A 72,089-nucleotide genomic window follows, 5' to 3' on the forward strand; every position below is an offset into this window, starting at 1 on the left:
GCAAGCAATAATAAAGACAGACAGTGAATGTAATCAAAATAACATTCTTTAAACTCCAGATCATTGGTGGAAATCCCACCTTCTAATGAAACACTTGCAGAAGTATAAGGTAATGGATTCATTTATTTATTCAGAATCTTAGGAATCAGGCAGGCCTCCCTTTGAATTTGAATTCTGCTATTTTGTGAAGTCATTTAACTACTCTGGACCTCAATTTCCTCATTTATGAAATAGGAACAATAAAATTTTCTGAAGGTCTCAAGGAAAATATTATATAGTATTTAATTTCTCTACCCCTCTCTTGTCATCTCTCTTTCCCCCTTGCAACTAATCTAATTGGTTAGAAAACAGGTCACCTATTGGCTCATTTTTAAGAGCAACAAGTCATTTTGCACAAGAAAAAAATAAAAGCGTACCTGAGTATGTCTGTCTATGCCATGTTCCCTCTAAACATCTGGATGGGAAACAGTCATGGACATTTCACCAGGGAGAATATAAAGACTCTTACATTCCAGTTTTTTTTTTTAAATTTGGGTGCTGAATTGAGGATCAGAGCAGAAAAATAGCTCATGTTGGAGGTACCACATAATCTATTTTTCGTGTTCTGTATGTATCTGTCCACCTCTTAAGAGTCTTAATAAGATGTGAGGTGTTTAAGATAAGTTATAAATCAGTTCATTAGCTCCATCATAGTCTAATAATAAATCTCAGTAAACTCCTAAAATATATTTCACAACGTTTTTCTAAAAAAAAAATGTATTTGAAGGACTTCACAAAGTGTCTGACACATAGGAAACTAAGAAATAATATATGTTTTTCTTTTATTTTTAGAATTAGAAAATGAAGATTCAAAATATTATTTATCAGTTAATGATAGAATAAAACTCAAATCTGAAACAGCCATTTCTTCTTGTGCTTTCATTTCCCTTCAGTCTTTTGTGCCTTCTGGTCTTGGGTAGACTCCCACTCAATGTCCCTCTTTCAAGCATTTCCAGATCTGGTTCTGCTCCCAGCCTCTGACTGTGACCCTTCCTGGTTTACCAGATTGCTTTCTTCCTTGTGCCCTTCAGTGTGAGGTTGCTCAAGGCTTTCTCCTCTCCTTGCACTTGCAACCACACTCAATACCACCACTGAATTTTAACCCCTTAGAATGAGTTCCCAGAAATGTATCTTCATTCTGAGTTCTGTCTTCCATGCTGAATTTTAATCATACCTTTATATGTATTTCCCAACAGATGTTTTACTGGTACCTTTAGTCAAAATGATAGAGTAATTGCTTACTCATCTTCTACCCCCACTCTTTTCCCCCATTACACGCATCCTCTGACATTTCCAATTTTAGTAAAGGACTCATTTTGCTTTTTCCTCTAGACCCAATCCTTCAGTCTCTTCCCTCCCTCCCTCCAGGCTCCAATGCATGTATGATTTATTTCATTCTAAAGTTGGGTTGAGCATTATGGTAACCACTAATCACATGCAGCTAGTGAGCACTTGAAATGTGGGTAGTCTAGATGGAGACCTGTATGTGCACGGTGCAATCAAGTTTTGAACACTAAAATAAACAAGCATATATAATAGCTCATGAATGCCTTTTACATTAATGCATTAGTCAGCTTTTTTTTTTTTTTGTCACTGTGACAAAATGCCTGAGACAAAAAACTTAAGGAAAGATTTATTTTGGCTCATGGTTTTAGTTGTTTTACTTCTTGATTGGCTGGATCCATTGTTTCTGGGCCTGTGATAAGACTTACATCATGGGGCAAGAGGATTATAGAACAAAGCTGCTCACCTCATGGTGTATGAGAGCAAGAGCGAGAGCGAATGAGAGAGAGAGAGAGAGAGAGAGAGAGAGAGAGAGAGAGAGAGAGAGAAAAGAAGAAGAAGAGAGAGGAGAGAGAGAGAGAGCGGGAGAGAGAAAATGGTCCAGGGATAAATATATCCTTCAAAGGTAGGACTCAGTGACCCCTCTTGCAGCTAGGCTCCACTTCCTAAAGGTCTTACCACCTTCCAGTGGCACCACCAGCAGGGACAAGCCTTCAACACATGAACCTTTAGGGGACATTCCAGATCCAAACAAAACAATTGATTACATATAGAAATGATGATGTTTTGGATATATTGAGTTAAATAAAATATATTGTTATTTTCTCCTATTTCTTTTTTGTCTTGTTTTCATGTGACCACAAGAAAATTTATATTACATGTATGTATCATTTTATATTCTTATTGAACAGCCTTGTTCTACTATATCATTCTCATCTTCTCAACATTTCTAAATTCTCTTCCATTACAGTCTTACAGTCATCAGCTAGTTGAAGCGTCTTACAATGCATCCTATGAGATTTCCCTGCCTATACATTCTTCCTACTCCAATATCCCTCATCCATGTTGCACTCTGCCTCCAAAACAATCCTACTAATGAGAACTTCAAGTCAAACACTCACTACTCAAAAAAAAAAAAAAAAAAGATTACTTGTCTCTGTCCCTCCAATAATATCCAAATTGTTACAGTCCCAAGCTCTTTGCTACTTCACATGTTGTCTCTGTTAATTCAGTAGGCAAGAAAATGCAAAGCAAGACGAAGCTCTGTTTAGCTGGAAGAATCTTACATTTTCTGTTTGTGTGTTTGTGTGTTTGTATGTGTGTACACTGAGGGTGTCACATTGCATCTCCCAATGATTGATTTGATCAAGTCTGGTTCAGAGAAAGATGTCCTTTACAAAAATTTTATAATTGAAATTAAATACCTTCTTTCATGAATTTCCAAAGCTACCAAACTGTTGACAAAAACAAGCAATGTAAAAACCAAACAGGGTAGAAGGTGAGGTTCCTGATGCTACTGAAGGGGCTGAACTCCTTCATTAAGATGCCAAGATTGGTAACATTGTGTCTTAAAGATACCTACATTTTACTTACCATAGAGAGCGGTGTCTCTCTGAGAAGAGCAAGACGTCATCAGACTTTTCTGAAACAATTCATTGGAGCAAATGGAAATACAAGGAAACAAAACTTCATGCCTATATCTGGCCATTTCATACCATATTCTGAATGTCAAATGATAGGTGGAGCAGACATAAAGGTTCTATTCTTCCAAACTACAACTGAATAATGTTTTAGTATTAGGTGTTTCAAAATAGCCTCCTCAGTTTGATATTCAAGATAAAACACTACTATTACTTTTTCAACATAAACCCTACATACCAGCTACTCTTTTCTAAATTTTTCAGTATTTTTACTTGTTCTTTTTAGATATATGTGACAGTAGAGTATACTTTGATATGTTATACATACATGGAGTATAACTTATCCTAATTAGGATTTCATTCTTGTGGTTGTACATGATGGGGAGATTCCCTGGTCGTGTATTCAGATATGAACATGGGAAAGTTATGTCTGATTCATTCCACTGCCTTTCCTGTTCCCGTCCTCTCTCCCTTCCCTTCATTCTCCTTTGTCTAATCCAGTGAATTCCTGTTCTTCCCTCCCTGCTTCCTTATCGTGTGTCAGCATCCACATATCAGAGAGAATAATGGGCTTTTGGTTTTTTAGGATTGGCTACTGCTCATTCTGTAATCATTCAGAATAGTTCCATGTTTTCTCCCAGGCCGTCTCCTTGTTTGATGTGCCATTTAATTATAGAATCCTAGAGCTGGAAGGGATGTTGGAGATTGTCTATCCTATTTTGTAAATGAAGATCTTGAGGTCTTGGAGCTCATGAAGTGAATCTCTGTTAGAGACAGAACCCAGATCTGCCATTTTTCTGGTTCTATGCTTTTTCCATCAAATATTTTTTTCCTTCTGTTTTTTGAATTTGCATATTGAAATTCCTACTTGTTCATTAAGATTTGAGATAAGTGGAACCTTCTCCATGATGTTCAGCCAGCAGCAACCCATCACTTAGTCTGTTTGCTTGCAATGCTCAATCTGTAACCTGCCAGGTGTTTGTGATTCTTCTTAGATTTAAATGAGTTGAAAATAAAGAAGCTCCCTGATATAGCATATGTCCACTAAAATTACTTCCACATAGAAAAATCTCTATGAATGTGTGTCAAATAAATGATTAAATAGAAGAAAAAGATATAATGATTTGGAGCCTGGATCATTAAATCAATATGAGAAAAATAGACTCATGAAAACATTTAAAAATATCAGCCACGATCCTGTGCCTTCTACTCTCCTTGAATAAAAAGCTCACACATGCATTTCAGGGTGGTTTTTTTTTAACTTAAAAAAATAATTTCACCAATCTTCTTTAATTTTTTTCTTTAATGAGAAGAAATTGTTAAATTATAGTAGAGACCAAGCTATCAGGTATTTTTAAATTAAGTTTAGAAATCCATGTACCTCTTTAAACATGAGGAGTACCAGTTAGCTGAGTGCAGACAGAGAGCCAGTCAAGTTAAATTGAAAAAGAGTTGGCTAGTTTTTGTTAGTGGATGTTTAAATTTAAAATGATCCATCACCCTAATTCTTCTATTCTGGTATTTTATTAAGTAAATGTTTATTATACTAAATTCCATTTTAAACTGGAGGGCAGAGAAGGGAGTGGATTTTTAAAAGCAGGAATTTCATGTATCTCATATATGGGATTAATTTTAAAAGGAAAAAACCATCAATATATTTCTATTTTTAAATAAGTTGTTTATATAGTACTCAGAGGAAAAGTAAAACTTAGCCAAATAAAAAGTAGTCCTAAGGAAAATCCCTAAACACACACACACACACACACACACACACACACACACACACACACATTTCCTAGCTGAGGGTCTGCTAATGATTTTTAAAATGAGAAGGGGTGAGTAGAAAGAGAGCAAAGGGCAGTAATAGTACTTCCATGCTTTTGATATTGTAAGTCAGACCAAGAATGTTTACCACAGCCAGTGTTTAGTGGTCATCCAGATAAGTAGGTAGCTATACGTTTGACATAATTCAATCTACTTCTATGCTGTGCAACAAAAATTTATTTAATATTTATAATATGTAAGTCTAGTGTGTTGACCAGAAAATATAAGGTGATTAAAGATGATCACAAATATTTCCTATCCTCGGCTTAACCATAAGTTTCAATCATTGTGGAGACTGTTCATACATCAGTTGATCTGAATATTATGCCTCCCCATTTACAGACTGGTTCTTGGGAGAGGAAGGGCTCTGAATTACCAGGATAAACCATTCATCATTTAACTCCTTTGATTTGTTTCCCTAGAAATTATTGCTCCTAACTTGGCCTAAATCCAAGCATTTACCTGACATCCATCTTAAAGACATTTCAAGAAATGAAACTTTGTGTAGTTCTGGGATATGAAGACCTATTCAAACCATGTATACATTTCAATAACATTTACTCATGTATTATGTCTTACTGAATTCTATGAAATGTCACTAAATTGTCTTCACTGAAACATGAATGGAGAACAATTTTGTTTCTGGAAGGTAAATTGAAATACAAATCAAACTTAAAAGCATCTTGGACCCAGTTTCATCAACACGTTAGCTTCTTCAAAAGCTTAGTAGTCAATAGTGGGAAGCTGAATCTTTTCTACCACCAGTCAGAATGAGTACTCTTTGAAGTACTCTGCTTTTTATCTGTGTAAACCTAACAAGGCCTACTATGGTTCCTGGTACCCATTTAGGCACCCAGTAATGTGTGTTAATGAATTAATTAATTAGCAAAAATGTGCTCTTGCACCACTTAGAAAATTTCTCTTCTTTAAACTTAAATTTACCCAGAAAGTTAAACAAAAGTATGGAATGACTCAGTAATGTAGAATTACCCAAGAAAACAAGCAGGCATTTCTCTGGGCCAAACAGGAAATTGTACTTTGAGAACATGTCATGGTATGGACCTTGAATGTCCCCAAAAGACCATGATAAAGTCATGGCTTCCAACCAGTGGTGCTATTGGGTGGTGGTCAAAACTTTAAGAGGTGGGGTGTCTAGTTAGAGGAAGTTAGGTCATTGGGAGCATGACTTGGAAGGGGATGTCAGGTCTGGCTCATCCCTGCCTCTCTTTGCTTTCTGGCCACCATAATGTAAACAGGCCTCCTCTGCTATGTGCTCCTGCCATGCTGTACTGTGCTGCCACAGACCCAAAGTAAAAACGGCCTACTGACCTCTGAAACCAGGAGCCAAAGTAAGTCTTTTCTCCTTGTAAGTTGATTATTTCAGGTATTTGTCAAAGCAACAAAACCTGGCTAACACAGGCGGGTATCTGGAGGAGGAGAGCAGTTGATGCTAGGGCTACTCCACTAGACCTTCCACTGATATCCTAGAGGGTGGGCCAGTTGTGGACACTTCCCCAGAGGTGTTTCCTGTATCAACACTTCACCAAAAGCTGTAACCAATAACCTGATATACTGGAAATCTGTCCAGAATACTGAACAGAGCTATCCAATTCCAAAGAGTCAACAGGATTTATTGCCAAAGATTCCTTTGCAAAAGTGAGAGGACATATCATTCTCATATTTTGCCCTCCTTGGTGAGGGATTTAAATAAACACACAGTTTCACTCCTGGACTCACTGGCTGGGGATTCTTTGAAACTTCAGTTACAGATCACTCAGAACAGCATGACCTCCAGGAAAGCTCAGGCTTGGAACTCTTTGAGGAGGGTAATCACAAGATTAATGTTTTTCCCTATTTAAAGCTGATTTAAAACTAAAAATAACTGCAACAGCCTGGACTTATCTTAGAGGGGGAGCAAGACTGGCAAAGGGGCAGGAATTGTACTGCTGGAGAATATCCACAATACATTCTGCAGGGTTTCAGTTCTGAATATGTTACTCAGGGAATATGCAGTACCATTTGTGACATGTGCAATGTGGCTTGCTTTATCAAGAAACTCTGTGATTAACTTTTCTGGGAACACAAACAAATACATTATGTTCAAATATTCATATTTTTTATTTAACATTTTTGCAGGATTTTGAGCACTTAAAAGATCATCAATTTATGTGCTGAGAAGTCCCATTTGTTATTTTCATTTTGTGGAGAATATACAGGAATTTAATTGACTTTACCAAGGTCATCAGTAAAGCAATGATGAGAAACCTGAGAGCAAATCCTTTCTGCTCCCAAATATTTGAAAGTTGGCTCATATAATGAAAAAAAAAAAGTATGATGAAAGAGTACTTCTGGGAATGAAACAGAGAAACACTGTCTCTCAATGCCTAGAGGTCTGTGCTAATTCCAAAGATAAAGCTTTTATGTTAAATACAGAGCTCAAAGTCATCTGCCTTTAACTGGACATTTTCCTTATTGTATTGTGAACTTGGAAAAATAAAAAGAATAAGCACAAAAGTACAGTTTTATAAAATTTACCCTTATCTATGAGTCTAATGTTCAATGACAGTTTTGTGGTTTGTGAATGTATTTAAATCACTTAGAGTTAAGTTAGGTATTCACTGAAGGTAGAAGGTAATTGTAATATTTATTGAGCCAATATTTATTGAAAGCTTGTTAGGCGCTAGTCTCACCTTCTCATTTAGTTCTTATAAAACACTGTATAGGGAAGATGCTATTCATGTTGTGCCCATTTTGGAGGTGAGGAAATGACTAAAAATTTAAATCATTTTCCCAAGGTCAAAGAAACAGTGAGGATTGGAGGCCAAATGCAAACAGGCTGAGTATTCATCCAAAGCAAATAAAAGAGTATCAAACCAACCTCACATCCCTTTCAAAGGCCACTTTTTAGCATATAAAACCTCCTTTCCAGGTAGTGTCTTAAAAAATGACAAAAGTAACAGACAAAAACTTAAACAAAATGTTAATTCAATTTGGTATAAAAAACAACCCTACTTTATTTCTACTTTATTCCTATAATGTTCTCTATTGGTTTGATTCCTGGTACTAGTCTAAAGGCAGGGAAGCATTTATGGCAAATTGATTTCAAATTCTCACTTTGCCTCATGTGGGTCATGTGAACTTGGGCACCTTATCTAATTTCTTCAAGATTCTTTCATATTGGTATTCAGTAAATGGTTCCTAAATTTCTAGCTATAAACGTTTTGTTAGAAAGTAAAAGGAGATTTGGAGGTTAGTTCAAACTTCTCAATTTACAAATGATAAGAGTGAGACTCAGAGAAATAAGCGATTTTTTAAAAAAAATCTGCCTTTTACAAGCTCCAGGTGGAACCGGTAATAAACCATAAGGAACCCAGGTCGTCCAGGAGTCCCAGGCATGTGCTCTGTCACTGCCAAGCTATCTCATACTGATTAAAATATGACTGATAATCTCTGCCACTGGCGTTCTTCCTCGGGCAGCTACTGTGTGATTATTTCTGTGTATAAGCAGATTACAGTATGGGGCAAAGAGATGGGGGTTAAGCCAAGCTAATGTGGGCAGAGTCCCTCGTTGCCATCTGTGTTGTCTCCCACTTGCCAACTTGAATCCATAATGTTTTAGATGAGCTCTGGAAGCTACACAAATATCACTTTGGTTCTTTCTTTGTCTTCTGATGCTTTACTGCATGACTTAAAAGAGTCCTCAGGCTTCATAGATCTCCCTTCTGTGAGCATCTCCATGGAGCATCTCCATGGAGTTTCCCTGGGGAGAATCTGCCTGTAATTACTGCAGCCAACTGACTCCTTAAATGCATTGAGATCTCTGTGCCAAAGCCAAAACCTTTCTCTCTCTCTCTCTCTCTCTCTCTCTCTCTCTCTCTCTCTCTCTCTCTCTGATATGTTCAAAATTTAATCATTAACATGAATAAATATATAGATGGCTTGCTGAGTCAACTTAGAGATGACATAAAGATGGGAGCACAATGAATATGATAATAGGGAAATCAAGTTATAAAGAGCCTGGAATAAAGGAGTGAGTGGAATATAATGAAATTATAGAAGGGGAATTTTAAATTCTTGGAGTTGGTGCAAAAGAAAAACTGCACAGGAATAAGATGGGAATATTTGACATAACTCTGGCATGAGTAAAAATGCTTGAGGGCTTAGACTGACCATGAAGTTTTATGTGAGTCAACTGTAATGTGAATGCCAGAAAGATCACTTCATCTTGGGCAGACTTACAACGTGTGGTTTTTAGAACAAAAGAAGTGACAATTTTCCATTCATGTTAGTCAGAATACATATAGACTTTTATTTTCCTTTCTAGATACCAAGGTCACAGTCATTCTGATGAGTAACCAGAATTTTTGATAAGAATAAGAGATAGCTCAAAACATATGACAATGTAAAGGATGGTTGAAGGAACTGGAAGCATTAGTCTGGAGGGAGGCATGGTAACTGTCAAGAATTGCAAGCTCACATGTCAGTCTGCTGCAGTTTCATGGATGCTGACATAAGACACATGGATGCTGGGTCAGAGACAAAAGATGGTTTGTTACTCATAGAAACCACAGATTCAGCAGTTTCTTAAGCCCTAATTCTCACAGGACAACTCAAAAAGGGCAAGATGACACTTGTACACCCTGTGGGTTGCTTAACAGGAGAGGAACTTTAGGCTTAGGAGATCCTAGTCTGTTATAATATGCTGTAAGCAAATCTGCTGAACCATTTTCCTAGGAGAAGGTAGATATTACTGCTAAACATACCTCTTTCAAAAGAACAAAATGTTGTCACTGCTTTTGCTAAAAAGACATACAGAAATGGGAGGGATCCATAGATAATCCAATAATAACTACATCTTGAGAGTTGTCAGGTTCAAGAGCATAGAAATCTTTGTCAGTCCAGATGACAACATGAGAACCAACTGGTAAGAACTGCAGAAAGACAAATTTCTGACCCAGACAAGGAATTATTGTGTGTGTGTGTGTGTGTGTGTGTGTGTAAAATGTGTGTATATATATTATAGATCACATATATAATATATATTATATAGACACATAAGCTCAAAATGGGATGGAAACCAGGCAGCCTTATGTTATTGACCATTAAGGAAAATACTCATATACAAGAAGAGTATGAATTTAATAGTAGATTAGCCTTCTACCAGCACAACAATGATCAGAAAATAGAGGCAAAGGAAGAAACAAAGTATAGTAGTCCCCTCTTTATCTACAGAATATATGGTGAGACCCCAGAGAGACCTACAAACATAGATAGTACTGAATCCTACATACACTGTTCTTTTCCCTATACATATATGATATGAAATTGTGGTGAGATTTTTTTCCTATACATAAAAGTGATGAAATTTAGTTTATAAATTAGGCAGAGGAAGAAGTTAACAATAGTAACTATTCATAAAATAGAATAATTATAACAATTTACTGTAATAAAATTATGTGAGTGTGGTTTTTCTGGAATTTTCCACATAATATTTTCAGACTGCAGTTGATCGCAGGTAACTGAAATTGCAGAAAGCAAAACCACAACCAAGAGGGGACTGCTGTATTTAGGAACAAAGGTAGGGATAGAAAAGGATAAAGTGCACTTTCAGACTTGAGATACTTCATCATACTATGTGTCTTCTTTAGCTCTGTCTGTGTCCCAAGAGGATCCAGGCACCTCTTTGATGAACTACGGACAGGATGGTATCCAGCCTTTATAAACAAATTATAATCTCCCTTCTTATGCTGAAAGCTAAGAAAGACAGTTCAAAATTCTGTTTGGAAATACAGAAACTTTGAAGCCTTATCCTAAATCAATTATCCTGTATTTTGAGAATCTTTGCTAAAGAATCCTCTGCAATCTAACTGGAAATACTTCTGGCTTCCTCCACACTTAAACTGAAGCTTCTGAATATTCCAAAACAAAGTACATCATCCACGAGGGCTTTTTAGAAATAGTATATGTCCTTGCATGGGCCACCACCACCACCAAAAGAGACTAAGATTAATGTAACTCTTATTAAATTAGCAAATGAATATTTTCACTCATAGCTTCATTAACTGGTCATTCTGTTGGAATTCACCTACACTGCACATAGGGAAGATGATTCAGCTACAACCAGTGAGCAGAGCAGTGACTGTGGTCATGCCATATGACCTGTTTCTCAGTTTCTTTATGTGTAAAGTGAGACAGCTAACATACATGACAGTAGTTTCTTTCCATCTTTTTGAACTCCAAAGAACCCAAGAAAAGTGAATTTCTTCAAACTTGCATAAGCTTTTGGAGCTTAGAGCTGATAATAGGGCTTAAAAGAGAATAAGGGTGGGAATCTCTTGAAAGATGGCTTATTGGGCATCCCTTTACTCTAAAGCAAAGTGTAGAAGCAATAATCAGGTTACTGGGAAAGGCTATGGTGTGGAGGGATCTGAGAGAATCATGTGGCACTTTAGGACAAGACATAAGTATTCGCTTAGAGCAGGAAACTGGACCCAAAATTTCTACTCTATACTAAATCCAGAAGGGCATCCTATTCTATAAGAAGAAGCCTTGGAAAGGGCCCCAAGCTGACTGAAGTGTTGGGCCTTGCTCATTTATCTAGAGCAAGCTCCAGACAGAGAGGACTCCATCTTCCGAGAAGATATCTGTTTGCAAACAATTCATTTATCCTTTTCAGAAACAAAGCTTAGAGAGCTCTTCTTTTCCATCCCCAAACAAGCATAAATAATCTTTGACATGGGCCAGTTTGATCCTGGATTGTGCATGCACAGATAATGATTTGGGCAGTTTTTCTAGAGATCTTGACTCAACCCTACAATTTTGTGATAAATCAACAAACAAGACACACATCTTGAGTAATTTGTTTTTAAATGACACACATCTCAAATATACTAAATCTCAGATTTCATTCAATGCTTTTGGTTTGGGAATATTTATTATAAATAATTAAGTTTAAATATATTCTAACATGTTAACTATAAAAATTGACATCTGTAAACTATAGGATTTTATATAATGCCTTATGGTGGACAAGTAAACTTTTTAATCACACCAAATTTATCAATATTCTTAAATATAAAATCCTCATGTTAGAATATCACAGTGCACAATGAAACCAATAAAAAAGAAATTTGAATACACATTTTTTTCTGTATACATAAACATCTGAGGTACCTAACTTCTGTCTCCTGAAATTGTTGTTTATTTTGCCTCAGTCTTAACCCTTAAAAATAGCAAAAGAATTCTCCATCTTAGAATGTTTATTAATGTAACAGCAGGAGTCAAGTTAATCTCCTTCTCACTCCAAGTTAAACTTGCTTTATTCAGTGTTTAAGATATGTTAAGTGATCTCTTGGAGGGAAAGATGTTGATCTAAAACTTGGGGGTCTCCTGAAGGGCATAAGCCATGGGGGTTGTGATTCAGAGTTCAGACAAATAAGGAGGTTGCCATATTTTTCTGAATCAAAAGGCAGGTCTATTCTAGAGAGTGACCTTGGGAAAGTTTTTTTCATCCTGAGTTGCAGATATACACGATAAATGCCAGCTGCCCTCATTATAAATATCTTGTAAGGTAGGCAAAATGCTGCACTGTAACTCCTGTAGCCAAAAAGCCAGGAAAAAGAGGGCTTACGTGACCTTTTGAGAATACGATGTTCACCCCAAGGAGCTGAGAGTAATTATAACAGAGAGTTGGCACTTCCCACAGGGGGGATCAATTTACTCTGAACAGCCTAAAGCTTTTTATCACTTGTTATGGTATTCTTGGTCTTCACAGGGGAGGAGGGGGGAGACCTAGAAATGGGAGGCTGGACATGGAGCAGTAATCTGAGAAGGAAAAACAAAAATAGAGTGGGCAATAAAGGGAAGAAAGAAAGAAGACTGGGCTTTGGGAGGCCCCCCTAGCACTTACTGGCAAGGCCTGGGCTCAAAGGCCTCATAGAGGGCAGATGGCTATTTCAGTCCGAGCCCATTATAGAAGTGGAACCTGGTGTTGTCCGGAAGAAGGGTGCAGAAACTGGAGCGACACACCAGTCTGCTTGTCATTTTCCTGCTCATGAATCTGCAGTGATGACTCTTACACTTTGGCCTAAGACCCTCTGATGTCCAGCCCTAACTTGGTCCTTCTTATATGAGTGCCAGCTACCTCTCCAACTACATACTCCAGGAAGGCTGCCCTCCCAGCCCAGAGCCACACCCACACTGCCTCTTCCTCATTCTCCTTTCTCCCTTCCTTTGCATGTATCTAAAATACCTCCATCTTCTTAGGTTAAGAGCTAATTTATTTCATAAATTATACCAAGCACTTAGACATGCACTATCACACTGAGCCATGTCTTCTCAAATCTTTGCTTCACTATAGTGACCATGCCCACCTCCTGGAGTATTTGTTCACTAGCCCAACTCTGCAGAATTAAACCCTGGGCATGGAAGGCTGGGGTAAAGTCCATTTTCACCAAGCTCCTCAGAAGTAACTGAAGAGTTAGGGTGACCCAAAGTGTTAGGATTTTGACCACTGTTGTTTATATATTTCCATTTTGTTTGATATGATGTGACTGTAAACATGTACAAAGTTTATAATAAAAATTAGTATGCATATGAAGCTCCCCAGATGATTCTGATGAATAAGGTAGTCAGAGGTCCTTATTCATCATTTGAACAATGATTTAATCATATGTCTTCTTTCATTTATTCTCTCTCCAACAAGGTAGGAAGGTATCCGGAGCAAGAACTGACCCTGAACTTTTCCTCTCTCTTCAGTGCTAGCAACACCAGGCTTACAGCAAAGTCTCCCTAAATTATTAGATAGATTCTCGAGAAAATTAGAAAAAATTATAAGGATACACATGGGATATTTAAAGGAAAAAGAAAACTTAAACCATGTATTAGTAAGACAGAAAAACAGGTGGCTTAAAGGATCACAAGGTGAGCACAAATCACTGGCCTTTTGCTTCAGATATTTGGAGGCATCAATAATCTCGGGTTCCCTCTTTTTAATCTGAATTGTTCTTCAGGTGGTGTGTTCAGTTACAAATCATACAGCTAAGGAAGTAATTTGAATAGTTGGAAAAAGTTAAGAATCCAAATTCTCATACATTGCTAATGGAAATGTAAAATGGTACTCTGTTTTGCAAAATAGTCTCCACAGATCCACAAAATGTTAAACAGTTACCATAAGATGTCCCCCCAGTCTACTTTTAGAATTGAAAACACATTTCCACACAAAACCTACACACAAATGTTCTCAGTAGCATGATTCATAACAGCCAATGGACGACCATGACAACCAATGGATAAACAAAATGTGGTCTGTACAAAAAAAAAAAAGCAAAAATATTTGGCCATACAAAGCAATGTTACAACATGGATATATTTTGAAAGCATGCTATGAAGCCAGATACAAAAGACAAGGTTGTCTGATTCCACTCATATCTAGAATGGGTAAATCCATGAGACAGAAAGTAGGTTAACAATTGTCAGGGGTTAGGGGAGAGAGGTGGAAAGTGACTATTAGTAAGTATAGGGTTCTGGAACTCGATAGAGTGGTCACACAAATCTGTGAATATACTAAAAAAAATAACTAAATTAATACTTTTAAAGGCAAGAATTTATGGTATGTAAATTATAATTCAAATAAAACTTTTATTAAAAACAAAAAAAGAAAAGAATCAAGGAGTAATATGAGTGCAGGGGGAACATGAGCAGCAGGACACTAAAAAAAAAAAAAAAAGAAAACAGGAAAGGAGTTTTGGGAGGTGACTTTTTAAAAATATTTTATCTAGAGACAGGGCCAAGGGCTTAGGGCCTTGCTAAGTTGCTGAGGCTGGCTTTGAACTCGAGATCCTCCTGCCTCAGCCATTCAAGCCACTAGGATTATAGGTGTGTACCATGGCACCTGGCAAGGGTGGCTTTTTGGGGCAATAGTTAGCTTATTAAAGTTTTTTTTTAAATAAAAAAATGTGATAATTAGCTGAGGAGAAAATTAGAAGGTGGATTATGAATGCAGCCTAATGGGTTTAGTTCAGGTACAAAATTTTCTACCAATAAAAATTAGAATGAGAGGTGTTCACATCTCCCTTTTTGTTGCAATATTTAGAAGAGGTTTTATCCACACGGAATGAATTATGGGAGCCATTCATGAAATGGGGGAGGGATGAATTACAGGATGTTTCATGCTCTTCATTCTTTCTCCCTTCTCAGAAAAATGTGAAGTCCTCAGCATTCAGCACGGCTCACCACCCATGTGTTAGTCTTGGTGAAGTGCAAGGAGACGATGCTGCTTCTTAAAAAATTTTATTTGGTGGCTATATGCAATCATAAATGCACATTCCTCTTACAGCTGCAAAAATGTTTTTCTCTAAATAATTAGCTTTTAATTAAGGGGAAAAAAACTTGAAGCAGCACTTGCAACCTATTATTTCAATCATCAGTGTAAAGAAAGGAAATTCGTCTTATGTATAGCTTCACATGTTATTAATATGAATAGAGAACGTACTTTGGTAAATATTGTTTGAAACTCTATAGCTTCTGAATTCAGTTTTATTTGAAAAATAAAGTGCTATCATTCTCACTCATATTTTGCAAGGACAGAACCATCTCTTGGCTTGAGCATCCCGTGGCTTCCCAGGGCTGTACTCTAGAAGGAAACAAATACCCAACTGGGGTCCTCTCAGCAGTGTCTTCCTCCCTCTGCACAGGACCCAGATGCCCATGAAATAAGACAAACTGAGAGGCATGATTACAGCAAGGCAGTCTCTTCCTGGCCCTGTCACCAGGTTCTTAATAGAACTTCTCTAGTTTCCCTCTTTCTCTGTTCAGCTCAGTGGGGCTTCATCATAGCAGTCTATGTCAGTATTGGTGCCCTGGGTTTCACAATTACATTCAACAATATACATTCATTGAATAAAACACAGATATTTAAACATTCCTATTTTTGGTTATCAATACAAACTTTCATTTCCAATATCTTCAAATAAGATTAATTCAACGGCATGCTTATGAAATAATGAGTGGTCGTCCTAGGACAAGATATCATTAAAATTTGTTCAGAACATTGACTAAAGGGGATCTTTGCCCAGATATGAAGCACTTCACCTCTTCTTCTTCTTCTCAGGAGAAGACCTTGCTCTGCCCCTGCTAAGCAAGGGCATGGTCAAACTGCCCTTTCTCCAGGCCTTCAAGTCCATCAGCCCAGGTAGAGGTTGGCATGCTCCTATATGGGTCCAGAAGAATCCGGAAGCACCTGACGATGAGGATGCCCAAGAAAATAAACAATAAAATCACAAAAACAAATGTTGTTTTCTGCTCCAGAGACATGCTAGATTCTGATGACACGTTCCCAAGGGGCACTAGGGGCGAGGGGATGGGCTGCCCTCCATCCATTGTCCACAGAAGGCCAAGCACAGGATCTCCTGGTTCCCTTCTCTTCCATCATCAGTCTGCTGAGATCATGGTGGCTGCACCCTGGCGAGGCTGAGGTGTCTTCAGGAAGAAGGAAAAGGAAGGAGAGGGAATAACTATCAAATAGCAACCTCATTTTATATATCCACAGTCATGTTTTTCAGAGAGTAGAAATCTGTAAACCAGCTTTCTTTTTCACCAGATATGCTTAATTATGTATAATTATGGGGAAGAATATTTTTCTCTTACATGAAATTACCAGATTGTCCTCAGAATGGCCACCTAGGGTCAGGACGGATGGGCATGGAAGACAAATATAATATCAAAGATGAGAAATGGGCAAATTAATATTGACCTCCGGGTCTTCTGTCAACTTGACACCCAAGCCCGCCACCCTGCCAAGACTCCCCTAGCTCCCCCCAGTTATATGACTCTCAAATCATTCTTATAACAGTTCTACTAAGTGAGCACCACCTATGTGCTAGGACTGTGGCTAAACTCAACATATATTAGCCATTCTACTACAGCCTCCCTGAAAGCAGAGACTTCTGTTTTCGGGTATCATTTCCAAGTATCAGGAAACAGAGGCACAAAGAAGTGCTTCATATGGAAACTCTCTCAGGAAGCTTTGTGTTCTAAGTTCTGGGCTCAGGCTTCCATTCCACGGCTACATGAGTTTGGGACTTTGGAGAGGTCACTAAGCTGTAAACATTTAGAAATGCCTCATATCTCATGGTGCTATGATATAAATGAATGACCACAGAAACCCTTTGAAAGGTGTACAAAGAAGAAGAAGAAAGATAACAAAGTCTCCCCTGCACTAAGGCAGCCCTAAGGAATCCACAATGCTTCTCCTTTGCTTTCTGCTGCCTGAGCCAAGGGAGGAGGCATCTCAGACTCCCAAACCATCAAGTTACTGCTGCTTTTACTTTCTTCTTCAAAAACGAAGACCAAGTTCAATACTTGACCCTGGGAAGCACCTAGAGAACTGAGCTGGAGAAAAGGATTTAATCGACTGAATGTTATTAAAAGGACAGTTTTCTTGGCAGTGGCTTCCTGCATTTAAGTCCATCTGGTAGAAAGAGAGAGAAGGAAAAACTGGAGAGAAAAATTGAGGCACTTGGATATTACTAGGTTTTGTATTTTTTGTTTTGTTTTTGTTTGTTTGTTTTGTGTTACTGGGGATTGGACCTGGGACACTACCACTGAGCCACATCCCCAGCTTTTTTTTTTTTTTTTTTTTTACTTTTTCTGTTGAAATGGGGTCTTGCTATATTGCGTAGAGCCTTCCTAAGTTGCCAAAGCTGACCTCAAACTTGCAATCTTCCTGCCTCAGCCTCCCTAGTCTCTGGAATTACAAGTATGTGCCTGACTTCCTATTTGTTTTTAAAGGCAAATAAAACAATAAATGAAAGTCATTAAAAGGTACTGAACTAAATAAACTTAAATTCTGTAAGAAAAAAAGCATTCATCTTAGACATTATCATATAGAAAGTCACATGGACATAATTATTATGAATTTGTGAGAAAAATTACATAACAGAGTTAACTATAGAAACTAACATGGGTCCAAAAAAATTATGCTCAAAGAAAGTAAGCAACCAAATAAAGAAAGAAATTATTACCTAAAGAATGAAAACATTTCTACCATCAACTTAGAATCACTGCTCTCTGTATACACCAATAGTAATCACAATTACAGTATGCATGTAAGTTGACTCTTCAAAGTCTATAGAATCACACTATAAAAAGCAGTTTACCAAGAGGATATCAACCCCCATCTGGGAGAAAGGAGGTTCCAACTAGTGATACTCTTAAGCTTCTTAAGGATGTGGAGGATGGGGCTGGGGTTGTGACTCAGTGGTACAGCGCTTGCCTAACATGTCTGAGGCACTAGGTTCAATCCTCAGCATTATATAAAAATAAATAAAGGTTTAAAAAAATAAATCTTTTTTAAAAAAAAGAATGTGGAGGATGTTATAAATGGGGTTTGGTTCTGATTTTCTTGTTTTTAAGCACTCTCCGATCTTTGGGTATTGATTCCCACTGGGCTAGAAAAGAAAGGAGCAGGAAAGGTGGCCAGACCCTCCAATGCAGCTTCCTCAGCATATCAGACCAGGGCCAGCTGCAGCCACCAAAAATACTCATGCTGGACTTAATCATTCCAATTATAAGATTCTCCAAAGACTGGCACAAGGGAAAGCCATCTGATAAGGAAGGAGCTCAAGCCTCAGCCATCCCTTACATGTCCCTTCTTGCCTGTTTGTGTCCCATGAAGGTTCACCTCATTTTGACCCTGCTCTCCTTGTTGGTTTACAAGAATCCCATTCTATGTCCATTTTTTTCTTCATTTCAGAGGAAGTCAGAGTCCTTTCCTTTGTCTCTTCTGAACAGAGCTTAGATGGGTATGCATTTCCAGACAGATTTTAAGGGAGAAAAATAAACTACATAATCCAAAAAGGAAATGCAGGAAAAGCAAAGACCATTAACTATATAAATTTATAATATCAGGATTTGGGGATCTGTGGAATCCAGTGAAAATAGGGAAGAGCTGGACAGAGTTCTAGGGCCCGTGAGAATGACCCCAGCCATGAGCTAGCTGATTCGCGTTGTAATACCTTGTTCAGTCCCTCCTTCCCACACCCTGGTCTCTGTGATTAGAGCCACCCTGACATCCAGGAGCAGTCTTTCCCAGCCTCCTCCTGCATACAGGACAAAATGTCAAACCCTTTTCTCCTAGATCAACTCTCATACTTTCTGGGCTTAGCCCATAGCTCAGGACCTAGAGTCTACACACCACTTGTTTGGGGGCTACAGTGATTGGCAAGCAATCCAGAGGCCCCAGCAAATCGCCTAGTTGTTCTGATTTGGATCATCTGCCACATCACCCTCTTCCGGTTTCCTCTAGAACAATCTGGAAATCACTTTCTTCACAGGAATGCCAACTATCAGGATGATTTAAAAATCAGTTTTAATATGCAGTCTTACCACCTTTTGCTTATTAAAAGGCAAGAGATGGTGGGAGGATATGGTTCCATGATAAAACACTTACCTAGTGTGTGCAACACCCTGATTCAATCCCAGCACCACATTTTAATTAATTAATCAATTAATTTCAAGAGGTGAAAGTATAGCTAAGCCTTCCTTGCAATCTGACCACATTTTCAGAAGCCTGCTAATAAATAGATTCTTTCATCCCTAGCCCCTTCCAGATAAACCAAATTGAGCATTTTGAAAACTCTATAGCACACTGTGAATTGTAAACCTCTCCTCCTTCAGGTATACCCCGGTGCTCAAGTTCTCACTAAAATAACTTCTTTTGGTTAAATAATCAAAGGCTTCTATTAAATTGCAGTGTTTTACCAAGGAAAGTGACACATTAACATAATAGCAGGGATTTGTCAGTGAGGACTGTGAAATGTGGTAAGTAGGAGATTGGAGAAAGGAAATATAGTAGATAAAAGGAAGATCTTGTTGGGAATGAGGGGCTGCTAGAAAGGAGAAGGATGGGGGAGACATGGGTGCCATGAGCAGGTGGCCCAACAGGAGAGACCTGGGGGAGGATGAAAGATGACAGGTAGAAAGAGAGAAATGACCAGCAGCTGGTTAAAGACGGGTAAAAGGATAAAGAGATCCAGAAACAAATGCCACTTCTTCACAATTGTGCTTAGGACTATTTGAAATCCCTGGAAGAGCCGGCTTGATTTTAAACCTATAATCAGCTAGTGAATAATTTACAAATTTAGAAAGCTCAACAACATGTCCAAGTTAAAGGAAGCATCAGATTAAGATTGAGGAAAAGAAATAAATTTAATCACTTGGATATCACAATATGAAAACATTCAAAGACACAAAAATTTAAAAATGTGTCTCAAAGTAAAATGTTTCTCTTTGATAAAAATGATTCTTAGAGAATGTTCATGATTGTTTTTAGCTAAATAATGAAATCTTTCTTTCATATGAACAGTGAAAATAAATCATTTCAAAAGATTTTGACATGACCATCATAAGACCTGCTAATAACAAATGGCAGTTATTTTCAAGTATGAAGAAGGACCACAGTTACTCACGGCAGTATTTTAATCTTGACTGGCTTTGCCCATCACGCAGTGCATCTGTGTCTTCCCTTGGCTGGGTCCATTTGTGTGTGCTCAGGAAATAAAGTCTAATTTTAATACTGGACCAAGAAAAACTAAATTAAAAGATGTCATTTTAAAAAAAAAATCATAAAATACATCTTTTTTTTTTCACAAGTCAAGCTCTGTGGACCCCACAATGCAGACAAAGTGTGAAACACCCTGAATTACTTAGGAATCCCCGTGTAAGCAGTTCATCTTTGCCGTAGCCATTCTCTCTCTTAGCCACTTGCTTTAATTTCAGTAATTTCAGTGTGTTCCTCTTCCTTTGCCTGTACTTTCTACATACTGCATCCTGGTCCATCGTCCAAAGCCCAGATCTGACCACCCCTCCTCCAGAAGACCCATGTGCCCCAGTGTCCATAGCCCAGTAACCCCCAGGCACCTGATGCCCTGATGTAGCCAGGACCACAGAGTAGACACACTCTTATGGAGTTTCCTAAGATGTTAATCTATTTTCATACGTTTAAAAAGGAACAAATGTCAAATCACATATGGTGTCCAGTAAAATGACCAAAGTATTGATGCGAATATATGTAATTGACTCTGGGGCACCTAAGGGGAAGGGCTTCATCTTGCCCATTCCCTGGCTCCATCTCACCTGCTGGTCTTCCAACACCTACTGGCTTCCACCTCATAGTGCTCACTGCCTCCTCCTCTTCCCACTTCTGGGGGGTCCTCCCCCTCCTTCTGAGTTGTCACCAAATATCCGCTCCTTCCTGGGATCTTATGTATCCCCCTCACAGAGGATGGGGTGCTCCCTGCTCCGCCTCCAGAGATTTCCTGCACTCGGGCAGCATTGATCAGTGACAAGTCTAGATGAGTTGTCACTTCCTCTTACTAAACAACACCTTCCTCTTACTAAATAACAAGCTCCTTGAAGAACTGCTTGCCATTCTGGGGTCACTGCTTCTTTGAAGATAGGCTGAATCAAATCTCTGCCCCTTACAGTCCAGAGAACTGAACTCAAAATTCAAGGTGCCAGCTAACTGATACAATGAGTGGGGGGGAGCAAAAGTCATTCAGTCGAACTGGGATGTCAGACCCAGTATGAGAAATAGATCTTGTTTCAAAGAATCATAGCTAGATTGGATCACAGTGGCACTTTAATAGTCACAGCTCTCATGATTTGAAAAGCTATAAGTTATTTGGCTCTTTAAATTTTCCTTGGCTACAATACAGATGGGTGGGATCCTAAAAATAAAGATCAGCCAGAGATAGGCAGTTACCCTTCTATTGAAGAGGTCAGTCCATTTGTACCCTGTCTGTTTTGTGATTGGGAGGGGCAGCCATTTAAAATCCACTAAATCCTAAAGTTGTGTGTGGAAGCTATTCATGTCAACACATACCCTGCTCTGGCTCGGATACCTTGGACATTTTATTTCATTAACATCTCATTACATAATTTCACAGAAGGGAAAAGTGCTTTTTATGAAGAAAGTACATCCTAAAGCAATGACTTGCCTCTTTTCTTATTTTTAAAGAGACAGAAACAGAATCAGTTAGTGCATTTGGCACCTTGTTCTCTCCTTACTTTTGTGGTCATTGACTCAAGGGCTCACCCTCATGGAATGTGTTACAGTGACCACAGCTGCAGTACATGTGCAACCCTGTTGAGCACATAGTGGGTATTTAATAACCAAGTGCTAATATATGAGTGTTTTCTCTATCATTTTTATGCAAAATGAGATTTATTTCTAATCTCTATTATGCAACCAAGCACAGAAAGGAATGGAGATTTATAAACTGCCCCAAATCATAAAAACCAGTAATAAAAAGAGTGACACCCCCATTTCCTACAAAGGATGCAAGAGGGACCAAGTATTTCTCTTACATGTTGGAATGAGTTAAAAGTTGTCATCCTTCTGCTGTTAATGGCAAGAAGAGTGCAGTTAAGCAATGTTGCCTGTGTTTTAAGTACTCCTAAATCACATAATTGCTATACCTAATTTTTAAAACTTCTAGGCCAAAAACTTAATTCCGTGACTTGACATGTTTTTAAAAGTAGGCATAAAAAACAGCCCATCCATTGAGCAAGAACACTCCTGGGCTTGTCCAGTTTACATTGACAGGACACTTTGTCCTACAAAGACATTCTGTGCACCTTATTTACATTTACCTGGCAGACTAATGAGATTAATCTGTAGACTAACAGGAAGGGCATTGGCTAGCTAGTCAGAACTAAATTTGCAGTGACCAGAAGAGAGAAACTTCCACAAAGTGCTACATTTTTCTAGAACAGTTTTGAAACTGACTGTTTTCATATAGTAATGCATTTCTGTATGGAATTTTATTTTTAGAATCCCACCCATTACAGGGATTGTAAATAGAACCACTGGATACTTTTTGAGCTAAAGGAAGCCTCAGCTGCATTCCTGTTTGTAGAACTACTGACTCTCTAGGTACACCTCACTCTCAACCCACTCATCCACCCAGGTGTGTGAACCTCAGGCGACCCCATACATCACCCCCAACAATCGTGAGCCCTCCACAGAAGCCCACTTCACCATCTAAGTAATCAAATCACTACATAAGCAAAAATTATTCCCATATGATCCTTGGGAAATCCTGTATATTAGCTCAGTGATCAAGAACTTGCATTTCAGGTTACACAGATAAAGATACAAAATGTTTCATAAAAATTAAAAAAAAATACATGGCCCTGGTGACCAGTCAAGAACTTCAGGTAAAGATTTTCTGGCCCTTTTTCGGAGCTTCATACATTGTAAATATTCCTGCACCCTCTCCTCCCCCTCCCTTATTTTTGAATCATATAAATCTAAGGCAATGTCTACATTCTTTTTATCCAAATAAAACTCCAATACAATTACCCTGATGCTTCCAAATTCACAGAATGGCTAAGGGTGAATGTTATTTAACATGCTCAATAGTAGACCTAAGGCCACTAGAAAGCCCACAAATAATAATTTTAAAACATGATGTGTGTTCAGTTACAAATGTCAACAGGCAGTTTGGGAGCTGTTGCCAGCACCTAATGCTGCACTAGGAGGGCTGTTCTCTGCTCATCCCTGCAAAGTCAGCCTGCAGAGGTCTGGGAGTAGACCCTCTCCTTCCTAAATCACTGCTGCTTATCACCTCTGGGTCAATAGGGGATCTTCCTCTTCAACCTGAGTCCCAACCTCAGCTGTGCTTCTTCTCTATCTCCCTCGTTTTCCTAACACCTGCTTGGAGAGTTTTAAAGGAACTGCAGGGCAACACTGCAGTCCAGCTGAGAACATTAGAGAAATACCATAAGGATGGCCAGGCAGTAATGCATGCTTTCTAAAGATACTCTTAGCAAACTGGGACTTTTAACTTCAAATAATGAACCCTTCATTTCTACCTGTTTTCTGTTTCTGTCCTTGTGTGTTTCGTAGTGAAAAAGATTGCTTGCAGATACCTCAAAAGGCTAGAGCTACCCACTGCTCATAACCCAGGGACAGTCAGGCTCTCATTAAGAGTTGTTGAGTTGTGATTCTTTTTCAAACAAATCAAAACACCCTTATTGCCTTTTGGAAGGTTGGATGTTTTAAGTAAACAAGGGAGAGAGAAGATCTGTAATGGGCAAACAGCTTTCAAGAATAATTTACTGCAGCTTAGAAAAGAAAAAAAAAAAAAGCCTGTTTTTCTACTTCTTTATCCAGTATCAGTACCATAATAAAGTTAAGCATGCTTTAAAAACAAAGTCATTATTACATTTTACCCCTTTGTGTTAACTTCCCCTAGCAACTGTTTAATTAGACTTTAACAGCTAGATTTAAATTCAAAACTTGGACCCAAAAGGCAGCTATGCGATTATTGCTCATGCATAAATTGTAAAGTTAGAGAAAAGCATCTAATTAGCTCATCAAAGACGCAGTTATGGTCAAGTACCTGGATCTGGCTGAATAAACACTTGATCCATTTCCTGGTGGAACAGTTACAGGTAGTTAGAAGCCTCTTTAGTTTCCATTCTTCCCGAACAAGCCGTGTTAAAGCAGAAGACAGTGGTAGCTGCGAGCAGCTGATGGCACACCCCAGATCCGAAGCTGTTGTTTCAGGCTTAGAAACTTCCCATTAAAACCCCGAGTTAAAGGAGCATCGTCTTTCTGTGTGAGGCATCATTAGCGGCCAATACAGCTGCTTCTTTGAGGCAAGCCATGATTTCAGTTCTGCCTCAGCAACTCTTCAGAGGATTCTGCTTCAGTGAGTAGAGGCAGTATCCTAGCAGTGTGTCTGAAATCATCTTCAAGAAAGCATTAACATTCAAAAGGAGTACGGGGGAAAACATCACTGGGCATTCCCATACCTTTTCAAAATCAAAGCCATAAATCTACCAGTGCTCTGTCTTCTCTATTGATTGTTGACACTATTCCTCTTTGGGGATGTCAATTAGCACCTTGCAGCAACCAGCCTCCATATTGATTGTGGTTTATGACCTTCAGGCCAACTCAATTAATGGAAAGACTTCTAAGGAAGGGCATCAACTGAGGATTTGGGAGATGGAGGCTCCTTTTCCTAATGAAAACTAAAGTGACCTTTCAAAAAAGCAGCATTTTATGGGAAGCAAATAGGAAAGAACAATTTAAAAAAGAACCAAATCATATTTTCACCACCTGTTTGCAAATTTGTTAGGCTGCAGTTTGCCAGGTCTGATGTGTCTTTGGTTAGCTAGGTTAATTATGGCCTTGGCAGGTCCCCCACCCCACACAGGCCACCAAGGTCCACTTGGTGAATAATAAAGATAGATTTCTGTTGACAGAGACTTGTTCTCATTCACAGACTCAAGCTGCATGGCATGATACTGAAATTACTTTCCTTGGATATAATGTCTAAATAAATTTGGAAAGTATTTTAGGATAAAATGCTTAAAAAAAATAATGCCTCTCTGGAAGGAGTTCCGTATAATTCTTAAGATGGAACATCTTTGTTTTTTGGCAACTCACCACTTTCTTTGTTGAAGTGGAAGCACAGTTAGCAACAACACACCCACCCACCAAATGATGGGGTGCGGTGATATTTAAAGCTACCTCCGTGCCTGTTAGCTATGCTGCCACCTCGGTCTCTATGAGAAAGTGGCCATTACCAAGCAGCACCAGGAGAGGAACAGAGCTGGTCTTCTAAGAGGAAACCCTATCTAAGAACAACAGGCAACAATTCCGAATAGGCTTCAGACCCAAGGAGGCTCTTTTTAAAATCAAATGCTAAGTGTTAGGATCTAACATTAGCATCAACTGCTTGACGTCAGAGTCTACCCTCAAGAAAACATGAAGGCTCTCTCCCTATATGTTTTTCTGATTTTTTTAACTGAATTTCCTTTCTGATTAGTTTTACTTACTCTAGTTTCACATGCGCCTGCATGCACACGTACATGCATGAGCACGCGCACTCGCACACACAAACACACAAAACACACACACCATAACATGATGTGACAAATGAAATCCAACAGAGCACCATGGTTCAATACTGACTGGTTTCCCTTGTGCTTAGAGCCGAGAGATGGTGCTGGTGGCGGGAGCAGCCTGTCTTGGCAATTGCTGTGGAGTGCGGTAAAGGAAAGATTCGGACCCCACCCTCACTTATATACTTATCATTCCATGTGGTCAGGAAGTAATGTATTCAGAAATGTGCCTGCGTGACTGTGGCTCACTCTGCCAGAGAGGCCTCCCCAGATATTGTTTTAGCTTGTGGACTCATAGAGGTGGAAGGGAACCCGAGAGGGCCTGGGGCTGTCCTCTAGCTATGACACTGGCTGAGACCATCTCTAATGTTAGTGAGAGGGATGAGTGCTCAGCCTATTTTTAAAACTCTCCAGAGACACAGATTCCATAACCCCCTGTGACAACCTCTGTTTAAACTCACTCCTCCAATGCTTACTTAGACTAAGTGGGTTGGCGCTTTTCTTTTTGTTCTTGCTGCAAAAATTAGTCTTAAACCACCATAAAATTTTGCTGGAATGCTCTTTCCCAGCAAAGAAGCTGAACCAAATAAACCAAAGAACAGTTGATGAAGATCTGGTATTGTGTCCTTGGAGTCAAGTTTGGATATTTCTTTTAGAAGATAATTACAATCTAAATTATTGGGCTCAGCCCATCTTTCCCCTTATGCAGCTACATTATATGAATCATCATGAATTCTGAAACAATGAATAAGGATTTATGAAATTCCATCTGAACATTTCATAGGAAGCCCTGCATCTTTGGTCTTTAATAATCTTTATAGCTCTTCTGTAAGTTCTTCCCCCATTTTTTATTTATTTATTTATTTATTTATTTTTTTTTTTTGCTTTTTGGTATAGCTTCATTCTGGAGCTCAGACTGCTATAGACTCACATGAAAGTGCAATGAAATAGGCTGATTTCATGACATATAAATATGCTACACTTCTGCTTATACATCCTGACTTTAGGTTACTACTTCATGTTAATTTAGTCTTTTTCTTTAACCATACAACATCATGAGTCAATGTTAGTTAGAAATCTACTTTAGGAAATTCCTACATTCTGATTTAAGTCACACATTTGAAGTACTTTCCTTGCAGCACCAGGGATCAAACCCAGAGTCTCGCATATGCTAGGCAAGTGCTCTACCACTGAGCTATATCCCCAACCCACCTTTAATGTTTCTTATTTTATAATTCTTTCCTGGATGTCCTTTGAAGCCCTTTTCTACAAAGACTTAGACAATGAATATGGACAAAAGGCTACCTAAGCTATCAGGCTTTATGCCAAAAAAAAAGTGTTGTCATTGATATGATGATGATGATGATGATGATGATGATGATGTCTCTTTCTGACTGCCTGGTTCTTAAAATAAAATTAAATAAATCCTTGGCATAATCTTCAAAATAGTTTGATTACTAGACTGTAAAAACCTTTTCTTCCTTCTTCTGTATCGGTTCTTGCTTTTGCTTATTCAAAAAAAAATGTTCATTAAATTCACATTCAATGTCATATCTCTCATGTTAGGTATTGCAAAGAATAGACACAATGGGTGGTCACTCCCTGCTTAAGTTTGTTCAGGTTTTTCACTGGACAACACTGGGAAGCTCTCTGGTCAGGGCCCTGAGGAGCACAACTCCTGGAGATGGTGGCTGAGCTTGACAGACTAGCCTCCTCCAGCATATTCCATTTTCCTAAACTTCCCCTTCACACTTGCCCAGCAACTACAGCACCCGGGATTTCTCAAAATTCCTAGTGGCTTCCACTTGCTCAAGCAAAAGAAAACCATTAGTGCTTATTTTTTCTTGCTCTTTGGCAGCACTGGACAATGCTGACCACTCCCTTGAAGAACACAAGAATTGATGTGAGTGGCAGGAACTGGTACTTCAACCCATCAGGTTCCTCTTGTTGTTGCTCTCTGTCTTCATAGACTTCCTTTTGCCTTCCAAGGCTCAAGCCAAGGATTGTTCATCGACTACTAGCAAATATGAAATGAGTGTGGGAAAACAGGCAGGCTAGGGCACATGTTCGTGACCTCACCACTACAAAAGAAATAGAAGCCAGTTTAGGTGTGTTGTTTTTACTTTTCTATCTCCTTGGTTAAAAAAGAAAGAAAGAAAGAAAATCAACACACCATGTAATACAAACCTTTTTTAAAATATCAAGAATATTCAATTTCTAATATCCCATTGATTTATCCAGGTTGAAGGGTAAGTTTATTCATCCATATCTATCTTCACAGGTCAATAAACATTTGAAGTACAAAGAAACACTGGAGAAAATTTAATAATATTTAAACCAAGCTTACAAATTGGGATCTATATTTAAGCATTATTAAAAGCAAACAGGTTAAAGTACAATTGGCAGCCTCCTGATTTGATCTTTTCTTGAACACAATTCTGCACATCTTACATCTGTGTTAACTGAATACTCAATTAGAAGCTGATGAATCTAGAATAGAAAAGAGGAGGAACAATGTTGCAACTCAGTGGAAATGCACTTGAGAAAAAGAAAACACTGATGGAATTTAATATTTGTGAAGATTATAGATTGCCCTACCAAATTAAGTTTGTTCATTTTTTCCTATGTAATCAAAATAAAAAAGCATACAGAAAGAAAATACATCATTCTCATAAAAAAGCTGATCTCCAGCCCTAAGAAGGAACAATTGCACAAAATATATCGCAGTGGTTCTATTGAAAGACAATATTTGCAGAATTTTAGTTATTAATTTTAATTATAGTATGAAAGCATAAGACCATCACTATGAATTATTCACTGCTCAAAGGAAATATTTTGGAGTTAGCAGCCTGGTGGGTAATTTTATTCTTTTAAAGTGACTTTTATAATAATAACAATTTTCTTAATGGCTTTGAAATACTTAATGCCTTTAAAATGTCATATAAAGTGCCAATTAGAGTTTTATACAAACCATCCCTCTAAATTTTTATGCCATCATTTTGGAACTGTTCTTTCCTTCTGTTCAACAGCTGCATTTTTAGGAAAGAAACTAGACTGTGTGGACAGTGTGAGCTCGGAGCAGCCCAGGACATTAAGATGATTGAGAAAATGAAATAGAACATACTTGGGAATAACTGACCTGTTAGCTTGACTTTAATACCTGACAAAATTCTGGAATGGAACATCTTTCCACTGAAAAATCAATTTGAAAACACCCAGAGGAGAAAAATATCAAATGAAACAGTTTAAAATGCTTGTTTAAAAAAATCATGAAAAACCAATCTCAGTTTCTGATATGAGGAAACCAAGGAAGTGGTAATATACAGAAGTTCTGATATATGGTCATTGAATGCAAACCTCAGCTGCCTCCCTGATACATCATCTAGGTTATGTACTTAGTTGCTAATTGAAAAGTATTTAACTTTACAGATATTTCTATAAACAAATGGGAACAATCAGGAATTTCAGTTATATAACATCTTATTAAAATAGGCAGATAGTGAGGCGACATCTTTCTCTTTCAATTCTGTGTCCCAAACTGGTGGAGGCCTACTATTTATAATTTTGCAAGTAAATAGTCTGTTATATATTTATATATAGTAACTATAAATATTATACATCATCTATATTTCTGTTTTATGTAATATGAAACTACCTTGTGAGTTTTTCAAGCATGCATATTTGGGGAAGCCTAGGCTCAGATAATTTAATTCAGTAGGGCCAACAATTTGTATCTTGGATAAGATTAATTATAATTAAATATGTAGGACATATGAAGACTACACTGAAAAATTATATATTTGAATTTTTTCCCTAGATTATTTGGCCCTAGGAACCATTTTAACTGTGGAAAAGAGCCTTAAGCTTAGCATTTTGTATAAAAACTTCTTTGAGGGCTGGGGATGTAGCTCAGTGGTAGAGTGCTTGCCTAGCATGTGTGAGGCACTGGGTTCAAGGATTGAACCACATAAGAATAAATAAGTTAAAGCTACTGTGTCCTTCTATAACTTAAAAAACAAACAAAAAAACTTCTTGGAAAAATCCATCATTAGGAAAAATCCTTATGTCCTGCCCTGGGATCCTCTACCTGGAATGCCAGTTCAAAGTACATAACATCTTCTCCCTTCTCTCTCCCCTTTTACCTTCCATTAAAACAATGACCAGAATAAAAGCTCAAAGTGAGGAAGACAACAGAATGGAGCAAGAGGAAGAGAGAAGCTAGGTCTCTTTATAGGAGAGGAGAAATGAATGGAGGAAGACTAAATGAGAAGGTGGAGCCTAGATACAGGTCTCTCCACTACAGTTGGAATGGAGTAACTGCCATGCAGGGAAGACCAAGGCCAGGAATGTGAAGTGAGGCCAGATTAGAGAGAGGTGGAGGGCTTCCTCCATCCCCCAAACCATGATGCAACTGCCAGTGGGCAGGAATCCTGATGCAGCTCTTGGGGAAATAGAGTGGAAAGATGGAGCTAAATGGTCAGTTACAATAGCAGGAACATCTCAGAGAATGCCAGCATTGGTCAAATAAGTAAGGATAGCATCAATATGTATTAAGAAGAAAATAAAACCAAAGAACTAAAAGGAGCAACTATTCAAATTCCTTCTCCTTGAGTTATTAAAGAAAACAATATATAAAAGCCTCGCCTTAAACCCAGGCATCTTAGGCACTAGTGTCAAAGGAATGGATGATTCTTTAAGGACAAGGGTCTTCCTGGAATATCTAGAGTGTCCCCACTAGGTTTTAGTCCTTTTTGCCAATAAGTAAAGCCAGTTCTTCTCCATCTTCCTCAAACATCTCATATGCACTTAAAATGTGATTTACTGTAATCACATGCAGTGCAGTAAAAATCTAAGCTATGGCCCTGGTTTTTATATCAATCAGACATCCGTTGTTTTATTTGTATTTCTTATTTTTCCATTTATATATCTAACTGCAACTTAATTATTTATTTGTTCATTTATTTATGTGTGCATATATTTATAAGCCTTTGAATTTCAGAAATGTTCAAATAAAGCTATGTAGTAGATTATATATCATTAGTACTAGAATAATATCACATTAATTATATATTTGATGAGATTTTTTCCATTGCTGATTTTTAAAAAAAAAAAAAAAAAGCTGGATGCTCTTGTTTTTAAATTCGGAAAAATAAAATCCTTTCAGGATGACTGTTTGGCTGAAATACTCAAGATCACATTTAATCTAAAAATCTTTGTATTTCAAGGTGATGCCCACCCATCCTCCCTCCTATCCTTCTTTCCTTCCTTCCTCCCTCCCTCCCTCACTTCTTCCTTCCTTCCTTCCTTCCTTCCTTCCTTCCTTCCTTCCTTCCTTCCTTCTCTTTTTTGGTGGTGCTAGGGGATTAGCGCTCACACAAGCTAGGCAAGCACTCTACCACCTTGCTTCACCCCCATCCCCCAAACCCGCATAATATCAACTGCATTTTTGCAGCAATTATACACAGACAAATGTAATAGCATATACTTCAAAATTTTCAGAGTATTTTTCTAACACAAAGGTAAAAACACTGGACAATAAATTAATAAGGACTGAATACAAGTCAGGAAACATTTCAAAGTGCCGTGAAAAAAGGCAACACTTCATTTGAAATGCTGAAGAATAGTGCTTTTAAAATAACCTGGGAGAGAGCAGATATTATCAAAGTCTCACCTCTGTTTTCTTTCCTTCTCATGAGAACGCCCTTCAGCACTACTTTCAGGAAGGGTCCTTGCTTTTGTTCTCAACATTTTTCTTAATTTAAAAGTAGATGTTGGGTCAATTGAGAAAAATGAACATTTAGTGTTGCTCATAGCCCTGCGATTGGTGTTGTATATCATGAATGTGGTTAGGGGCTTGGGTCAAATGCTGAGATGATATTTAGTGAACTATGGATTACTAATGTGTAAGACAAGAAAAGCTGTGTTTGCAAATGGAAAAGGAATGAAGAAAAATCTCCCCATCGCTGCCTGTACATGCTCATGCTCCTAGGCCAAATCAGGAGGCAGTCTGGCCCATTTATCATTAAACAGTCACCTCTTCCCTGGCCCTGCCTTTGAGAATTAGCCTCTGTGTCCTGAGATGAGCTCTCCTGGTTTTGGGGCTCTGTTTTGGTTTTCCCCTAGAGACGGAATCCACGACTTGTTTATCTATCAGATTACGATTTCTTGCATCTGTTCTAAAAAACCTTCCCCATACGCAGTCCATCACTCCAAAACCACAATCCTCCCAAAGCCATCTGTTTATTCAAAATAATGAATTATATTTCTCGCTTCAAATCTTACCCATTCAAAAACTACCTGGCTAGGGACACTAAATATGACAAAGAGGAATGAAATATATTTTTGCAACTCCATTAAACAACTGCTCTTTTCCCCACAAAAACAATAACAACAGCACAAAAACAATAACAAGAGCATTAATAACAATAATAATAATCCCATATCACAATAACAAAACTCAACTTTGTACCTTTCTTCTTCTCAGACTTTGAATTTTTACAATGGTAAGAATTGGAACCTTTTACATGTTTATACCCAGTAAAAGTAATGTGTGTGTGTGTGTGTGTGTGTGTGCGTGCGTGCGTGCGTGCGTGCGTGCGTGTGTGTGTGTGTGAGAGAGAGAGAGAGAGAGAGAGAGAGAGAGTGCTGACTTCTGGAAGGTTAGAAGGTGCATGAAAATAAAAATGCCTGGGTCTCCTATTAATTTATTTTTCACTTGACTGGTTATGATTCTTGGAGAAGTAACAAATTTACCCAGAGACTTCACTCTCTGTTACAAATTGTCCTAAATAACCATTGTAATTGGATTTTCCCCCAGTTGTTTTCTCTTGTAATATCATTGCCATACTTGCCTGTCATAGTAAAATAAGTCTAACAAGGCATAACCATTCATTACTAGCCTCCAACTAGTAATCTTCATTTATTTCAGACAAGAGAGGCTAGATAATTCTGGGATTTAAATTTTTTTTCAGTGACTTGAAAATAACAAAAGTTTATTTCTTGCTACGTATTCATTAAGGGTCCTTTGGGGACTCTGCTTCTATGTCATCATCTTCCTGATTCCAAGACCCAGGTGGAAAGGCAAGAGTATCAGATGTGGGTAGAGGGAAACCAGAATATGCAAAGCATGTATTGGCTCTTAAGGACTTTATCAAGAGGTTCAGATTGCATCAGACAAAACAAATCTAGTGATTCCACCTGAGTTTAATAGGGAGAAATATGATTCTTTCCTAGGAAGGAACATGGAAGACTCCTGGCCAATGACACTCTCTGGCACTGCACTTAACCTGAATTTTACCTTCCACACAGTGAGTATCTGTAGATGAGGCTCACAAGACAGCCTTTCTTTCCCCTATCTCAGCATCCTGGAGCTTCCTCCTGCACTAGTACTTCCTCCTTGCTCCATTTCCATGGATTCCTGGTTGGACATTTGCATAAGCCTCCCTGCTTCCCTGTTTCTAGCCTGACCTTGGCTTCTGATGCCTGGGTTTACTTGTTTTCTCTAGTCTCTGTCTGACTGGGTTCTCTTTTGGATCATAGCATTCGCCCATTTTGGTTCAGCACAATGCAACTATTAGCACATTTCCCTTCTTGTGCAACCTTAGAACCTACATCTTTCATACTGGGCAATAGCACAGTTGGACATTCCCAGATGTACTCCCACACCTTGGCTCTAGCCCTAATGGATCAATTATCAACTCAGTACCTTACAGGAGCCACAACATCCCAGGAAACATAATACTGTTATTCCAATTTTATGGCCATGTAGCCAAGGTTTGGAGAGGGTAAATGATTTGCTCAGGAACACAAAGATCACATTTAAAACATCTTTTCTCACTTCTCTGCAGGCCAAAGATAAATAAAAATGACAGGTTATCAAAATAAAGTTTGATAAGGGTCTCTGAAAGAACAATGGTATTCATATCCTTAGTAGGCAAAGAAGATGGGTATAAACGGTAAAAGGCTGTAGACTGCCTCAAATCTGAAGTTTGCTTCTTTGTTCTGCAAAAATGTCTTGTTCCAGAAGATGGGCAGAAAGAAAGTGTGACCTGGGTGAGATGAAAAGTGGGTGGCAGGGAATGAGCTGGACCTCCACAGTGAGGCAACCACCCGCCTCCTCTGGTCTGAGCTCCTTAGAATTTTTTATGAGCCTCTTTTTCAAAATTCTGTCTTAATGTGCAATGACTCAAGAATAGCTTGTTTGTTAATCAGAGATTATTTTCATTTGTCTTCCTTCTTCTCTCATGCCATTTTTTATTGTTTCACTGCTTTTATCTGATAGGCTAGTACACCTGAAATCTTTCTCGTAACCTCCGTGACCTTCGTCAACCCTTCTTACTGGATACATGTAGAATTGGCATTTTAAAAGGGCAGCAATGTCTCTAATAAGTGTGTTAATTTAAACTACTGGAGACTCCACAAGGTGAGAATGTTGTTTATTGTTTCTGCTGCTTCATTCTCCTTTCAGAACATAAGCCTAATGCTTTCCTGAGGGCACAGAGGAAAATCTCTCTGTTCCAAAAACCAAAAGAAAAAGAAGCAAACAAAACCTCACATCTAAAGTCAGTGCTCTTTAACAGGACTAGCCTGTTCTAGTTCCTGCATGGATTTAAGGGTTCTGAGGTTAATATGGGTCCTGAAGTGAACCATATGGCAAGATTACTTGCCCAAGCAGGTAGTTGAATCTCCTTGTTCCCTTGCTCCCACTCCTTACATTTAGACCCTTAAATTCATCTTGGGTTAAAGTGCTGCATTAGAGGTGTCTAGGTGCTTTTGGATGGAGCATAGCATTGGGTCAGGGGTTGGCTGGGGGAATAGGTTGTCTGACCTATAATCTATAAAAATCAGTACAACTTGAAAGAAAGATGCATTTCCATCAATATCTTCCATTTTCATGTTTTCCACCATAAAATGATTTCTCAAAACTGAACTCTAATTAGTACGGAACGAAAAGAGAGCTCCACACTCCATCTCAGTGATGTCGCACTGTGGGAGACATCAATAAAGAAGGCAATCAATGTCGCGCTACTGGAAGGATATGAGTTTCCTTTATTTCAGGGAGAAGATTTCTGAGTGTCTGGCTACATTAAGATTAGAATGCATGCAAGCCACAGTTTGGAAGAAATCTTATACAAATTTTGGCATAACGCATTCAGAGCACTGAAACCCATTGCTAAGACGATTGAGAATTACGTGAGCACTCCTGGGCCTTCTTGGCCATGATCTATGGGAAGCAAAGTGGTGCAAGGATTCATACACTTAGGACAAAGCTGTCCTAAGCCAGTCAACTTTGACGTCTCACTTTCCCCAGCTGTTAAAATGACAAGGCCCCCAAGAGACCTAAAATTCTATGATTCTATACCTATCAAATGCCCACAAGAAAGCTCCCTCCCCACCTCTCCTCCCATGCTGGGATAAGCTTTCCAAAGCACTTACCATGTCCTTCAGCATAATTGGAGGGAATCCAAACCCTTCAAGAACTCTCCACCTTGTCAAGCTAGGATGGCTCCAGCATCACTTTAGAAAGAAAATTAGAAGACCGAAGTTTTAGTTTCCTTGGACGTTCTTTAGGAAGATATTTTGCAGTACAGTCTGCTTCTCTCAAAGAGAGAAGGAAATGGGAGTAACTCTACATTATTATTTTTCTCAAATTTTCACCCACAGAGTCAGCTGTTGAAATCAGAGGGGCAAAGGCTCTACGGTGTGGTGGGAATCAATCTATGAAGCATTTTTTTTCTTGTGTAGGTACTTCTCAGAGCCAGCATGTGTGCTCAGCACTGTCTGGGGACAGAAGAATCAGGTCCAATGTGGATGAAACACAGTAACAAGTTCCACACATAATCTTATTTTTTAAGTTGAAAATATCAACTATCCAGAAGTGTTTTCCACAACCCACTGGAATATCAAAATAGCTCAAGGTTGCCTGTAAACCAATCATAGGGAATTACACTGTCATTCTAAAGTACTTGCACTTTCTTCTTACTGTAAGGTGATAGGAAAGAAAATGTAATTCTACAAAGCATGTTTTCATAAACACAGAGAAAACTAATTCAAATCCAACATGATTTGAGTAATTGGTTCAATTCAACCATAGTGACTGGTAATAGCACTGGTTATTTTCCTTTCAAAGGTTGCTGGTTATAAAATGAAAATAAATTCAATGAGTTTCAAGCAGAAGTCTATACTGTGAAGACCTAAATAAAGAGTCATTTCAGGGCATAATTATAAATCATTCTGCTTCCATGGATGCCTCCAGAGGAAACTTTCTTCTGGAACTTTGTTAGGTGAGTTTTTGCCCTTAAAGCTTCACCATAAAACGACTAGTATCTTGTGTTCAAGCACCTTGAGCATTTTGTATTTTTCATACTTTTGATCATAATTTCAAAAGTGTTTCTATTGTCAGCAATTGTCATTTGTGCCGGCTAGTGCAGTGATCCATCTTAATGACCTCCAGGAACCACTTATCCACCATTCCTCCACCAATGTGGCCTTGTCCCAAAATGACCCTCATGGAATACACAGTCAGCAAAATCATAATATGAATAATTCATAGAAGGAACTTTGCTTAAAAATTAAATGAATAGATTATAAACATAAAATAAGGGGATCTAATGGGAGGCCAGGTGTTATCAATCACCATCTACGTAAGACATAAAGCAATTCAAATGATGGCATTGTTTTCTTATCTCTCTAACTTCTATGAGTCTGCATTCTTGCATATATTAAATGAGGTTAATAATAGTTCTTACTGATCCCCTAGGGTTGTTATAAGGATTAAATGAGTTAAATTTATATAAAAGGGCTTAGAATAGTTCCTGGTATGTAGAAGTACCCAAGTGTGTGATTATACAAGTAAAAGCTATTATATAATCATTACTTTTTTTTCCTCCTGATTGCACCAGTGACCATAGCACATCTTCCTATGATAAAGTAAATTATAATATTTCATTTCTGTGTAAATCTAGCAAGTCCTAATGCAAATATAATTTAAAAACCTACTTCCTACGCTCAAATTAGAATTGGAACCCTAAAGAAATAGCTCTATCTTGGATCCTGTATGTATATGTTAATTATTTTTGTTGAATTTTTCACTTATGTGACAAACACCTTTAAGGTGTTTTACACGTAATGATTTATTTAGTCCTCACAAATATAATAGATATTGTTTTCATAATTTTGTAGCTATAGAGATTGAGGCAAAGCCTGGTTACATAACTTGTTCAATATTACACAGATGAAAGTGGTGAAAGAAGAATTTAAACAGAGGCAGCTGGACTCTAGGGACATGTTTACTCTCTAGACTGTTTCTTGATAGAAAGTTCCTTGTTTTAATTCCTGAGCCAGAAGCTACCATTTCCCAACAATGGAGACGTCAGTATTAAACTATTGCCATCCGTGACTCAGCAGAATCACCCAAATTTAGATTCTTTACAAGGGGAACAATTTTGTTCAATGAGTAACTTTTTACATAACTTACATTCTGTCTCTCTAATTATATGTAACCCCTGATACAAACCCAAAAGTCTAAAATAGACTGTGGCATGTGGAAGGCCCTCCATAAATATTTGAACCTGTACGTGACACTGTCCGATTGAATTGTAGACATTGCAGGACGCAGCTGGAATCTCATCTGGGTCTCGTTTCCTTTGCTGGTATTTCTCCTAACACCACGCAAGTCTGCACTGAGTCCGCTGGAGGACCCACCTGGGAAAACTTTGTCTTCACTCTTCTGAGAGCTCTCTGCCTTTATCTTACTTCAAAAAAAAAAGTTATCACTCAGCTTTTGAAGTCAATATGGGACTTGCCAGAAAACATTAGCTCAAGTGTTGCAGTTGTCAGATGCAGGGTGTCAAGAAATTCCGGGAGCCTCTTGTTGAGTAATACAGGTCACACAGTGGGTACCAGCAATTTCCTTACAGGGATGTGGTACAACCAAGTTAATATATTTAAACCAAGTTTTTTTGTGTTTGTTTGTTTGTTTTTTTAAAGCAGCTAGACACAGGCATGTAATTTTCCTTATATTCTACAACAAGAGTAGCTATGATGTAATTTCCACTAAATGGCCCACATTCCAATTCTGCCAGTTCCTAAACTCTTTATAAACTAGACTAACCCACTAATCTTTCTGAGCCTTGGTGTTCTCAGATGCTAAATGATGCTAAGTGTGTTAGCTCTCCCCATGTGCTATATGTGCGTGTATATTGTTACTATTTTTTCAGTTCCAGGGAACTCTTTAACAGATGAGTATGGCTCTTAAAAGGCATACTGTGTAAGGAGAGAAAGAGCAATCAGAATCATCATTATGGAACGTGAATTCTTTCTTCTTTTGTTTCCCCCCTCCCACCCCCCTTTTTTTTTTTTTTTTTTTTGGATCCTCCTGTTGAGACATTAACCAGTAGATAGGATACTCAGGAACTTTACTGAGGAGTGGATCATGGAAAATACCCATCTTAAATGGTGTCCCGTCACTAAATAATGATCTGGGCCTTATAAATATAAACATGAATGGGTTTAACTGTTGAAAGTCTTCTCAACCTGAAAGATAAAACTGGACTGAACCCCAAAAGGCTAAGCAGGCATAGAAGAGGAGACCATGTGGACCTTCCACTACCCTTTCATGGGAAGGAATCCTGGGCCTAGACTCTTCGGCCATAGGCCTGCCAAGCCCCGGCTGGGGACAATGGAAAATTCTATTCTATTAGCAGTGCAGATACATTTTTTTGAAACTTAGGAGAAGAATTTAGATGTAAAACAACTTTCTCTCTCCAGTGGACTCCGTTTTCTTCTTAAGCCTCCTTCACTGTGGGAAAAGCCATTTCCTCTGACTCACTGTAATTGCAGAGTCACCTTAGCTTGCCTCAGTTGTGATGCTTAAATGCCACTAATGGAAAAGAACTCCACAAATATGAGATGTCTTCCAATTATTGAGCACTAATAATTGGTTGTAGAAAAATGTAACTGCCCCAGCAGTTAATCAGGGCAACACTGTCTCCACATTTTAAACCTACTGTTCTAATGTAGGGATCAGCAAACTTTTCCTGTTAAGGGCTTTGCAGGCAGATGTCCTTGGCATTTACTACTCATCTCTGTTATAGCATGAAGGCAGCCATAAATCATGCATAAACAATGAGGATGTCTGTGTTCTGATAAAACTTTATTTTGGGGTACTGAAATTTGAGTTGCATAGGATTTTCATGTTTTATGAAATACAGTTTTCTTCTTTTTTATATTTTTCTCCAACCATTTAATAACACAAAATCATCCATAGCTCACAGTCTATATCAAAACAGGTGGGCTGAATGGGACTCAAAGGCCATAGTTACTTTATTCTAGTTTTTAATTCATGTGTTAGTTCTTTGAGGATAGCAAGCACATTGTCCTCATAGAAATGAATGATCATTAGATGCTTCTAATATCAGTGATTTATATGAATGCTTGGGATCCACAGGATTGCAGGATCATAGGAATTTGCAAACCAATACAAGGGAGGAGAAAGGAAGAAAGAATAGGGAAGTAAATAACTGAAATGTCAAGAGTGGCTGAAATTGGACTACACTATCTGGGAAGACATTTCTTGATAAGCTATTTGGAAACATTGCCTTTATTTTTTACTTTTAAAATTCGGGTCACAGTTGAACACAGATTGCTCAGCAGTGCTTCAAGAGGCTGCTGGGGCTTTGCTGTGATTAGCATCAGAACTGAAAAGATGGGATATGAGCCATGATTGTTAATGGAACCAACTGCTTTGTCCTGTTATCATTCCACATGGCAAAAAGAGAGAAAACGAATCCAAATAGAAAGAAAGGGATGGTGTGCTTTTTATGCATTTTGATGCTAGCCTTAGCGTTGAAGTGCATTTTCAGAGTAATTCAAATAAAACTACATCTTTATGGACCTAGGATACACTCTGAGATGAAGAGATTACTTCCTACTTGCACAGTGCTACGACAACTTCACCCACACTGAATTCTGTTGATGACCTGTGGTGCCCAGGGGAGACACTGGCCCAGTGCCAGTACAGAAAGTTTCCTTTCTGTTAGTGTAATGATTATTGTGGATATATTCTTTCCAAAGGAACAGTGAGATCTCTGGAAGAGCTAAAAACAAGACAAAAACTCCATCAGTTCACTTTCACATTGGTATGCTTTTATAGAATCACACTGCAGCTGCAAGAAACCACTAATACAAATGAACATATATCCACAAGTCTCAAAATTTTCAGAACTTGAGCAACTTCAAATATTATTTTCCTTCCAGTGGTTAAAAATCTGAGAATCACCAAATTGGGATAATCTTTGGGTATAATCCATTGTTCAGCATTTATCAGAACAATGCTTAGGTCATTTCTGAAGGCAGTTAACCAAAAATACCCTCCCCACACAACCAATCTTCTGTACCAATATTTATGGGCCTTCCACATCAGATATTATCTTGGGTCTAATTTACATCCTGAGAAGCAGTTCATCTTCTAGATCCATTTGATGATTTTGCCAGTCTACAGGACAATAGCTGAGAAAAGAACTTTGAAAATTTAGATTCATAAAAATTGTGTAGGGCTTCTTTGCCCCTCTGCACTGGTGATTAACAAGAGCATGGGAGACATGTGCTATAGGAAAGGTAAGAGGTGAGATAACTCATAAAGAGTCAATGAAAACGTTTGGTTCTGGAACATTTCTCTAGTCTACAAAGAGACGGGGAAATAAATTTAATATGTTTGATTGTCATTCAAGAGCAATGGGCTTTGTTCCTCCAGCTTTTTGTTTGGCACAACATAAGCTCATGTTCTACCAACTTGCAAAGGGAGCTCTCCCTTTCTATTTCCTCTCTGCAAACAAACAGTCCCTTTAGGAGCACACCTTTCCTAAAGCCTTCCCTGCTGTTTCTTAAGAGATGGGGTGGAGGTGGGGGTTCTGCCTATTCTAAAAATGTGATCTGATGATTCTTAGTTTTCTTAAGAGAGTAAGTAGATACCTGCTAGAGTAGGTACAGGTGAACCCTATCATAATCTATTGTGAAATGCTAATTCAACAGAACTGTAACTGTTCAGTGCTTAATATGTCTATCTATATTTAGTGTATTGTAGGGATTGAATTTAACTTGTTTTGTGTCCAGAGTTGTCCCTAGACATTGTCCTCAGAGCTGACCCTTTGTATTGTCGATTCATGTGCTAACTTCCAAAAGAACCTTCTATATCTCCCTGCATCAAAACATACTGATTTATAACTATTCCCCAGGATTCTTCTCTTAACTTGTTTAGGAAAGAGTTGAGGTAAATACACTGATGTTAAAATGGGCATTAATGACAACATACCACTTTCTCTGGAATACTGTACTTAAACCAGGATTATGTTAAAGAGAATTGGAATGTCAGGAATGCATCTATAATCAGTTGAAATTTCAGGGCAGAGAAGGAGATATTTTCCAACCACAGAACTCCATCAGAGCTCTCAAATATAACCATCAAAGCATCCCACTACCTCCACCAAAGCTGACCTAAACAATGGAGAGAAGTGGAGTATTTAATATATAACCTAGGGAGCAATCACTGTACGTGCAGATTATACGTGAAAGATGTTCATGAAAAACAGTAGAGATGGCAAAATTTTAAAGTTATGATTATAAAAGACCTTAACATAATGGTTCTAAATAACGGAAAATCTCTAATCCATATGGATTTAATTTAAATAATTCTATGTCTGAATTTCATTACATAAGCCACATGCTTAATTAGGTTCATAATAAGTTAATTTGTGAATTTCAACCCACTTATACTCCTAATATCAAAACCTAATTTTTAATAATTTTCTTATGCTAACAGCTCAAACTTAATTAGGTCATTAGTTGCAATGAAAAAGAAAAAAAAATCATTTGTATTTCAAGTAGCTCATATTTCACCCACGCTTAGTGAATGAATATGTTTCTGCATGTGGTTGTTAATAAAGGCATAAGGAAATGTTTCTTGAATACATGCTACAGCTTAAAGAGCACTGGACAATGACCATATGAGGGAGAAGCAGTTAGCAAATTCATAAATCAGTGTCAAATGAATATTCCTGTGGTTATAAAGTAAATAATTTTTAGGTTAGTAAAGCTATTTGCTTTTATTACAGGTATTAATATTTCAGAGTATTAACTGAACTCAGGTCACTGCTATTAAATTCCTATGAGCATTCAAAATTTTAATGAAGGCAGAATATTTTTATTAAATAAACAAATGATTAGCAGTAAAAATAGACATTTAAATCAACCCTAACTCATAAATGTATTTAGAGTTCCCTGGATGCAAATGATAAGAATTCATCTCTTCCCTACATGGCACAAACATATATCTATGTAGATTTCAGATTTAAAGAAGGATTTAGAAATGCCTTTAGAAAAAGTGATATCATAACCATATTTTATAAATATATCTATAATATTTAAAGGGGATGGCTCCTCACATCTTAAATTATATTCACTTACTTTTCTGATTAGAGAAAGAGTTTCTGTCGGAATTCTTTGTTTATTGCTTACAATGTCTCATTTATTTTCAAATTCATTTAGAAAGCAATTATTTTAGTAGTTACTTTATAGGTACAGGTAATAAAACTGGAAGGTCATATAAGCATTTCTCTCTCTCTCCCTCTCCCTCCCCCCGACTCCCTTCCCCTCTCTCTCTCTCTCTCTGTAGATAAGGAGGCAAAATGATTTTCAGAGCAAAGAAGAAAATTTGAGTCTTCTGCATGGCAATGTGCAATGTTGAGATCTGCCAGCAAATAGAATTGTTTTGTGCCTAATTCTCAGGAATTTTCCCCCTTTGGGCTTGTTTACTGTCCATGGATGCATTGGGGGACCAACAAACAGGTTCATGGATATCAAAAAGAAAAAGGGCTCAAGATTTAACATGCCACCTTCACTCCTAATTCCCTCACCAGCCGATGCGGGCAGTGGGCCAGAAACCAAAGCTGATACCTGGTTATGCCACCTCCAAGGACCCTGGATCCTGGATAACATCAGGATATAGGCATTTCTTATTCAGGCTTGGCTCGTGTTTGCTCAGGGTACAAGGACCTAGGTTCTTACAGAGCCTTGTGAAGCAGTTTGTACTATTACTCTCATATGCTAACAGGCCTGGAGTAACTGGGTACACAATTCTCTATTGCAGCACATATATTCTTGTGGTAGTAACAACTAAATCTATCGTCTTTTTAGGTGGGGATAGAAAAAGTCCCTCTCATGTAGAGTATCAGTGATTTATGCACAACAAGAAGACAAACTGCCATTTGGCAAAAAGCTGTGTTGTTTCCAAAGGGTTTGGATTCCACAGATGGGCAGGGGAATTCTCTTTCCCCACAGGCATGCTTGCTTGCAGGCTACTTCTCGCCCTGGTTTTGATCTTTGAAAATCCCAGAAGGGCAAGGTAGTGTTCATAGCGTCCTCTTTCTTCTGCTTATGTAAAATGTGAGAAGGAAGCCTCAGGGGCTGAGGTGCTGGGGTGAGGGTGGACGGGTTGCCAGTCCACACTGGGCATGCCAGGCGTAGCTTAGACACTCAGGTAACAGCGCCTGGGGGCACTTCCACTGCAGCTGACTGCATGCTTGCAAGGTGCTAGAGTCACTCAGCACCTTGTTGTCCTTTTGTCCCTCTGTCTCCACTGACACTCACACTCAAATACAGAAAACCACAATAATATGCTCATGTTTGTACAAATTAATACACAATGAGCTGAGATGGGCTGTGGATTCCCACAGATGCCAAGCCTGAGGAGAGCGGGTGTTGAAAGGCACAGAGGAAGGGCCCAGAGAGATGCCACATTACAGAGGCCATCAGAAGCACCTCTGGGGTGAGTGGGGGCATGTGTTCAGGTGTGAATGGGAAGTGGGAATACTGGAACACTTCAATGTGGACTTCACAGCCTAGTGATGGGAATGTGAAAATATTATTCACAGGAGTCTCACCGAGTTTTCTTTCAGATGACTTTACTCCAAGAATATAGTTCACCTGAATGCCTTTGATAAGGGTTAAAATGTTAGAATGGACAGTATTAATAGTTGTGTGTGTGTGTGTGTGTGTATGTGTGTGTGTGTAATGTGTGGATAACAGAAAATTTCCAAACATATTTAGAGATATGCCACAAGTTCAAATAATATAAATATAATAAATTAATTAAATTAATATTATAAATACTAATAATGTATAAATATATAATACAATATATAAATTAATATATAGATATATAATATGTGGAATTATATAACTAATTTATACTGATATATAAGTGAATTGTATATTACACATATATGATTCAAACTGTCTTATCTTACAACTGATGGAGATATCCCATCAATTGTATTTCCTTTCCCTCCATGGCTAACCTAGAATTTTTTGACAAAAGGGCAAACAGAAACTTGAAATTTCCTTACCAACCTTGCATACTTGAGTTCTTGTGTGTGTGTTTTTTTTGGGGGGGGGTCTTATTTTGTCTTGAGATGGGGGTCTAGTTATGCTGCCCATGCTGGTCTCGAACTCCTGGTCTCAGTCCTCCTGCCTGAGCCTCCTGGGTGGTTGGGACCACAGGTGTTCAGGTGTGTGCTACTGCTGACAGTTTCTACCTGAGGTTTCTGCCTCCTCCTCCTCCTTTTCCTCCTCCTCCTCTTCTCCTTCTCCTTCTCCTTCCTCTTCTCCTTCTAGAAAACAGAAACCATTATATTCTGACTTCAGAACTGAACACTACAGAAAATTGATTTTATTTATCACACCTCAGGCTTATGAGTATTAATTGCATAACCAACTGTGTTACTTTTAATTTCATTCACAACATATGATTTCAAAGTTAATATTCAGACAAGAGGAATACAAAATGATACTAAAATTACTGAGATGCATATAAAGTAGGAATTTTGCTGTATGAATATAAAGCAGATTGGATTAACAACTCTTATGCCTTTAAAATCAAAGTTAGATATATATTTTATTTTAAATGCTCATAAAAGTTTCTGTCTGATAACATTAGAATAGTCTTGTCCAAATTGTTTATTTCCAAGCAAATATAAGGATTAGGAAAAAACATTTTCTAGACAAACCAAATAGACTACAGAATTGCCCGTAACAAATAATATTTTCTTAAGGATAAGCCACAAAAGATATCAGCTAAGAAATAGATCTTTCAAATCTGATATTAGGATTTGGGACATAAAGATAAAACAGGAATTACTTTGTCATAGAGGAAATGCAAGTTCTCTACAAAGGCAATTAATTCAGATAGAATAAATACTTCTGATCTTTCCTAGTCATGTGAAAATAAAACATAAAATAATTTTCCCCTAAACAAACAAAAAATGACTTTGAACTTCATTAGTAACTTGTGTAAACAGAAGTAAAGGAAATTATTTTCATTTCAGTAATTTCCATTAGTTATCATTATTTTATCTGTCAAATCCCAATACAAAAACTAAGAAGGGAAAAATTTAATAAATTGTAAAGTCTACCCTTGACCATGGTGTTCAAATTGTCTTAAGGGAGACTGTGTATCAAAATTAACTGAGAAGAAAATATGCCCCTGCTGGATGGGGTGGGGCCACATTCTACTATCACTATCCCTGTTGAGACCACCAGATGTCCTTCTGATGTGCTGAGGCAGAAAAAATAATATATCCCAGCAATGACATTCTCAGAGACAATCCTCAACACTGGTATTATTCTAAATACATATTCTAAACAACTGACCATAGTTGAGATATAAAATTACATTATGTATGTAAAATGCTTAATATATATTATATAATACGTGTAATATAAATAGTATATATTAATATACATAATATCAACACGTATTTTGTATGGTGCATATATACAAAAACATATTTTATATACATACATGTATGTATGTGTGTATATATTTATACACACATATATATTTATTTATATTATATATATTTATATATTATATATTTATATACATTATATTTATATATAATGTATATTATATATATTTATATATAATATATATTAACATATATTATATATATTTATATATAATATATATTAATATATATATATATATTGCCTCTGATGCACTCCCCACTTCCATGATGCATAATCATTGTGACTTCTTAAAGAAAAGTGGTAGCTAATACATTGCCAGGAGGACATCCAATCCCCAGTTATAGAAATATCAAATGGAGTCTGAATGATTGTATATGCAAGAGGTTTACTCTTACTCAGGAAGAATTGTGGTCTTTCCTTCATTCTTGCCTATGTGAACCAGAGGATCTTACCAAGATTTTGATTAAAAGGCAGATACCACTCTTTCATATAGCCTCATTTTAAAAAATATCTCCCTTTTAAAATGTCTCCTTATTCATTCTGAGTCATACACCGTCAAGTTAATCTCATCAACAATGCAATGGTTTCAGGGATTTCACAAAGCCTCTTCTTCACCCTGGAGGAAGGCTGGCAACAGAGAAAGGACCATGCCCTCTCCTTGGCCACAAATTTTCCAGCACACACTGTGGACTATTTTTCCTATCTGATCCATGCAGAGCTGTCTTTGGGTAGTCTGTCCCAGAGATTCTTTGCCTCTCCTTTGTGTTGGACTGCTTCTTTCCTGGGTCCTATGTGTTTGTCTTCCTTGATTTGGTCCCTCAGTTTGGTGGATCATGTCTTCCAGTGGTGTTCTAAGAAAGAACATCCTGTGTGTTTACTGAGACCTGCCTTCTATCCTCCCCTTGATTGACAGTTTAGCTCTGTATTGAATTTTACATAGGAAATAATACTTTTTCTAACTTTTAGAACTCTCCATACCTCTAGCTCACAGAGTTAATTTGATTTTTAATTCTTTGTATGTGACTTGTTCTTCCATCTGGAAGCTTTGAGAACCTTCCCTTTGTGCCCGGTTTTGAAATTTCACCATGAGGTGCCATCCACCAGTCTATTTTTATTCATTGTTTAGGCATTCTGTGGGCCCTTTCAATCTAGAAATTCATGACCTTCACTCTTGGGGAAATGTCTTCAATTATTTTCTTGATGATTTCTTATCCTCTGTTTTCTCTGTTCTTTTTCTTTTTGACTTCAATTATTGTATATTAGATTTTCTGGACTGTTTTGTAAGTTTCTTCTCTGACCTATTTTCATTCTTTTTGATCTACTTTCATCATTTTTGTTTTCTAAATGTCTTTTTTTGTAGCCTCTTGGTCTCAGTTCATGGATACAGCATCTCCTTAAACTCTCTACAATATTCATACTAGGCTTTTGAAGACTTCTTCTATGATCATTTCTTTTTCTGACGAGTTGATGTTTTTCTTGTCTGTTCTGGTTTTTCTCTTGTATCTTGAAAGTTTTTCCTGGTTAGAAGCTCTGAACATGTGTATGAGGCTGGTTAACTTTGAAATTCTCATAGTGTGGCATGGGGTGGGCCATTTGTTGGGTACCAGTGAGTGTGGGTCTTTTCTCTTAGGCTGCTCAGATTCCCCTGAGGAGAATCTTATCATCTCCTACATGAGCAACGTTATTTTACTGGGACATCCAAACACTCGGTATTCAACAAGCATAAATCCTGAATCTGTTGTTAGTATGTTAGCATAATCTTTTTTTAAGGCTTTTATTACTACATTATAGTCATACATAATAGTTGGGTTCATACATGCTCCATTTCTGTCCCTGGTGCCTCCTCTTTCCCTTCCATCTCCCTCCCCCAGTTCTCCTTCCTCAATTCTATTAGTCTTTCTTCTATTTCTTTTTTAAAATGGTGCTTTATAGATATAATGATGGAATTCACTATGGGATATTTATATGTGTATAGAGTATAATCTTGTGAAATTCATTTCTTTCCTTCCCTTTCCAATCCCTCCTCCCTCTCCCTCAGTCTTCTTGTACTCCACTGATCTTCCCTATATTCTTATGAAATCCACACTACCTTTTTTCCCCTTTACATTGCTGTAGCTTCCACATATGAGAGAAAACGTTTGACCCTTGATTTTCTGAGTCTGGCTTATTTCACGTAGCATGATGTTCTCCATTTCCATCCAATTACCAGCAAATGCCATAATTTCATTCTTCTATATGGCTGAGTAATACTCCATTATGTACATATACCACATTTTCTTAATCCTTTCATCTGTTGACTAAAACATGGGCTGGTTCCATAATTCTCTATTGTAAATTATGCTGCTATAAACATTTTAATGTGACTGTATCACTACAGTATATTGGTTTTAGTTCTTTTGTATAAATACCAAGGAGTAGTATAATTGGGTCATGTGGTAATTCTATTCCTAGTCTTTTGAGGAATCTCCATATTGCTTTTCAGAGTAGTTGTACTAATTTGCAGTTGTACCAACAATGTATGAGTGTGCCTTTTCCCCACGTTCTAACCAGCATTTATTACTTTTGTATTCAGGATGGCTGCCATTCTAAATGCAATGAGATGAAATCTTAGTGTAGCTTTGATTTGCATTTTCCTGATTGCCAGGGATATTGAACATTTTTTCATATTTGTTTTTCTTCTTTTGATAAATGTCTGCTCAGTTCTTTAGCTAATTTATTGGTTGGGTTATTTGCTTTTTTTTGGTGTTAAGCTTTTTGAGTTTTTCATATTCTGAATATTAATCCCTATCAGAGGGGTAGAAGGCAAAGTTTTCTTCCATTCTATAGACTCTCTCTTCACCCTCTTTGTCCTTTGCTGTGCAGAAGTTTTTCATTTGATGCCATCCCACTTATTAAATCTTGGTTTTATTTTTTCAGCTTTGGGGGTTTTATTAAGGAAGTCAGTGCCTACATCAATATGGTGGAGGTTGACCTCATGTTTTCTTCTAGCAGTTGCAAAGTTTCTGGTCTAATTCCTAAATCTTTGAACTGCTTTGATTTGATTTTTGTGCAGGGTGAGAGATAGGAAACTAGTTTCATTCTTCTACATATGGATATCCAGCTTCCTACCCCAGCACCACTTTTTAACAAATATATTTTGACATATATGTACACGGCACCTTTGTCAAGTATCAGATGACTGTATGTGGGTGTGTCTCTGTTTTCGGTCCCACTGGTTGTCATGTCTGTTTTATGGCAATACCATGCTGTTTTGCTACTGTAGCTCTGTAGTATAATTTGAGATCAGGTATTGTGATCTCTCCAGGATCATTCTTTTTACTCAGGATTGCTTTGGCTTTTCTGAGGCTTTTATTCTTCCAAAGGAATTTTACAACAGTTTTTTTTTTTCTAGTGCTGTGAAGAACGTCAATGATATTTTGATGGGAACTGCATTTCTGTGTAATTGTTAGAAAAAATCTTCTTCTGGGTTTAAACTCTCATCTCTGCCCCTTTCTGGCTTCTTCCCTGTATCATGAAATCCATTTGAAACTTGCTGCCTTAAAGTATTAAGTATGAGGGGGTAATTTTGATCTCATGGCCAGATGCAGTCATGGACTCATTGCTAAGATGTGATGGAAGGGCACATGTTATTTCTACACACAGATGAAAATTCAGAGTCTCATGGGTGGAACAACATACATGGGGACCCTGATGATCAACTTACTGCTCAGTGTGCTACCCCCTTTCAAGTTTTCAAGTTCCAATGTGCAGGAAGTGAAACCAGGAAACTGAAATTAAGACTGTGTTTATAAACAGTAAGCACGTAGCAAAATCCTGACTCGATAGAAAACTAAAGGTCTGGGGATGTGTAGCTCGATGATAAACACTCCTGGGTTTAAGCCCCAGTGAGTGTGTGTGTGTATGTGTGTGTGTGTGTGTGTGTGTGTGTGTGTGTGTGTGTGTGAGAGAGAGAGAGAGAGAGAGAGAGAGAGAGAAATAATAAGCATACAGGGTTATGATTAAAAGTTTAAGATACCCACAAGTTAAACACTCTAAACATTCACTTCCTTCTAGTGTTGTTAATTAACAATAGCTTTCTTTTCCTTAAAGAAATTAGCTGAGAGAAACAGGATGAAATCTAAGTACTGGTGGGAGTCATTAGAAAGTCTCATGAGGGTTTGCCCTTGATGCATTTATGTGCTCATTTTTCACAGCAAACAAATGTTCATTTTCCTTATGGATTGCCCTATTCTCCATATTTTTATTTATTATGATTTTTCTCTTCTATTTATTATTTTCTGTTAAGTGTTTTTCACTTTCCTTTTGTCTTCTTTTTCAACTAATTTTTTTACAAGTTTCTATTTCCATCTACCCAGTAAGTTCCTGATCAAAAACATCCAGCCAACTAAACTTTATAGTTACCAATAACACAACCCAAAAAATGATTTTTTAGGTAGTGTGTGTATGTTGAAAGGATGGATAAATCCAGGAAATAAAGCTTGAGAAATATAAAAAGCCACCTTCATGAATATTCTACAATTGCCATATTTTCCCATGCAAAGTGCTCATGCTAAATGTGCATAAAATGTAACATAAAATGTGAAATATGCATCCTTGATTAAATTCCCTCCATCTGGTGCTTTGCCCCAGTATTAACATTGTTAGGGATGATTAGCTTCCCATGACACCCAAGTCCACAGTGTCATTTGGTTGTCTGAGTGCTTGTCTGGCTAAAAGAACATCATTTTAATCCTATTAATATCATTAACAGATAACATGCTGGATAGATTTGGGTTTGAACTTCTGCCTTTTATCTGTCAGATTTCCATTTTAAGTGTAATCAGAATAGATGGACTTTTAATACTGAAAGCAGCTCAGCAATAGTTGACATTTATTGAGCATTCACTACCAGCCATGCAATGTACAGAGGACATCCATTATCATATGTCATCCTTTCAAATCTCTGTGAGATACTAGTGATTACTCTGCATATTTTACAAAAGGGAAAACTGGATCTTCGATTAATAATGTGCCCAAGATCACATAGCTGAAAAATTAAAGAATCTAGGTTTCATAGTTCCAATGTCCACTCTCTTAACTATGATATTTTATTGTTCCTAATACTGGATTGAAAATACTAATCCATTATAAATGTAAGGTAATAGTTATCTAAGCTCCTCAATGTTATTTTATTACCAAAAGATGATAGAAAATGAGAAGTAGAGAAGCAATTCAATGTTACAGATCCTGAAGTATTATTAACACCACAAAACTGAGTAAGCATTACAATCACTACCTCAGTTAAGAACATGTTAGTTATATATTGTTGCATAACAAATTACCTCAAAACTCAATGACTTATACCAATAACAGTCACCTTTTCTCATAGGTCCAGTGAACAGGGAGTTCAGTAGTGATGGCTGAGTGGTTGTGGTTCTGGGTTTCTAATGAGTTGCTGTCCAATGTCAGTCAAGACAACAGTCATCTGAAGCTTAACTGGGACTGCAGGATCTGCTTCAAGATAGCTCAGCCACATAACCAGTGGTGTGGGCACCAGCAATAGGCAGGAGACCTCAGTTCCTCTCAGCATGGGCCTCTTCAGAGCTACTAGAGTATCCTCACTGGCAATGGCTTTCCCTAAATTGATTAATCCAAGGACCAAGGTAGAATCTGAAAGGCTTCTCATGACCTATTTTTGAATGTCACTCACTGTCACTCCACCATATTCTCTTGGTCACACAGGTTAGTTATGACTCATTGTCCATAGAGATTCCACAAGTGTGAATACCAATATGCAAGAATCATTGGACTCAATCCTGAGTCTGGTTTTTATAAAGAAAAAAAATTTTTTTTGGTGACTACATGGAAAGTCCTGATTTGTAGGAAGTGAAACCCATGTCCCCCCACCTCAAGGTGTCTTCCAGGTCATGGTCATCAGAGGCAGAATTGACTAGAAGGGATGCTTCCCATGGGAGGTGGAGTCCTCTGTCATAAACCTGTTTTCCCCCCCTCTGGGATTGAAATATGCTAGCTCAGAGTGAGAACAACATTAATCCAGAAAGTGGAAGGGATTGAGAAGAGAGGAGGGAATGAAGAGTGGAAAGATGAGGCAAACAGGGAAAAGCCATTAAATCTGAAGTATTTAATGGGGAGCTTTATGAGTCTGGGATTTTTTTAAGTGAATGATATTAATTCATTTCCCCCTATTCCCATTAGACTTTGTTAATACCTATAATAATCATAATGTGCTGTAGAATTGCATTTGTTCTTTGGTATGCAAAAAATGCTGAATTACATTTCAAAGTCCACTTAGACTGAAAAACAAAGCCAAACAACAACAACAAAAAAAAAAAACCCTATCCAGGTCCTGCAGCATCTGGGGAGTACAACTCCATCTTCCCTCTAACACTGCACCTCTCCTTGGAGTAAATACCTTACAATTTTTTTTTCAATCATGCACTTGTTATATTCACAATGTAATCAAAGAGATTTAAATAAAGCATTAATTTAAAAACTTAGGTCATGAGATAGTTGAATGGCTGATTTTGAAGGTCATGGAATCTCATTGGAATTTTTTTTTGCAATTAGCTGTGAAAACAATACAAGCTGGTGTTCATTTCATCATCCTTTGCTCCCATTTCCACCTCTCTCTGTTCAACTCTAACTTAAATTCTCACTCTTTCTCTGAGAGGAGCTGGATCAGGTCACCCTGAATCTCCATCAGTTTTTCATTCCTACACTTTTCTAGGTGATAGCAGATAGGGAAATACATAAAGCAGTGTGAAGAGGCAAATCATGAGTATAATAAAAACTTTTCTGCCAGGGAGTGATATATGCAAGAAAAATGAATCATATGTAGATACTGACTGAAACTGGACTCTTTTCTTCTTTTACTGTCTTGTTTCACGTTTCTCCACAATTTAGGTCTTCCATCATATTCAAAAAGTATTTTTCAATGAAGCTTTTATTTTTTAAAACTAAGAACATTGTCTTTCTGAAGCTGTACATTCACCAAGCTCAATTATTTTCCTTCGGGTTTGAAAATCACAGGTAGAATCCTATTCCTCCATCCCTGCAGTTTTGACAATGAATTTGTCGGAGATTCTCAAGTATATTTACCTCCAATTTGCTACAGATTCTTGGCAAGTTTTCCAGATTGACTTTGCATCTTTATGTTAACCAACCAGCCATTACAAATTGTGATTACAAACATGACTCTGCAGCATAATATATTAGTGTGGAAATTAACAAAAATCATCTCCTGAAATGGATCTGGGGACTAAAAAATAAAGGAAAGGAGAAGAACACAAAAGAAAGAAAAAAGCTGTAAGCTTAATGCATGGTATAGGTATCATCCTGCTTTCTTGTATACTTATCTAAGACCCTACTCCAGGGAAACAGAGTCTCAAGATTTATCTACCAGAAGTTTTTAGAAGCAGGGACAAATATTGCAGTTAACCCTGTATTCAAAAAGAAATGATTGAGAAGGGGAATTGCACAGAATATGGTAGGAGACCCTCATTGTTATGCAATTACATATAAGATGGTGTGAGGGGGAAGAAAAAAGAGAGAGAGAGAGAGAGAGAGAGAAACGTGTCACAGTAGATTGGGTAGAAAGAGGGGAGGAGAGAGGAGTGGGGATAGAAAGGGCAGCACAATACAATAGACACTAGTATGGCCCTATGTATAAATGTGGCTGCATAACCAATGTGATCCTGCAATCTGTACACGTGGAAAAATAAGATTAAGATTACATACCTCATTTGAATCAAATGTATGATATGTCAAGATCATTGTAATGTTTTGAGCAACTAATAAAAAAAATTTTAAAAAAGAAATGATTATTTAGTTACCCAAACAAAAGTTCTGGCCAAGCACCTATTGGCCAGTTCCCCCACTCACTTTTCTCTTCACACAGGATTTCTAGAAAGAAAATTAAATAAACCATTTATCAAGGAAAAATCTAGCTTGTTAGAAAGGATATGAAATTATATATGAACAAAATTTGGAATAAAGGATAAGGTTTCCAGATAAAATGCAAGATATTCTACTTGATTTAAATTTTAGAAAAATAATGAAACATTTTTAGCACAAATATGTCCTAAATATTTACTGAATATTCTGTATTTTTTGTTTGTTTGTTTATGAAAACGGGCAACCTTGCAAAGGAATTTTGAGAACCCTTTATTTTCCTCCTCCTGGTTCTAATGATCATGCACTGACCTAAATAAGAGTCATAAGGGCTAATGGTCTGGAGGACAACCTATGTTTTTCAGAAGAGAGAAAATGTCTACCTTCTAACTATTAATATGGGAAAGGGTAGGGGGTTATGGCAGAATAGATAGGACCAGGAATGCTCTTATTAGCATGGGTGAAGTCTTACACAAAGGCATGATAATGGTCTTGAAAGTCCACAACTCTAACTTAGAACAAAACCCTACCTGTTTCTGAGCTTGGTAACTGCAGACATGAAATGATCTAAGTTTTAGTTTTGTCATCTGTAAAATGGGAGCTCTGACACTTACTTGCAGGTTTGTATTGAAGATAAAATAAAATGGCATGTATTTATTAAGTCCCTTGGCAGATGGCAGTCACCCAGGGAGCATAGAGTTTCTTTCTCTTCCATGTAGATGGAGGAGGCTGAGCATCCAAGAACTGGGGGAAGGAGTGTTACTTGTTTTGAAGCACCTTAAATCACCTGACCTGCTCTAGTTTGCAGGCATGGGAGGTCTTGCTGGTAAAGCTATATCTGCAGTAATCACTGTTTCTAAACAAATTTTTCTCTGCTCTCTGAATGCACAGACAATGTCGTTTCAATTATCAGCTGATTCTACATGTATTTAATTATTTTCTGATAGTCTTTATGGAAGGATATTTTCTTCCTAAGACAATAGTTGATTCTTTGAAGGAATATTCCTCAGGCTCTTGTATTTTCCACCATGTACAGTTACCAATTAAACAAACAAACAAAAACAACAACAACAAAAAAAACCAGGACACTCAGCCTAACAAAGAGTGTTTAGAATTTATTAATTTATATCAGAAGCATGATCACATTATACTAAGTTAATTGTATTTATTATATTTTAATTGATTGACTTCATTTTTTAAAAACAAAATCTGTACAAACTAGACTGTCTCACAAGACCATAATGTGAGGTTATGGCATTTCTAATCTTCCCAGGGTCCTCAGCATGCTGTGCCTCTTGCTTTCACCCAGATAACATTGCATGTGAAGCTAAGAGGGGATTTCTAGGCTTGGTACCTATAAAATACGTGTCCAGACTGATGGAAAACATTGATTTTCACCACATGCTTAATTTCAACTCAAAGAGTAATCTAATAGCAATTGCATGTCTCCTCTTTTTTTCTAACCCCAACACTCTCATCTGAAGATAAGCACTGCAGAGCAAAAAGATGCTCAGGACTGCGAGAGGCTGTCCTCCATGGTCAATACCTCATCGTCAGAGCACCAGAGGAAGACCCTCGCCATGGCAGAAAGCCCAGTAAGCTTGATGGTCTTCCAATGAATGGACTTAAATGTCTCAAACTTGATAAGCACAGGAGCAATGGACTCCAAGGAACAAGAAGCACTGGGGAGAGAGTCATGTATTGACTGTATTGGTTCAGAACTATCCAAGGAAGAGGACTCCAGGAGCAAAAAGGACTGCATCACTAGAACCATTTTCCTGAGAAGACTCTGAATCCAGTTATGTTGAGGCAGAAAAAAAAAGAAAAGGTAAATCTTCTGTTTTGATTTCCAACTTCCCCCCAGTTACAGATTTGCCTTCATCCAGAATATTATCTATAACATCCACCAAGACATAATTTTCCTGTGTACATATATGAACACGCCACAGTGAATCTCACCATTGGGCCCATCCACAATAAATCAGTTAAAAAAAATAACTCTGGTAAATGGCAGAAAGATCAATGAAGGGAAGGGGTCAGGGAGTGGGGAAAGGGAAGGGGGGGAATGCAGCAATGTATTTTAGAATTATAATAATAACAATAATAATAATAATAATAATAAAAACTTCAACAACCAAAAGCAAAAATCAGACCACATTATGGTACTATAATGAAATAATTGCATAAAATAATTTATAAAAAGTAAAAAAAAATGAAATTAAAAGAAAAACTCGCTGGGCACAGTGGTGTACTCCTGTAATCCCAGCATCTCAGGAGGCTGAGACAGGAGGATCTTGATTTCAAAGACAGCCTAAGGAGAAAGTGAGGCACCAAGCAACTCAGTGAGACCCTGTCTCTAAATAAAATACAAAATAGGGCTGGGGATGTGGCTCAGTGGTCAAGTGCCTCTGAGTTCAATCCTTGGTACAAAAAAAAAGAAAAAGAAAAACTTTTCTCAATGATTCAATAAAAGAAATAAAAACTGGAATTAAGAGACTATTGCTTTCAAAATTGCAAGATGTTCTAGTAGTTCAAGTAGAAAAATTAATAGAGCAGAGACCAGAAGCAAAAACAGATATACATTAGAATTGAGTAATTGTTAAAGATGACCTTTTGGCAGCTTTGGCACCTTAGCAAGGCCCTGAGCAACTTAGCAAGACCTTTTCTCAAAATGAAAAATAAAATGGGCTAGGGATGTGGCTCAGTGGTTAAGCACCCCTGGATTCAATCCCCAGTACACCCTCCACCCACCCCCCAAAACAGATGGGCATTTGAGTCAATGGGAAGGTATACATAATTCCATATGATTAACCACTTGGAACAAAAAACAAAACTATAGTTCCTTTTCATTCTATTTGCAAAAATAAAATTTATTTGGATTAAAAAATCTTATTTTTAACTATAACATTGAAAAGAAATTAAGGAAACATATTTTATAGTATTATGAAGGAGATAGCTTTTTTAAGGAAAGCTACAAATTCCTGAAGTCATAAAGAAAAAGTTTGACTATATAAAAATGTTAAACTCCAACATGAATAATAGGAGTCAGTGAGAAACTACTGTTTTCAATATATAACAGAAAATAGGATCCTATTTAGGTCATGCAGAGTCCCTATAAATAAATAATTACCTGTGGCGAGAGACTGAATGTATAGCCTAAATGATTAGACTATATATAAAAATAGAACCCTGACCCATAACCCACAGCAACCGGCCCAAGAAGCCAAACAACCCTCCTATAGGAATTGTCCCCAAACAGCCATTACTTGATTTTTAACTGACAGCTGCTTTAAGTTTTGCCCCCACTGGCAACTTAGGGCCAACATGAACCTCCAGTCAATCACAAAGGATGCCCTGCTTCTTGTCAGCCCATCCACACTTAACTGTGCCACTCAGCCACAGCTGAAGCCTCCTTTTTACCCACTGTACAGCTTTCCCACAATCTACCTTCAAGTCACTGCCAAAAATAAATAATGGTGGCTGACTTCCTTACTATAGCAAGCTCTGGATAAATAGCCCTTGCTGGTTATCGTTTGAGTGGTCTTTTGTTTCCTTAATGGTAACTCTATTCACTAGTTTTCTATGTATGTGAATTTATAGAGCAAAGATTAAAAAGGCTTATTCCTGATTGCATACCCCAATTAGGTTTGGGAAGGAGGTAGTCACAGAGATCAAGGGGGTTTTCCTTTTCTTTCTTAAACACATGCATATTATTTGAAAAAACGTACCAGTCCTTGTGTTGTGTTCCACTTTTTCTGTTTCCTTTGATACTAATAGTAGAGTTCTAGTGACATTCCAAAGAATCTTTTCAGGAATATTATGAAAGTTAAAATCATCTGTGTTAGTCTATTCTGCATTACTAAAATGAAATACATGAGGCAGGCAACTTTATAAAAAACAAATGTTTATTTTAGCTCATGGTTCTTGAGGTGCATGGCTAAGGGTCCACATCTGGTGATGGCCATCTTGCTGGCAGATTCCTGAAGGGCATCACAAAGTTAAAAAAAGGGAGTACATGTGAGTATGTGCTTACTCTGGTCTCACTGTCTTTTTTTTTTTCCCCCATGGTGCTGGGGATTGAACCCAGGGCCTTGAGCATGTGAGGCAAGCACTCTACCAACTCAGCTATATCCCCAGCCCTGGCCTCTCTGTCTTAAGAAAACATCAATCAATGATGGGGTGGGGGGGTGGTCTACCCTGATGAGTTTATCTAATCCTAATCAATTTTCAAAGACCCCCACCTTTTTATTATTAGTTGTTCAAAACATTACAAAGCTCTTGACATATCATATTTCATACATTTGATTCAAGTGGATTATGAACTCCCATTTTTACCCCGTATACAGATTGCAGAATCACATCGGTTACACATCCATGTTTTTACATATTGCCATACTAGTGTCTGTGTGTTCTGCTGCCTTTCCTATCCTCTACTATCCCCCCTCCCCTCCCCTCCCATCTTCTCTCTCTACCCCATCTACTGTAATTCATTTCTCTCCCTTGTTTTTTTTCCCCTTTCCCCTCACTTCCTCTTGTATGTAATTTTGTATAACAATGAGGGTCTTCTTCGATTTCCATGCAATTTCCCTTCTCTCTCCCACCTCTCATTCCTGTTTAATGTTAATCTTTTCCTCCTGCTCTTCCTCCCTGCTCTGTTCTTAGTTGTTCTCCTCATATCAAAGAAGACATTTGGCATTTGGTTTTTAGGGATTGGCTAGCTTCACTTAGCATAATCTAAAGGCCCCACCTTTAACTGCCAATGTCAGATTAAGATTCTACCCTCATAATATACAATGCAGGTTAAATTTCAACATATAAACCTGAAGGACAGACATACTCAAATCAAATCCAAAGCATAGCATAATCCAAAACTTATTTAGGCCCTATGACAAGATCTGAGTTTCTCTCTCTGTTATCCAGGAGCAGAAGCCCACCAGACAGCATTTGTGTGGTCCAGGGCACTCCCTTTGCCTTATTACATTGGCTAAAAGAAGCACTCCTCTGAAACAGCCTGCTGCCAACACAAGGTAGCTGAGGAAGAGCTGATGGCAGTGGAGCCACAGGGTTGTATTGAACCTATGGTTCTGTTTTGTTTTTGTTTTTGTTTTTGGGTGTTTTCAGAAAGTACAGGTTACAGCCCTCACTGGTTGGAGCAGCACTAAAACTATCTGGAGACAGAAATCCTGAATGATTCTCCCTGTCCAGTGACTGAGGACAAAGAAGCATAGTCAGGGCCACAGGAGAGACAGAAATCAGCCCAGAGGAAGCTCTGTTCTTCCTGAACATTCTTTGGGGAATGCCATGCATACCTGCACAATGATTCCACAACACAGGAGGCTGACATTTCAACGGGGATGTTTTAAGTCATCTGAATCTGCAAGGATGCTCAGAGGTCTAGAGAGACACAGGCCACTCTGTTTGTCAAAAAGGAAGAAATGCCACTTCTGCAAGTGTCTGAATGTCCTATTTGGAGGTAATATTTGTGAAAGGAAGGTGAGTCCAAGCAGAGAATAGAGGCAAAGCCTCTTAATTGGTCCATCCAATTAAGAACAGGGCACGGCATTTGCCTATATGTATGAGTTATTCCTTTTTAACATTTTGTTCTAACGGGGACAGATTTTCTTATTATTAAGGGTGATCAACCTTACTTCACTGCTGAGGTTCAAGTGAAATCAGCACTGACATTTTGTATGATTATTGTTTCATTATGCAGTACCTATGATTTTTTAGTCCATTATCCTCAAATGATATCATCTTCTAGTCTACCCTTATCTAAACACCCTGGGGTCACTCTCCTAAGCAACCCAGGGCAACCAGAATGTTCCATCCAACTCCCCCTCCAATCTCAAACTTTAACATTTCTTTTAAAGCAAGTCGCTTCAACTTCTATTCCAGACTATCATCTTCAAGAAAATGTTACTTGGTTCAGCTCATTTATTCTGAGAAGTAGAAATGTTAATGTATTGTAATTCCAAAAAAACTTATCACAGATGTCAGTGACAGAAATTACTAAGAAATGACTATAAATTCTTGGAAGGCAAACTCAAGAGTAATTTGTTTCCCAGTAGAATCTCTGTGAGTTTCACTTAGTAATTTATGAAGATGCTTTCCTGCACCAGGACACTGTACTTTGGTGAATAATAACCAAGTAGCAAAAAATATTGAAAACCAGATTACAAAATTGTGCAGAGGAGAACTTCTAGGGCTTTTTCAAGTAAAGGTGACTTGGGGAAGGTAAGGAATCATCCCATGAAACCCAGAGAATTTATTTTTCTCTTTTTAATGTAGTTAGGACTGTATATTTAATGAATTAACTGCAATAATTTATAAGTCTTGACTCTTATTTTCATATATAATTAACAGCTATATTGAAAAAAAAAGAAATTTCTTTGGCATTCTCTAACTGAAAGCATATTGATAGAGTTTGAGGTATGTTTTCCCCTGATAGATATTGCTAGGTTTGCTTTAATCCACTCTTGTTAGTTGTCAGAGAATGGCTTCTCTGAGGCAAATTGATGCTAATTTTAAAACACAATCTGCCCTATTTTCCTCTTGCCCTGAGAAAGCCCAAATTACTGCTACAAACTCATTTTCAGGACCCCCCCCCCCCCGCCCCATCTTCCAAGCTTCCCAAAGAAGACAAAGGCTTTTTTTCCTAGGAACAGATCCAAGGACTGTGGTCTCTTATTAAATATCATTCCATTTAAATCATCCACATAAATATTCTCCAAATAAAGGAGAAATAGTAACTCCTGGGTATCATCACCACATCATTTCTTTATGAAGCCATGACTTCTCTCAGACTGTAAATGCCTGCTTCCTCTCAAACACGGAGTAAGTTGATACCACGAAAAGAGGTCACTGAGCTGAATTTTGTTTTCCCCAAATTCATGTTTTAAGGCCTAATCCTACTACTGGAGAGTGGATTTAGGAAAAAGCTCTTTAGAGTTCACTCAGTTTAAAATGAGGTCATTAGGGTGGATCCTAATCCAAAATAACCAGTGAAACATGGAGAAGAGGGAAAGCTCTGCAGACGCAGGGAGATGACAGCCATCCTCAAGCCTGGGAGAGAGAGGCCTCCAAGGAAACCAGCACCGCCAACACCTTGATCTTGAACTTGTAGTCCCCAGAGCTGTAAGAAAGTACACTTCGTTCTTTCAGTCACCCCGTGGTACTTATGGCATCTGTAGAAAACGAACAGAGAGAATAGGGCCTAGAATTCATGGCCCAGTTCTGAAATTTGCTGTCAGTGACTTGAGCCCTCAGAATTTCAGGTTGTTTACCTCCAAGGTGGAGCTGATGCTTTCACTGAAAACCCTTTTCAGTCTGTTTTAAATCCTGTGTGGTGGCCAACTCTTAGTATCTGGCTCCTATCCTTTGCCTGAACTCTATATTCTTGACCAGCTACCTACCCCTTCACATCTCTACCAAGAGGTCTAAAGCTCCTCTCATATTTAATAAGGCCAAACCCGAACACCTAGAATTTCCTAACACTCAGTTCTCATCAGTAAATAACATTCTCACGACTAAGAAAAATTCTTAGAATTGTCCTCATGCCTCCCATTATGTTAATCACCAACACTTGTCAACACTCCCCTCCAAAAATATCCAGATTCACTGGTAGATACAGCAATGCCATTGGATAGAAAGTATTGAAACTGACCCACTTTGTATAAAAGTAAGTACTCAACAAAGGTGTTATCTTGGGGCTGGGGCTGGGGCTCAGTGGCAGAGTGCTCACCTCGCACATGTGAGGCACTGGGTTCAATCCTCAGTGCCACATAAAAATAAATAAACAAAATAAAGATATTGTATCCATCTATAATTAAAAAAATATTTTTTTTTAAAAAAAAGGTAGTATCTCAAGCCACTGAGGCAAAGATGGTATTTTTAAAAAATAAATAAATAAATTAAAAATGCCATTAATACCTCTGAAGAGCCATTTGGGGAAAAAAATAAGTAAATCAGAAGTCCCAAGTCTAAGTGGAAAAAAATGAAGCAATGAAGTACTAGAAGAAAACATGGATGCCTCTTTTCACATTAGTGTGGGGAAGGCCTTCTAACCATGACTCAAATTCCAGAACAGTAAAGGAAATGATAATTATGACTACATGGAAATAAATATTTTGCACAGTAAAAAAGCATTATAAACAAAATGAAAGGAAAATTGACAAACTTTGAGATGATATCTGCAAAATATATTTCACATGAATGGTAAATATCCCTAACATACAATGAACTTTTTTAATTGAAAGGAAAAAATCCTATTGAAAAACAAGCAAGATACATGAACTCATGATTCACAAGAAAAGGATAAAAATATCTTTTAAACATATGAAAATATCCCATCTCATAGTAAACAGAATGCAAATTAAAACTATACTGAAGCACCTTTTTCATCCCTTAGATTGGAAAAAATTCAAAAGCCTGACAATATAATCCCTTGGTGTGGCACTGGGAATACAGGCAAGCTCACAGATTTCTAATATCACTTCTTTGGTAGTATAATTTGTTAATATTTAACAAAATTAAATTATATACAAATTAACTATTGGCCCAGCAGTCCTACTTCTAGAAAATTATCCTAAAATATCAATTAATGCAGAAATACACATGCAAAAAGTTATTCTTTTGTAGCAGTAATTGTAAGTGGGCAACACTGGAAACTTCCTACATGTTCAAGCACAGAAGATTAATTTGGTAAACTATTGTACTGTGAAACATGATATAGCTTTTAAAAAGAGTGAGAAAGATTGCTAAGTACTCCAACTGATGTGGAGTAAATAACAGGAGATATTGTTAAATGAAAAAAAGAATAGTATAAGAGAACATATTTTAAATGTCAAAACTTCACAGTAAAAAAGAGAAAATTTAAAAATATGTATGTTTTATTATAATTACAAAGAAAAAAACAAAGCAAAACACAGAAGAACCACAGACCCAGGTAATGATGAAGCTAGACAATGAGTTCAGTGGTGTAGGAAGGGACACAGGAAGGAGTGACACTCCCTATATCATTTTTGTATGGTTTTGACTTTTAAAAACATGATGATATCCTACATATCAAAAAATTAACTTAGTAAGAATAAGAGAGAGAAGCTAAAACTAAAACCAAGCTGAAACAAATGACTCTAATTATCAAATGAATACAACCACACAGAAGGAGGGGAAGAGAGGAATTGAAAGAAGAAATCAAGTTACCAGATACAGTAAAAACAAAAAGGGCACCAATAAAACTTTAATTTCAAATAAACAACAAATTTTTTTTTAACTATATCCCATGCAAAACCTCCCCTCCCACAACCCATCTCCTGGCATCTTCCTGGTCTCCTCTTGCAGGACCCTCACTCAGCTCCAGGCACATGGACCTTCCTGCAGTTCCTTAGAGGTGCCAAGCCGCTCCCACCTCACATGTGCAGAGGGCTCTTCCCCCAGCTTCTTTAGGAATCTGTTCAAAAGTCACCACACTTGAGAGGTCTTGCCCATCACATTCCTTTTTCCTTTAAGGCTGATGTATCGTCGGCCCTCCAACTCTGTGGGTTCCATGTGGGTGGATTCAATTAACCTCAGATAGAAAAATATTCTAAAAAAAAAAAATTGTGTCTCTACTGAATGTGTACAAATATTTTTCTGTTCATGACTTCCTAAACAATACACTATAACACCTATTTACAAAGCTTTTGAATTATATTGGGTATTATGATTAACAAAAGATGATTTAAAGTATACGAGAGGATGTATGTAAGTTACATGCAAATATTTAGGCATTTTATGTGAGAGATTTTGTTATCCGTGATGGGGGGGGCAGGGGCTGGAGCCAATCTACCATGGACACTGGAGGTCAACTATATACACATACATATATTGTTATTATATGTGTATGTGCTTGGGTACATGTGGGAGCATGTCACAGTAAATATTCAATGACTATTTGGTGAATGAAAGAATGGTATTGGTTGTGCCAGTCAAGTGAGCACAGATACAAAGCCACTGGCACTCAGGAAATGTCATTTTCCCATTCTGCACTCACCCTTCTTTAAATAAAGGAACTTCCTTCTTAAAGCCTAGAACCTGAAAACCAGTTAAGAAATTCTGCAAAATCGTGCAGAGAGGTGCTTTGCCTCTAGCTCTTTGTGACTAATCAACTCTGTTTCAAAGTCTTTGAGGAGCTATTTTTCTTCCAGCTACAGCTCTTCCATTTAAAATGGTAATCCCAGGTCTCATTTTGTATTTTCTCCTGTACAAGGACGTGAAGGTCACCCACTTAGCAAACTCTTCAGTTCGTGTGAAATGCATTTAGAAGCAGCGACTAAGGCAATATAAAAGTGAAGATGAATTGAAGTTATTTATATTCAGTAAAAATGTGTTAGAAGAGTAAGGTAAGAAAAATGTATCTCCACAGCAGAAATGCTTCATACATGGTTAAGGAATGCCCGTGGGCCACCGTCTGCAAACCAAGATCACAGCCTCGCTTCTCCCCCAAAGCAACTGGATCAGGCAATGTGCAGACCAAGGATGGAAGGATAACAAGGGCATGGCTAGGGCACTGCCAAAACAAAAGCATCAAAGTAGCTGAGGAAAAACTTGAACCCTTGAAAAACTTGAATGTTCTCTGTACATGATCAATGGAAAATAAGAATTCAGTTAGCTTGTTATGCTCATTTTACAGTTTAGGCTTCCTTAAACTTGGATTGTGGAATTAAGGCACATTTGAGTTTAGATTCCTGGCAGTGAGTGGCCTCCTGACTCTTTTCTAAATGGCATTCAGCTCATATACAAATGTAAACTTCACTTTTCATGGATCAAAACCTTATCTTGCCTGGTAATGATTTTTATTATGACCCAACAGAGTGAGAACCTTACTTGGTGTTGCTTCCTACCAGCTGGAGATGCTGTTGATATTACTCCAAAATAAAATACTCAAAAGAGTTGCCCTTGCAACTCACCTCCTCCACCCACCCGACAAAGTCACAAGCAACACAGAAAAGTGCTAATGTTCAATTTCCTGGGATGCATGCATTTAGCTTGTGTTTATACCCTTGATGTAAATCTGAACTGCTGAAATTAAACATAGGTTTATAGGCAAGGCAACAGATTCCAGGGAAATTGCATCCACAGCGCAGGGTTAAAGGACCTCAGCATCATTTTTAAAAACATCATTTTTATTGATAGTGTGGGTGAACTCAAATCTTGAGTCCAAAAGTCATTATAAATCTACCAAAAAAAAAGTTTAATACAAACTTGAACTCTAATCTTTATGATTGAAGGATTTAACTTTTTAATCTCTTTATAATTGAATATGTTCAGGCAATTAATTTGAATTGCCTACATATTCTCTTTCTGACTTGAAATAAAATAAGTTTTTGTATCATTTAATAGCAATGCTTTTTACACTGCTGGTCATGAAATTAATCAAGTGGTCATAACAAGCATTTTCTTAATGAACTACGATATAATAGAGAAAAGAGTTTAACTATAGGAGGGAAAAGTATCTTTCATAAAACTTTTGTTTCAAATTACGTGAATCTGTACCATGTGTGTGTGTGTGTATGTGTGTGTGTGTGTGTGTGTGTGTGTGTTAGGATGCACTGTAAAATGTACTTCCTAATGTGTTAGTCATCCTTTCATCACTGTGACAAATACCTGAGATATTTGGCTCATGGTTTCAGAGCTTTCAGTCCATGATTGCTCAACTCCATTGCTTTGGGACCTGTGGCAAAGGAGACAATCATGGTAAGAAGCATGTGACACAGCAAAGATGCTCACTTCACAATGTCCAGGAAGCAAAGATAGAGGAAGGAAGGAGCCAGGATCCCAATATCTCCTTCAGGGGCAGATCCGTGTGGACTAATGTCCTCCCTCCAGACCCATATCCTAAAGATTCCATCATGCACTGTGATCACAGCAAACAGTGGGAAAGCCACCCACTGAGTATTTGAATTTTCATAGGTAATTAGCAGATACCCATCAGAACAGATAAAATCCAAATCTTAGGTTAACTAAAATGGAAACACATCTATCATCTATCCATCTGCACTGATATCAAAGTAGACATTCAAAAATATTAATGTTTCCCAAGAAAAATATGTATTTTACTACAAAGAAAATCTACTTCTGATTTCTTGAAAATCAAATCCCTAGCTTGTTTTATAAACTGAAGGATAAAAAACATTAAAAAAAACTTAGTTATATTAAATAAGCTTTTGAATTAGGATTCAGTATGACTGGGCTTTGTTAACAATTTAATGACTAATTTGAAAATGTTTTATAAGAATAAAATGTTGACATATTTATTTTTAAAAATCTTAAAAGAGGCCTTTCCAGGGCTGGAAATGATTCATTGTGATGGCAACCACGATGATCCGTCAGCGGGGAGAATGACTTCTTTGGCATCTTAATGAGCTATGTTGAAGATAAGTACTGGTGGACGCTGTCCTGGTCTCTACTTTTGTTCTGGAACCTTCTGTAGCTGCCTGTGTTGTGATTCCACAGGGACTTAGGCTGTGGTGGGATTGCAGCTCAGATGTCCTGTGCAAGTTGACAATGCAGAATGAAATCCAGCCTGGGGGTGCTCTGGGACTGAAGAAGTTATACAGGTAGATTCACCCCTGGGTCTTTTGTGGGTAGTGATGGCTGATGGGTCTTGAGACCTTCTGAAAATTATCCCCAGGTATCTAAACAACCTTGTAAATTGTGGGGCAGTGGTCTGGGACATAGAGTGATCCCAATGCAGCCATTCAGCCTCTTTTGCCCTTTGCTAACTGATGTGCCATTAGTTGCTACTTTTTCCCTCCTAGCTCACCTCCAAAGAACCCTTTTATTAAATTCCTCCCTTTTTTGGTATGGAAAATCAGCATAGAAATGTGGCATTTAAGAATTGAACTGTCTTCATCTTGATTTAATGCTTTTGAAAAAGTCTTGTGTAAAAATTAATCCAGTCCATCCATAAGAATATTTGAAAATTCATTGACCAACCCTGAGAAACCTTGACGAGTCATTTTCAAAATGGCACAGACTATAAATGGAAAATGTTGTTTTTTGCTGGGAAGAAGTCCAAAAAAGTAAAACACTCCTAAAATTTATACCAGAGCATCTAGATATTTCTGCCCTCATTTTCTCTTGCAAACAGTGGTATAAGTTTAAAAGCTAAGTTCCCAAGTCCAACCTTCATAAATAAACCTTCATTAGAAAGACCCCTGTGAGACAGGGTGGTATAAATATTAGAATTATACCAGCAGTTCCAACTTAAACTTCTGCACTATCCTCTCATACCTCTTTCTTCAGAGAGGAGAACAGAATCTGCTAATTCTAGGGCTTCCTGCTGTTTTGATATTCAAAAGAAAGCCTAGCCTAGCTAGGAAAAAAATTTAAGGGGTGTCAATTATTTGTTTACTATGGAATAGAGGACTACTCTCCAAAGATGCCCATGTCCTCATCTTCAGAACCTGAGAACATATAACTTTATGTGTGAAAAAGGTCTGCAGATGTGATCTCACGGACCTGGAGATGAGGAGATTTCACGATGGCCTTTCTAGCAGAGACACAACAGGAATACAAGAGGGAGAAAGATGTAAAGGCTGAAACAGGGGTGAGAGAGAAGAGCAGTGGTCTACTACTGGCTCTGACGATGAGCTGAGGAAAGTAGGCGTCCTCTGGAAAAGGCAAGACAAGGGAGTCTTCCTCAGAGCCTGCAGAAGGAAGCCGCTGGGTTCACACCTGGCTCTCGACTCCTGACCATTTGGAGGTGAGAACTAACCACCATTGGTGGTGAGAACTAACTTGTGCTGTTTTAGCCATGCTTGTGGTGATTCACCACAGCAGCAATAGGGAACTAATACGTTCACCAGACTCTTCCCCCTGGTATCACTTTTTCTTGAGGGTGAATGGTTCTTACAACAACTTCAGGGTCCCACCCTCATCTCAACCCAAACAGGCCTTAGCTTGAGCATTTTGGTCTCTTCAAATTCATCATTTAGTAAAACCAAATGGATGCCGACTAATTTCATAACTTTCCCATGGAAGCTGAAAATTTCCATGATGGAAAAATTTTTGATATAACATCTCAAAAAAAAAAAAACCAAGAGAGGTTAGAATATTCTTAACTAGTTGGATAAATACAAGTATTATACTCCCTGGAGTACATGTCAACTACTGAAGTCTTATAAATTATATCAGGCTTCCATGAATACTGTCTAAATTTCAAGATTCCTCAGACTTAACTTTCGTTTGCCTTAGTTGGTATAGACATTTCTAAAACAGCAAAAGAAGAGAAACAGATTTATTTAGCTCCTGTCTCTTCCTGTTGACACCTCTATTACATTACTAGGTTATTTTTCATGTTGGATATACATTTCTCTATTTACTTTAGACTGAATCGGGTGCTCAACTGAAATCCAAAATAGATGGCATGTCAGCAAATAAGTTTATTTATTTTAAATTGAAACTTGATAAAGTTTGATATTTCTGCCATCATTTCAATGAAGTAGATATATTTCTTCAGGTTGGGTAAAACTGCTTATAAATATAAAGAGAAATCTAAAAAAGTCAAATTTGCGTACGGCTTGAAATATGAAAATCAGAGTCATAGAATGTAAAAGATTGCAAGGAAACCTGAGAAGTTATTATTTCATCTTATCCTGGCTGTAAGTTTCTCTTTCACAAGCGAGCACTTGGCCCCAGAGTAAAATACTGCCTGAGGTATAGAAAGCTCGCACAAGAAAGTACTCACCCTAAAAACTTGCAAATAAAAAAGGGCCCTCCCCTTAGACACTAGAAAGGCAATATGTCAATCAATGGAAGGGTAACTGATGTGATACAGCAATCTGTATACGGGGTAAAGTTGGGAGTTCATAACCCGCTTGAATCAAACTGTGAAATATGATGTATTAAGAACTGTGTAAGGTTTTGAACGACCAACAATAAAAAAAAAAAAAAAAAAAAAAAAAAAAAAAAAAAAAAAAAAAAAAAAAAAAAAAAAAAGGGCCCCACAGTAAGCTGGCAGTGAAATGAGAAACAACCTCTCAGAGAAAGGTCAAGAGAGGGTGTGGAGTGAAAAATCTCCAGGGAACTGTCATTGTCGGAAAGAGAAAATGACAAAAGTGACAAATTTCAGAGGAGAACAAAAGAGGGGGGCTGGAAAACAGAATAGAATCACAGCCATCTTCCTCTGAGAACCCATACTCAAGGTCACTTCCCAGGAGTCCCTTAGGCATTGTCTCTGTAAAGGAAAAAGCAGGGAAATCTGGTCCCAGGTCATTGCTAACTAGGGAGAAGTGCCTCTCAGCAGAAGGTGAATCTGAAAGGGCAGAGAGCTGGATTCTCTCGGCTGGTGGCTCCTGGTTCCACTCTTATCACCTCTCCTCCTTGAGAATTTTTTTCCTTCAATATTAAAAATAAAAATGCATAGAATGTGTGATAACAACCTGCTTCATAATGATCACCTGAGACATAAAGACCAAGCTTAAAGTCACACTCCACACAGATACAGATACACTCACACACACCATACAGGGTTGTAAAGTCATTCCCGTTTGGTGGCAATTTGCCATGTCCTTAGAGGGACCTCTAGCTCTTCCCTAGCTGGGGATCATGAGAACCATTCCTGTGACACAGTGGTATACAGGATCCCTGCAGGGCTGACACTCCACTTTAACACTCATGAATAGAAAGATGACATAAGGCTTGGAGTTCATTTTAAATTTCCAAACAGCCACATTAAAAAGAAAATAAGTGAATAATACATTTTATTTAACCCAATTTATCCAGAAATATTATCATTTTGACATAATTATCAAAATGTAGTATATGTTTTATTGATATGCACACATCTCCATTTGACAAGCCACATTTATGTGCCCAATAACCTCATGAGGCTAAAGTCTCCCATACTGGATGAAACAGCTCTAAGTGAGGAAGAGGCACTATAGGTTTGGTAGAGACAGTAAGAGAGTCAAGTGTTACTCCAGATGAACATGCTGATGGCCATGAACAGTGACTGCAGAGCAAGAGTGGATGCAGAAGCCCCAACGAGAAGCAGTTGTAATAGTTCATGTGAGAGATGTTGAGGATCTGAGTTATAGCAACGGCCATAAGGACCATCTTGAGAAATGTCCAAAAGATGAAATCAACAGACTGTAGTTAGATGCGGTAAAGTGAAAGGAAACTGTTTAAGATGATTCCCAGATTCCTAGCTAGGATGGCCAAGTAAATAATAGTGCAATTTGTTGAGACCAGGGAAGCTGGAAATAAAACTAGTCACGGACAAGATGAGATGGGTATCAGGGATAATCTATTTCTGGACATGCTGAATTTGAGTTGCCCGCAGAGCAGTCACATAAAGATATCCAGCAAGCTTTCAGCTTGGGAAAAAAGAAGCCCAAACATTAGGGAAAAGTTGGGTTTAGAGATTTGAGTTTGTAGATTTAGAAGTCTTCCATAAACATCATGAGACCCCCAGAAAAGCAATAAACCAAATAATGAATGTAAGAAGAATAGTCTATGAAGAAAACTAAGAAGGAGTAGAAAGGAGGATAAAAGAAAAACCAGGGCATGTATTGTCAGAAAAGTTAGAAGAAAAGAAAGTTTCAAGGAGGAGAAGGTCAACTGTGCCAAATAGAGCCAGAGAATACAGAGTCCCCTGAAATTCATGCCAATGTGACTCTGCAAACATATATATATTTTTTTAAATGGCAGAAGTGGAAATCAGAATACCAAAGGTTAAGTCCTAATATGGAATGGGGAATTGGAGACTATTCACTCAAAAGGCATAGTTCAGAGGGGAAGATGGGGAATCCAGGAGAAGAAGGGATTGGTTTTTAAATAATGAGGCAGACCTGACTACACTTACAAGCCAATAGATATAGTGACGGTGAGAAAAACAGAGAGAAAGGGAACAGTTTTAGAGAAAAGCCCTAAAGGAGACAAGCAAGAATGGGATTAGAATCTTAGGAAGGGATCTTCAACTACAGAGGGGCCCTAACATCTTTCAAAAGATAGGAATGGGTACAGATGGGGACTTTTTGTAGAAAGGATGGAAATTATAATAATCCTGAAAGGGTGAAGTCAGGGTCCAGTGGACATGAAGAGGGAACTGACATTTTGAGATCATCATTGAGAAGAATGGGAGAAAAATCAGGTCCAGGACAAATAAAGAGATCATTGAAGAATTTTGAGAATCCGCATGGGGGCAACAATATTGTACATTTAGGTGATTTTCTCCAGTTTCCTCAACTGTCAATGAAAGGAAACAGAGAATATGGAGCTTAATCGATCTACACTTTGGTACTTCTATGGGACAGGCATGTACATTAGTTAGCTTCTCAGTACTGTGATTAAAATACCCAACAAAAACAACTTAGAGAAGGAAAGGTTGATTTGGGGCCACAGTTTCAGAGATTTAGTCCATATGGGTTGACGCCATTGCTCTAGGTCCAAGGTGAGGAAGAACACCATGGCACAAGGGCTCTATGAAGGAGCACTGCTCCTTGTGGCCACAAGGGCCACAAGGAAGACACATCCCCAGGTGACCCACCTTCTCCACCCATACCCCACCTGCCTACAGTTACCACCCAGTCAGTCCATTCAAACTAGGATACACTGGTTAGGTTATAGCTCTCATGATCTAGTCATTTCTCCTCTAAACATTTCTGCATTAACACAGGAGCTTTTGGGTGACACCTCTTATTCAAACCATACTAGCTTGCAAAGTAGGTAATAGCATTTATAAGAGTGACTTTGATGATCCACATGATAGCCAGGGTCCATAAGGAGAGAAGAAAGACCAGAAGGAAGCAGACAGACCCACTGGAAATGGAGGGTACCAACAAGAGGACAGCTCAATAATGATAGAAAATAGATACTAGAATAAGTAAGATAGAGTTGCAGGCTAGAAAATTATGTTTAGAAAACTGGACCCTAGAGTTCTGGGTTGTGGAGAGTGGTGATTTAAATCCTGGCCTCTGACTCTCTCATGTCTCTGCTGTACTGGGAGCTGCCTGTGCAAAAGTGCAGGTTAACATGGCCCAGTTGCTATGGTGATGCTGGCCTATGGAGGCTATGTGCAAAGGCTCACAGCAGTCATCATTCAAGGCCTTAATTTCAGACACCAACTCCCAGGGATAGAGGGTTCTGAGCAAAATAAGATGACCTAATATTTTGCTAGTCCGGCATTCTTTAGATTGCCTGTTTCGCTGAAACTTTCCCATAACTAACCTTTTAGTGAAACTTATATCATAAATGTGCTGAGCTAGCTCTGGATCAGTCAAACTCCATCAGAGCTTGGCTGTCCCATCTGGCCCCACCCTTTTCTCTGTCTGTCTGTTTGTCTGTTCTTCATTGCCCATAACCCTTCATCTGGCATCTCCTTAATTAATAGCCCAGGCTGAGAGCAGAGATGCGAGGGTTACAGCACTAGGTAATTCAAAATCCACAGTTATAGTCATGGGAAGCAGTAACTGATGAGAAGCAGAGGTGAAGGGTCAGTGGGATTGAAAAGGACAAAGAACCAACAGACAGATCTTGGCTTTGTTGACCTTATAACACTCATAGCTGCCAGGCCAATGAAGCACATGAGCAAAAGGAAGGCTATGATGCCAATTCTAACTTTTGTTTTCTTAGTCAATACAGAGAATGACAAGAAGATATGGGAATGAAAACAAGAAGAGGTAGAACACAGCAGAGCACGGACTTCACACA

The 72,089-nt window shown here is 37.9% G+C and overlaps 1 protein-coding gene across 5 annotated transcripts; it reads right to left on the minus strand.

The window, feature by feature from the left end:
* Positions 1-13,638: 13,638 nt before the first annotated feature.
* On the minus strand, positions 13,639-35,505 carry Ctxn3 (cortexin 3). 5 transcript variants are annotated; one of them, XM_078048060.1, is made up of 5 exons: positions 35,365-35,500; positions 35,139-35,219; positions 24,194-24,545; positions 20,255-20,361; positions 13,639-16,265 (listed from the first exon to the last, which is right to left on the minus strand). In XM_078048060.1, exon 5 carries the CDS (start codon positions 16,164-16,166, stop codon positions 15,921-15,923), a length of 246 nt encoding a protein of 81 aa, XP_077904186.1. In that variant the 5' UTR covers positions 16,167-16,265; positions 20,255-20,361; positions 24,194-24,545; positions 35,139-35,219; positions 35,365-35,500; the 3' UTR covers positions 13,639-15,920. The 5 variants fall into 5 exon arrangements, with proteins under 5 accessions (XP_077904186.1, XP_040128550.1, XP_077904205.1 ...); XM_040272616.2 differs by having other exon boundaries at positions 20,255-20,334; positions 35,139-35,502; XM_078048079.1 differs by lacking the exon at positions 20,255-20,361 and having other exon boundaries at positions 35,139-35,505.
* Between the last annotated feature and the right edge of the window lie 36,584 nt (positions 35,506-72,089).

The sequence above is a fragment of the Ictidomys tridecemlineatus genome, chromosome 1 (genome assembly GCF_052094955.1).
Source record: "Ictidomys tridecemlineatus isolate mIctTri1 chromosome 1, mIctTri1.hap1, whole genome shotgun sequence".
Taxonomy (NCBI): Eukaryota; Metazoa; Chordata; class Mammalia; order Rodentia; family Sciuridae; genus Ictidomys; species Ictidomys tridecemlineatus.

Excerpts from the sequence above, each read along its gene's own strand:
- Ctxn3 (XM_078048079.1), bottom strand. The coding sequence starts at position 16,166 with ATGGATGGAGGGCAGCCCATCCCCTCGCCCCTAGTGCCCCTTGGGAAC.